This window comes from Myodes glareolus, chromosome 8 (genome assembly GCF_982192425.1).
Source record: "Myodes glareolus chromosome 8, mMyoGla1.1, whole genome shotgun sequence".
Taxonomy (NCBI): domain Eukaryota; kingdom Metazoa; phylum Chordata; class Mammalia; order Rodentia; family Cricetidae; genus Myodes; species Myodes glareolus.
This window is the reverse complement of record NC_142033.1, coordinates 91,414,399-91,486,145: the sequence shown is the minus strand read 5'-3', so window position 1 is coordinate 91,486,145 and position 71,747 is coordinate 91,414,399. Positions and strand designations below refer to the sequence as shown.

At 44.5% G+C, this 71,747-nt stretch overlaps 1 protein-coding gene and 1 long non-coding RNA gene across 3 annotated transcripts; one reads left to right on the top strand and one right to left on the bottom strand.

Moving 5' to 3' along the window:
* The first annotated feature begins 37,627 nt into the window (after window positions 1-37,627).
* Window positions 37,628-39,607, top strand: LOC125401212 (uncharacterized). Its single transcript, XR_007232262.3, has 2 exons — window positions 37,628-38,157; window positions 38,883-39,607. It is a non-coding gene; the product is annotated as an uncharacterized LOC125401212 (long non-coding RNA).
* An 8,743-nt stretch (window positions 39,608-48,350) lies between these two features.
* Window positions 48,351-55,911, bottom strand: Tmem17 (transmembrane protein 17). Of its 2 annotated transcripts, XM_087909213.1 has the most exons (5): window positions 55,487-55,911; window positions 54,538-54,678; window positions 50,573-50,676; window positions 50,328-50,441; window positions 48,351-49,485 (listed from the first exon to the last, which is right to left on the bottom strand). In XM_087909213.1, the coding sequence occupies exons 2-5, from the start codon at window positions 54,590-54,592 to the stop codon at window positions 49,204-49,206; spliced, it is 555 nt and encodes a 184-aa protein (XP_087765339.1). In that variant the 5' UTR covers window positions 54,593-54,678; window positions 55,487-55,911; the 3' UTR covers window positions 48,351-49,203. The 2 variants fall into 2 exon arrangements, with proteins under 2 accessions (XP_087765339.1, XP_048291489.3); XM_048435532.3 differs by lacking the exon at window positions 54,538-54,678.
* Between the last annotated feature and the right edge of the window lie 15,836 nt (window positions 55,912-71,747).

Below are 71,747 nucleotides of genomic sequence, written 5' to 3'. Positions count from 1 at the left end.
ACCACAGGTCCCTGAAGTGGTGACAGGCAGTGGGCAGGGGATCCCGAGAGCAGCCAGTCCCAGGCAGGGATGATGCAGTTCCCCGAGTGGCTACAGCAGGCCACAAGTCCCAGGCAGGGAGCCGCGTGGTGGGTAAGAGACCTTGATGGGGCAGCCAGTCCCATGAGGAGAGACAGACAGATGGGCACACCATGAAACCGTGCCACAGTTCTCTGAAGTCATCTGGTCCAGGGCAGGGAGCCATGTGGCGGGTGAGAGACAGAGACATGGATAGGCACACCATGCAGAGTGAGATTGGATATTTATTTAGTGGGTTATGAAAGGGAAGGGAAGGGGAGAAGGGGGAAGAGCAGAGAGAGACAGACAGAGAGAGAGAGACAGAGAGACAGAGAGGGGTAAGGGGAGAAGCTGCCTCTTCGAGATAGACTGAAAAAGAAGAACTCAGGCTGAAAGCTGAAAATCAGCTTGCCTCGATGAATGGGGGTGGTGTGGGTATGGCTTGTCCCTTAAAGGGACAGAGCAGACCATTATAGATGGGGGCTGGGTGGGTGCCTCACGGACGGGATTGGGAAGTTTGACACATCCATAGGGCAGTTCGGTGACCTGGGGTGGCCATGCTGCAGACAGAGGGGGCTTGTTGGAGAGGGGTAGCCTACACTAGTGGCTTTGGGAGGAGCCACCAGTCAGGCTTCAAGACTCAGAAAGATGGAGTGCAGCTCTGCACTGTGAAACTGAAGGAAAGAACAGAAAATCCTGATTTTTCCTATTAAAGTAGTTAACACTTCCAAAATAGCCTGGTTTTCCTAGCGTAATTCCTTCCTTTAATAATAAAGTTATACGTATAGGGATATTTAAATGGGACCTATATCTGTCAAGTACAGCTCTCTGCTTCTAAAATGCCCGTAGCCACAGTGTCCAATGTCCATATCCTTGCAACCGCTCTCCCAAGTCTCAACCCGCCCGATCTTCAGCCCATACTGTAGCGGCTCCCCTAGCCTTTCTCCAGGTGGAGGGGGGGAGATACAGGGACAGACGGAGACAGATGGGGTTGGGGGTGGGGACAGATGGACACACGCAATACCACGACACGGACAGACAGGAAGGACTTGGTGGGATTCCTGCCTAAGACAGCAGCAGGCTACAGCTGAAATAAACCGTTAGCAGTAAATCAGGAACTTGATAGTGCAGTAGCAGGCGGTGAGGCCCCTGTCCTTGCCTCTAGAAAACTCAGCGGTTCTGGCAACCCAGACTGAGGGCAGATTTCACTGCTCTGGGGCTGACAGAGTGATGGACTTGCTCAGCTTTAGGACTGCAAGTCCCACATCTCAGGGATACTCTCTCACACCTACAGGTTAACGAGGAAGCCTTGACCATTCAGCGGGGCTGGGGGCTGGGCGGGGAGTGGAGGGAGCTCTGGGTGGGAATATCTTCCTTTCTCTTCTCTTTCTTGGCCCTCACTTGCCACCCAGCAGGGCTTTGTAACATTCGAATACCTACTATGAAACAATGAGAATGAACCGAAGAGCAGCGAGGTAACTATGTATCCTCTCTCCACCTCGCTGCTTTTCATAGCCATTTGGAAGTTTTAAAAACTGATCAAGCACCTTTGTGCCACCTGTGGTAATGAGGTCTGACTGACTTTCCACGAGTGTTTTTTCTGTGCACCAGATGGAAAGCCAATCCCTAGGGGTGAGGAAGTCACAGGGAAGCAGTGAGAAGGGGTATGAGAAGGGGGGAGTCCTGAGGGAGTTCCCCAGTGGTTGCTGCTGGTAGCCACACTAGGGCTGCTCACAGGCGATTGGCAGGGGCAGAAACCCACAGGCCCTAAACTGATCCTTTTGAGGAGCAGGTTTCTGTCCGAAGGGTCTCCTCAGCCTGCCTTCAAGGGGCAGCAAGGCAAGGGGAGGGACAGCCAAGGGCAGCGATCCAATACAGAGGGCCTAACGACCACAGGAGTCCCCTGTCTGCCCATTTCCAGCCTCTGGGCCTGGCTTCAACAGTGTTTGGTCCTGTTTCTAGACTGCCGCTCCCCTAGGTTTCCCAATTGTCACCTCGTAAGAGAAATTAACAGTTTTGCCAGGCCCCGTATAAACAGGAAGGCAAGCTGTTAACGGGAGCCTCCTGCCCTGCTGCCAAGCCCAAGCCCCGTTTCCTCCCCTCCCCAGCCTGTCAATTGTGAGAAGGAGAAAAGCAAGAGCTGTGAGAGATGCTTTCTCTGGGCGCTGACTGGGCTCCCTTGCAGTCACTTGAATGCAAGTGTGTGTGTGTGTGTGTGTGTGTGTGTGTGTGTGTGTGTAGCAGGGGTGCCGACAGCTGGGTCTGCAGCTGGCTGGCTTCGTCTATTTTTTTTTGGTTGGGGGACTGGCTTCTTATTAAATCAGGAACAAAGCAATACTACAGTCGTGGCTGTGCACACCAATGCGGTCGAGCTGCAGAGGACAATTAATTGCCATGTTGTGGGATGCACGCCTGGGGTCAGGAAGGCAGTTGGAAAATGTAAGGATGCAGGGGAAATGTCAGACAAGTCGTGTGTGCTCATTAGAAGCCTGCTCCCTACAGGTTCCCAAGACCTCCATGGTGACAGAGGCCCGGTCACCTCCTGCAGGGTCAACAGCCATCCGGGCTGGGGTGGTCTGGCATGCTGATCAGCCACAGATGGGTCCGCACTACCGATAAGGCAGGGAGCCCCTCAGCTTTGGGGTAGCAGATACATCCATTCACTAGAAGCTATTGTGTAAAAAGTAAAAAATGCCCATTTTCTCAAAGGTTGCAATAGAAAAAGGGGCTGCCTCCCCAAAGACTAGCCGTGGCCTCTGTTTAGGCATCACACAAGTCAGAGACTGGTTTGTTGGTTTGTTTGTTTTCTTATTTTTGTTTTAGGTTCATTTATGTTATTTTACGTGTGTAAGTGTTTTGCTTACATGTATGAGGGTTTTGCATGCACTACATGGGAGTGTTGTGCCAGTGGAGGTCAGAGGACATTAGCACATGCCCTGGAACTGGAGTTAAAGATGGTTGTTGGGGTTGGAAACCAAAGCCAGGTCCTCTGCAAGAGCAACAAGTGTTCTTACCTACTGAGCTATCTCTCCAGCCCCACACTTTAAAAAAAAAGTATGTATATATGTAATGGAAAAACAAAAATGCTGCGGATCCCCGGCAGTAGCAGGCAGCAGAGATGCTGCAGGTCCCCGAGCGGTGGCTGGTCCAGGGCAGGGAGACACGCAGTGGTGGGCAAGAAACAGAGACATAGATAGGCACGCCATGCAGAATGAGGTTGGCTATTTATTCAGTGGATTATGGAGGGGGGAGGGAGAAGGGGAAAAGAGCAGAGGGAGGAGGGAGGGAAAAAGAGAGAGAAGGGAGAGACAGAAGGGGGAACTTCTCCACCCCTTCACTGACATTCATTACGGCTTGCATCCCCTGTTAAGCTCGTGCCTGGGACAGCTGGCCTGGCCAGCTCCTAGCACTCCCACACCTGGGGACCCGGGGCCCCCAGTTTTCTTTCTCTTATTTCATTCTTTTCTTCCTTCTCATCTTTCTCACGGACGGAATGGCTGATCCGGTTCGGCCTATAGCATCCCACACGTGGATTGGGGACACTCACCCACGTGTCCTGGGTGGTCAATTCATCTGCATCTCACCTAAACGGGGAGCCGTTCCTGCTGTAGGCTCGAGATGCCACGGTTTTTGCGGGTTTTTCACAGTCTTGACCTGGAAAAGCAAGTCGTTCCAGCCTAAATATGCCTTACTTAAAATCCTCCACACTTATCCGTCTTTAAATTGTCTGTTTGCACGGGTTTTCATGATTCACATTCTAAATAACAACCGCCCACGGCAGGCGGCCCCTGGCTTTTAAAATTCCTGCCGGCCATGACATGGTGCAGTTTTTTCGGTTCCAGCCTTTTGCTCCCCTCTGCGGCTTATGGTTCGGCATGGCGGCTCAGCAACAGGGCAGATCACGCCTTTAGGTCACTCTTCATTAAGCTTAAAATCCTTACAGCTCAAAAATTGTAAACCCCCCCCCCCCCCCCCCCCCCCCCGCAACATGTGGCCGCCACCATGTTCATTGGGGTCAGGTGACTTCATCGCTAGATTCACTGAGAGCCAGGTCACGTGACCAAGCTCTTCCATTCTTATGTATGTCCTGCCTTCCCCTCCCCCTCCTCGGTGTTCACTGAAATCCTCTCCTTAACTCTGATTACAGGTATTTTGTATAGTGACACCCTTCTGATAGGGCCCATCAGAAACATGCACTTTGCCTAATTCCTGTTCATTCTTTCTATATATAATAATTGTTCATTACATCTCATTTCAGACTACAAAATCATAGGTCTCATATTTTAAACTGGTATGTACTTTTAACTCTCTTATATTTAATATTAACCTGTTCTCTACCATTGTCAGTTCTGCCACTAATTTTAATGTTACAAACAGTTTTTTTCTTTCTTTCTGTCTTTTTACGATTGTGGACCTTACCTGCTAAGAGTCAGTACAGTCAAACTCAGACCCAACCTTCTAGACAGATTCTATACTGCAACTATACCTTATAAACAGCCTCAACTGCTCAGAGATCTGGGGAATGCGATATTTAAATATTTAATTACTAAATAACTTTTCATAACAAAAAGAGACAGGTTGGCTCCTAGCAGCACCCTGTTTCCTCCAAGAAGACAAAAGACAAATGGTCACAGAACAACGTCTATCTGCAGTACACTTCAACTGCCAAGCGTTGACCATTGGGCAAAAACTGCCTTTCACCTAAACTGAAGACCTCCAGACGTGGACAGAATCACTGGAATCGACAGCCTAGCTGCCTGGGTAAGGTAGGCTTGTCTTCCTACAGATTTCTTAGCCCACAGGGTCTTCTAAAGCCTGACAGGCTCTGCACAAAACAGCAAAGGTCAAATGCAACCTTCAGTGACCGTGGAGGACCCAAAAGAGTAGCTCTGGGTGCCAACCAAGTAAGTTCTCTGTCATTTTTTAATCAATCTCAAAGATCTCTGACAGTTTTATAGCTGAGAGATTTTGCCAGGTTGCCTCACCAAATAAAAATACTTTTCATTGTACAAAAATATGTCACAGTCATTATACAATGTATATGTCTAAAACTTCTATTTTTCTTATGAGTTCCAGGGAGCTGAATTAAAGAACCCACCGTAAACAGGTCAGATACATACCCCTCAATTTCCTGGTCCTAAAAATTTTTTTCTTAATTTAACTTTGTCCTCTGTTCTGCCAATACCCTAACCAGGTACAAGAAACAACAGACATTTCCATGCCACAGACACCTGTCGGGAGCAGAGACCAACTATGCCAGGATGTGACCAGCACCCAGCCTTCTCTTGGATCTCCCCCGCCCAAGACGACACCCACAAATCAGCCGGAAGCAGTCTTGAGAATTCGCCGCCCCAATTCCTTCAAACTGTAATGTCTAACCTTCTACTTTTTATTATAAAAAGGATCCGGGAATGTTATTCCTGTGGCTCTGGTCCCTTTAAGGGCTAACCATGCCCACTCCCAGCCACTTCTGATCTCCCTCGTCGCCATCTTAACTCTTTCTCTTCTGTCCCCTATCTCTTGGCGTGTGCACACGTGTCTCTGTCTCTATGTCTGTCTCCACGTCTCTCTGTCTCCCTCTTCTTTAAGTAATAAATATTCAGCTTCATGTTTAGCCTTACGTCTATTTATTATGTCCTGTACGCCTTTTATCCGCCAACTCCACCCGCCAGCTCTGCCACTCACCGCGTGGAACCTGCACCCATTCTGGCGGCAGCCTCTGCCTGGACTAGCCTGCCTCGGTCACCCACCAACATATTATCTCTTAAAGAACAATAGTTTCTACCTCAAACAAAAGTCTAAGGATCCAACTAAGTTCCTGCTCCCTTAAGGAGATAACAATGGATTCCATGCAGGGAGTGGTTTGCCTACAGAACATTTTGGTCTAGGGTTTGAGCATTATTTATCTTGTTCTAGCAACAAAATTTTTACCTAAGAATGTAGCCTGCAAATTTCAATTTGTGTGTTCATTCCCTTGTATCATGTTAATGCAGTTTTTTTTTTTAAATAAAATCTCACTCCTACCTTTTGGGGTAAGGGGTATTTTAAGCACCTGGAAATTAAGCGTGGGTAAATTTCAGTATTCACTAGAACTCCTTCCCGATAGTATCCTATGTTTCTGTTTTATTATTTTCACTCGTGTCTTCACCCACTTTACTATTTTTCTGATCCCCATGACCCTACCCTGGTAAGTGGTATTTTTGTTACCACTGGTCTCTGACAAGCTGGGCCACTATAATCTACATTGCTCTCAGCGACAGTGTTTTCTGTGCTCCTACTAGGATGGTCCATTAATCACTGCTTAAAGTGTTCAACTGCTTTCCTAATCCAAAACCTCAAAGTCCACATTCTGTCCACAGGCAGCATGGTCAGTCTACCACAGCAACACCTCACTCCTGGTACTAACGGGCAGCTTGGTCAGCCTGTCACAGCAACACCCCACTCCTGATACCAACAGGATCCAAACAAGGGAACTGAGTAAGTGTAAGAGAACAGTTGATACATCTTTATAAATGTTAAAAACTGGAATTCCTCCAGATGCTGAAACTATTTGCTGTGTTTTCTGTAAAAATGGAGGGCCTTTGAGGAGCCTTTAGATTTTAAACGAAAATGTTTCTTTGCCCATCATAGGTCCTCCTTGGAAGGTGTAACTCAGGTAAAGAACTGTCTGTCTGAAAGTGTGGTGATTACTTATTGTGATGGTTGTTCTGTCTCTTTAAGAGACAAGCTATACCCACTCCCTACCACATCTGCTGAGGCAGGCTGATCTTCAGCTTCCAGCCTGAGCTTACTCTTTTTCCCATCTTCCTCTCAGAAAGGCAGCTTCGCTTCTGCCCCTCTCCCCACTTCTCTGCTTCCCCCTTCTCTGTCTCTTTCTCCTCTTCTCTCTCTCTCTCTCTCTCTCTCTCTCTCTCTCTCTCTCTCTCTCGTAAGACTTTAAGACAATTCTGAAGCTATTTCTGACAATTCCAAACCCTCTCAGCCTCTGTGCCTTAGTGTTTCCCCTCCTCCCCTGGGAACCAAAGACCTAACAGCTACACATGCACGTACTCAGTTCCTGAACAATTACCCATATATGTATGTTTTGACTCAGTCCCCTGGGAAACGAGGTCAAAATGACCTCTTACCTCATCTGATCTGACAATAGTTCTCCAGTCAATTATTGGTATTAGCCCTTTTTAAATAAGCCAATCATAATGGTCAAGGAACAACCCCTCTTGTTTCTATGGGGCCTTCTCCTTTAAAAGTAGACTGTACCAGCTAGTTGGGGTCTCTCGGCTTCCCGAATGCTGAGGGACCCTGTCATGACAGAATTAATAAAATCCTCATGCTTTTGCATTGGCTGTGGTATATGAGGTGGTCTCTGGGGGCGACTCCTTCTCGGTTTGGACACTAGAGTCTCTCTCTCTCTCTCTCTCTCTCTCTCTCTCTCTCTCTCTCTCTCTTTCTCTGCCTCCTTCTCCCTTCCCCCTCCATAACCCCCTGAATAAATATTCAACCTCACTCTGCATGTTGTGTCTATCCATGTCTCTGTCTCCTGCCCGCCCTCCATGTGCCTCCCTGCCTGGGACCAGCCACGGCTTGGAGACGGGCAGCTGTCTCTGCCTGGGACTGGCTGCTCCCAGGGCCTGCTGTCTGCCACCACATGGCCTGTGACCACCATTCGGGACCTACAGCATTTCTGCGGCCTACTGCCGCTGGGGATCTTGCAGCATTTTTTTAAAAATCATAAAACTCAGGCATTTCTAGTGAGTAGGAGCAAGGTGCAGGGCAAGAGCAGGAAGTCAACACAAATTCTTTAATGGAGCCGTTTCTGAGCAATTGGTGCTTCAGTCCACCCAGGACCTTTTGAAAAGTTAAAAAAAAAAAAATCTCTGGATCGTCCTGATAAGCAGCCAGATCATCCTGATAAGCAGCCAGATGAGGCACTCAGCCATCAGCTTCCATCTTTCATTGCTTGAGGGCTGTATTACAGGTATTAGCTCTCCCTGCAGGTCAGAATTGTTCACACAGAGTCTTGAGTGGGTACCCATTTCTAAAATGCCCTTGTAGAAATAATAGTGAACACCAGACATGTCCTGATTGTTTGGTCAAAAGTGAGACTCCAGCCCTCTAACACCCCTATATTCAAAGAGTCTGGAATGTAATAGTAAGTTGGAAGTGTCACCCCAGCCCCTGACCTGGGAATTGCCCTGGTCCGGACTCCAATTCCCGACCTGCTAAGTGCTTGGACTCCAACTCCCAGCCTGCCAAGCGCTGAACCCTCCAGGGAGAGTCAGGACCATTCCCACAGGGTATTTAGGCTCAGGCTGGAAAAAGAAATACGTGGTCTCTCTGGGGTTTGCATGGGTTCCTCTCCGGGCCACTCTGTTTTGGTCCACCCGAGAGGGCTGCATTATTAAACGTGGGCATTTTAATTTGGCCTAATCTGGTCTAATTGGAGTTATTTGTGTTGGTAGAGCGGCTTTTCTTAAGATTAAACCAAACACTGATTTTGAGGCAAGAGTCTGTTGAGGTAAGGAGTCTACTTCATTCATGGTCTCTTACCTCGAGGGACCTCCTGATGATAGCCACCCCACATGCCCACTGCAGCTCATGTGAAGGGAGCATCTACAGCCCCACCAAACCCCTTCTTTCAATCCTCCCTTGTCTCACTGCGTAGGTCCAGTAGTCCCACCAAGCCCCCATTAAACCTCTCTTCCTGGGAAGACGTCTACTTACACTTACAAGACAAAAATGTGATTAAACTATTGACATGGTTGTTGCCTGGGCTCGAGATAAACGGCTCTAGTGGTAGCGTTTCAGGTGATCAGATTCCAAGAGGAGAGATGGGTAGTCAGATCTAGGAGGGGCTCAGAAAGTGATGAGCCCCTACCCCGAGGAACACTTCGATGGAGCCCTAACTAGATTTATGTTTTCTCCTAAATCCATCCCAGGTCACGTGGCAGGATGCGAACTCTTTCTTTCTTAGGCAGTGGTGCCTGTTATTTCCCTTCCTCTGGAGAGAGCAGCATGTACTGCTTCCTGGCTTCCTGTAGAGAAGGGGCAGGAAGAAGGAAATCCAGAGAACATGACTCTGGCAGCTGCCACTGGGGTCCCAGCCAAGACCCTCAGAGCACATGGCACATCCTGTGCATCGGTGGTAAGGTGCCTGATTGAAGCACTTGCACACTCCTCCTTGGCACAAGCGTCTTGTTTGCCTCTTGCACTGTCCTGGGCAAGGGTGAGCCAGTGCTAGGTCAATAGCAAGAGAGGTTGGACTCATGTGTTTCCTGTGCCTCCGGCAGGGAAGACAGAAATGGTTTGGGCTGTTTTTGGGATTGTTTTCATTGTCTTATTGTTATTATTATTTTTAACTTTTTTTGAGTTTGTTCTTTGGCAATTTCATACACCTCTAACGTACGTTCTGACTATTATAACCCTCCCATCCTGCGTTCTTTATTAAGGTTGCTGTGTCAGCTCTGGTTTTATCCTGCTTTGTACTTAGTGTGAAACAGTTTCCAAAAGGACATTTTGTTCTAAAGGAAGCCCACATTCTGTGGGGGAATTTAGAAACAACGGAATTCTGTTTCATCAGTTTGGGATTAAAGAGAAAAAGAACCATTCAAAGCCCCCCCCCCCCCGTGTGTGTGTGTGTGTGTGTGTGTGTGTGTGTGAGAGAGAGAGAGAGAGAGGGGGGGGGAGGGAAAGAGGGGGGAGAGAGAGAGAGAGAGAGAGAGAGAGAGAGAGAGAGAGAGAACTAGATTTGACCTTCCACAGTCCTATTTCACAGTTGCAGGCCTGGCTGGGAACCTCTGTGAAGCTGATAAATTTGTATCTAGTGCCTCGGGGAAGGCAGTTGGAAAGGCAGATAAAAGAGGAGAAGGTCACTTGTAAGCACCCGAGGACAGACAGAAACCAGTGTCTGTTTCCATTGTTCCTGCTGATGGTGTCAGTGTCCTGCAGGAGCAGCTAATTCCCTATGCCATGGAACTAAACGTCTATGGGGATGCTGGAGAGGCTGAGGGGGAGTCAGGAAAGGTGGAACTGTTGAGGGTTTCACCGTTGCCCTTCTCCCCAAACGACGAGCCCTCAGATGAGCGACAACAGAACGGCTTCTGGTCCACATCCGTCTTCCAGAGCACACACAAGAGTCCCCTTGGACAGAGTCAAACTAGAAGACACAAGAAATGAACCGCTGGGAAATTTAGTTGAGCATAGCTAAATTGAGATTTTTAAAATGCCACCTGCCCTAACCAAAATTATTGGCAAGCTATGAGATACTGTGATTTGAGCAGTGTACTAGAGGTGTTGGTAAATTATTTATCCTATAATAGTCCTCATTTTACGTGTGAGGGGAACCAAACAGAGCCACTGCAGTGAGCATGCTGGGGTAGGGGAGTTGTGGGGAAGCATGTGGCTCAGCGCCCTCTTCCTATGGGGAATACAGCCTGTACAGTGTGTGTTATCCAGCCTACCATTAGTCAAAGTGGCAGATACCCAGCACATTGTCTTAGGTAGGGTGAGGAGATGCCATGACCTTGAGACTCTTGTCAGGAAAACACTTAGTTGGGGTGGCTCGCCTATAGTTTCAGAGGTTCAGTCCATTGTCATCATGGTGGGAGCATGGCGTGACAGCAATGGGAGCAAACAGGCAGATATGGTGCTGGCTTCATCTTGATCAGAAGGCAACAGGAGGTGGACTCAGACACTGAGTGGTACCCTGAGCAGAGGAGAGCTAAAAGCCCACTCCTACAGTGACACACATCTTCCAACAGGGCCATAACTACGCCAGCAAAGCCATACCTCCTAATAGTGCCCCTCCCTATGAGCTTATGGGGCCTATTACATTCAAACTACCACAATGGCCAACCAGGACACACACCATCTTCTCAGTCACAATGACTGGTTCATAAATAGGCCACCATGTCACTCAGAAATGGGATCATCCAGAAACTTCTCAAACTTTGTTATTAGAGAAGCTGTGACCTTTGTCTCCTGGGAGTTGTGAAACTTTGCGACTTCTGGTCCTTTTCCTTAAAATTAATTAATTAATTTTTTACATACCAATCCCAGTTTCCCCTCCCTCCTCTCTTCCCACTTCCCCTGTTCCCCCACCTCATCTGCTCCTCAAGAGGGTAAGGCCTCCCCTGGGAAGTCAACTAAATCTGTCCCATTACTTCACTGAGGCAGCACCAGTCCCCACCTCCCCACCCCCCACTCCATTCCACCCCATGCCTAGGCTGAGCAAGGTATCTCTCCATAGAGAATGGGCTCCACAGAGTCAGTTCATGCATTAGAGTTGGGTCCTGGCCCCACTGTCACGGACCCCACAAACTGCCCAAACCACACCACTGTCACCTGCATTCATGGGCCTAGTTCAGTCCTATGCAGGTTCCCCGTTTGTCAGTCCAGAGTCAGTGATATACTATCTGATTGGATCAGCTGATTCTGTGGGTTTCACCACCACAGTCTTGACCTCTTTGTTCATATTTTTGTTCCTCTCTCACTTTGTACTCTGGAAGTTCGGCCTAGTAGTGTGGATCTCTGCATCTGTTTCTGGAAGAGGGTTCTAGCTTCTCTGGGTTGTGAACTGTAGGCTGGTTTTCCTTTGCTTTATGTCTGGTTTTCACTTATGAGTGAGTACATACTACATTTGTCTTTCTGGGTCTGGGTTACCTTACTCAGGATAATTTTTCTAGTTCCATTCATTTGCCTGCAAATTTAAATATGTCATTGTGTTTCACCATTGAGTAGTACTCCATTGTGTAAATATACCACTTTTTGCTTATCCATTCTTCAGTTGAGGGGCATCTAGGTTCCTTCTAGGTTCTGACTATTGCAAATAATGTTGAGAAAATGTCCTTGTGATGTGAGTGTGTCCCCTTTGCATATATGCCCAAAACTGGTACTGCTGGGTCTTGAGGTAGATTGATTCCTAATTTTCTGAGAAATTGCCATACTGATTTCCACAGCAGCTGCATAAGTTTGCACTCCCATCAGCAATAGAGGAGTGTTCCCCTTACTCCACATCCTCTCTAATATAGGCTGTCTTTGGTGTTTTTGATCTTAGCCATTCTGATTGGTGTAAAATGGTATCTCAGAGTTGTTTTGATTTGCATTTGCATTTGCATTTCTCTGATGACTAAGAATGTTGAACATATCCGTAAGTGTCTTTCGGATATTTGAGATTTTTCTGTTGAGAATTCTCTGCGTGGATTTGTACCCCATTTTTAAATTGGATTATTTGGTAATTGGTGTTCAGTTTCTTGAGTTCTTTATATATTTTTGAGATCAGTCCTCTGTCAGATGTAGGGTTGGTTGATTCCCATTCTGTAGGCAATCATTTTGTCTTGTTGACCATGATGTTTGCTTTACAGAAGCTTCTCAGTTACAGGAAGCTCCATTTACTAATTGTTGCTCTCAGTGTCTGTGCTTCTGGTGTTATATTTAAGAAGTGGTCTTTTGTGCCAATGTATTTAAGGGTACTTCCCTTTCTCTTCTATTAAGTTCAGTGTGGATGGATTTGTGTCAAGGACTTTGATCCATTTGGACTTGAGTTTTGTGCATGGCAATAGATATGAATTTATTTGCATTCTTCTATATGCTAACATCCATTTATACCAGCACCATTTGTTGAAGATGCTTCCTTTTTTCTATTTTATACTTTTAGCTTCTTTGTCAAAAATCAGGTGTTCATAGGTGTATGGATCAATATCAGCGTCTTTGATTCGATTCCATTGGACCACCTGTCTGTTTTAATGCCAATGCCAAGCTGTTTTCATTACTGTAGCTCTAAAATAGGGCTTGAAGTCATGGATGGTGATGCCTCCTGATGTTCCTTTATTGTACAGGGTTGTTTTGGCTATCCTGGTTTTTTTTGGTCCTCTGTATAAAATTTAGTATGGTTCTTTTGAGGTCTGTAGAGAATTGTGCTGGGATTTTGATGGATATTGCATGAGTAAGTAGATTGCATTTTTGTAAGATTGCCATTTTTCCTATGTTAATCCTATCTATCCATGAGCATGGGAGATCTTTTCATTTTCTAATAGCTTCTTCAATTTTGTTCTTTAATTTAAATTTCTTGTCATACAATTCTTTAGACTTATCCCAAGATATTTTATATTGTTTGTGGCCATTGTGAAGGGTGATGCTTCTCTGATTTCTTTATCAGTCCATTTATCATCTGTATATAAGAGGGTTACTGATTTTTTTGAGTTAATTCTGTATCCTGCCATATTACTGAAAGTGTTTATCAGCTGTAGGAGTTCCCTGGTAGAGGTTTTATGATCACTAATGTATATTATCATATTACTAGGAAAAAAACAAAAGTTTAACTTCTTCCCTTTTAATTTGTATCCCCTTGGTCTCCTTTTGTTGTCTTATTGCTCTATCTAGAACTTTGAGTACTATACTGAATAGATATGGAGAGAGTAGACAGCCTTATCTTGTTCATAGTTTTGGTGGAATCACTTTGGGATTCTCTCCATTTAGTTTGATGTTGGCTATTGGCTTGCTGTGTATTACCTTTATTATGCTTAGAATGTTCCTTGTATCCATGATCTCTAAAGGGGTATTGGGTTTTGTCAAAGGCTTTTTCAGTATTTAATGAGATGATCATGTGTTTTTCTTTCTTTAAGTTTGTTTATAAAGTAGATTATGTTGGCGGATTTTCATATGTTGAATTATTCCTGCATCTCTGGGATAAAGCCTACTTGATCATAGTGGATGATGTTTCTGATGTGTTCTTGAATACAATTTGAGTATGGTAAAATACAAAATAATAGAAATGGGTTAATTTGAGATGTAAGAGCTAGCTTGGGCTACACTAGAGTCATTGGCCAAGCAGTTTTGCAATTAATATAGTTTCTGTGTGATTATTTTGGGTCTGGGGAGCCAGGGAATGGATGAGCAGCCTCTGACTACAGTTTTCTTTGTTTCTATTTTATTGATTTCAGCCTCAGTTTATTTTTGTTCGCTGTCTACTTCTTCTAGGTGAGTTTGCTTTGTTTTGTTCTAGAGCTTTCAGGTGTTCTGTTATTCCCTAGTGTGGGATTTTCCCAGCTTCTTTATGTAGGCATTTAATGCTATGAACTTCCTTCTTAGCAGAGCTTTCATTGTGTCCTATAAGTTTGGCTATGTTGTGTGGTCACAACAAACAAACTTAAATAGACCCAAAAACAATTGCAATAACCCCATGTATCTTATCAGATCACTGTGGCTTAAAGTTAGAACTCAACAGCAACACTAATTTCAGAAAGCCCACAACCATATGAAAATTGAACAACACTCAACTTAATCACCACTGGGTCAAGGAAGAAATTTTAAAAAAAAAGAAATTAAAGACTTCCTAGAATTCAATGAAAATGAAAGACTTCTGGCTTCTGGTCTTCATCTTGCCCCATAGAGCAGACTTATTCTGAAAGGCAGAGAGAATGTGATATTTTGAGTCTCTGGATTCATCCTCAGCTGAAGTGTGGTAACCACCCAGGTTGTGTGAACCTATAAACTTTGTTTGCTTAAGTGAGTTTGGGTTGGTATTTTTTTTAGTTGCCACCAAAAGAAATTAATAAACAAGTTGGTGATGAAAGAGTGTGTTTTGAGAACCTAGAACGTAGGTTCCTTATACATGGAAAGCAGGACCCCTTGATTTTTTAAATATATTAATCAATTTTCAATTTCTTTAAGAAAATTTTGCTTGCAATCCAGTGAATTATGCCTAATAAAAGATCAAATGACTTGCCTAAGAGGTTTAACTTATAGGAGGAAGTACTAGATCTGAAATCCAGGCCTTTCTGGTTCCAAAGTGCAGGTCTTTGGCAAATTCTCTTCAGCCATGCTGATTAAGTTTGGGCATCTCTGTAGCTTCTTGCTGAAGAGTATATGGGGTACCTGAAGGAAAGTCTGAAGGGAGGAGCCTTTATAATTTCCTTTGGAAACACAAGAGTGTATGGGGGGAGGCAGACATAAGGACTGAGTCTGAAGCTGTACTTAGAATCACAGAAGCAGACATTTCCATTCAACAAAATCAACAAAAGCCTCTGGAGTTCATGTGGCAATTCTCGTTTGAGTCTTTTATTTGTGTGATTTACATAAAGATCTTGAACAGATCAAAACAAATTGATAATTAGAGCCATGTTTGTCTAGTTAATCCTCTACTACTGAATCCAGATACCAAGTTGCTATACTGTGGAGCTATGAATGAGAATCCTCCCCCTAGGCTCATATGTTTGAATGCTTGGTTCCCAATTAGTGGAATTATTTGGGAAGGATTAGGAGGTATAGGCTTGTTGGAAGTGATGTGTCATTGAAGGCAGGCTTGAGGTTTCCAAAGATTTGTGTGATTCCCAGTTCTCTCTCTCTCTCTCTCTCTCTCTCTCTCTCTCTCTCTCTCTCTCTCTCTGCCTCATGGTTATGGATCAAGATGTGTTGTAAAAGGAGTGGCGGGCTCCCGGTTAGCTTTACCCAAAATAATTACACGGAAACTGTATTCATTTAAACACTGCCTAGCCCATTAGTTCTAGCCTCTTATTGGATAACTCTCATATCTTGATTAACCCATTTTTAATAATCTATGTAACACCACGAGACTGTGGCTTACCGGCAAGATTCTAACCTACTTTCATCTTGGGCTGGAGAATCAGGGTGTTTCCCTGACTCTGCTTCTTTCTTCCAGCATTCTGTTCGGTCTACTCCGCCTATCTAAACTGCTGTCCTATCAAAAGGCCAAGGCAGTTTCTTTATTTGACCAATGACAGTAACACATAGACAGAAAACCCTCCTACACCAAAGATGTAAACTCTCTGCTATTCTTTTGCTCTACCATCAGTGTTCTAACCCTTTGAAATCATAAGCCAAACTAAATGTGTTGTTTCATCAGTTACATTGGTCTTGATATTTTCTCACTTCAATAAAAAATAACTCAGACAGAAATTGGAGCCAGGAGAGAGGTATCACTGTGACAGACTTGACCATGTGGGTACTTGTTGAAATGAAGATTCTAGGTCTTTGGACTAAGAAAAAAGTTGACTGCTGTAAGTAGGGTTTAATTTTCCATCCGAGCAGGAACTTGGAAGACAGTAGTGCTGAAAGCACTTATGGATCATGGAGATCCAACAGCTCAAGAGGTTTTAGAGGGGAACAATATTAGCAAGTGGGCAAGAGGGCTTTTTTGTGATATTTTGGCAAAGAATGTGGCTGTTTTCTGCCCTTGTCCTAAGGACATGGCTGAGGCTGACTTGGAAAGTAATGGACTAATTTCTAAAGCAGAAAAGACTGCTAGACAGCCTAATATTGACTCTGTAGTGTGTTCATTAGTAGTCACTCTTACATAGGTCTATAATGAAAAAGCAAATATGGAAAAAAATACAAAATGTATAATTTGAAAAGAAAAATGGCACCAGGTACTTAAATGTTGGTGTGGATGATTGTGTTGAAAGAGAAAAAGAGATCAAGGAAAGGACTCCCAAATGGAATAAAGGGAGTAGTGCCCTCAGGTAAAGATCCCACCCACCTAAGCTTCTCACTTACTGAAAGGAAAGGCCCGAGGACAACAAAGAAAGCTCCTGCTAACAGCTCCACCCTAAGTGGTTGGTTGAATTTGGCAGGGTTGCATATGTGGCTATGACTTTAGAGCCATGAAGTCTACAGAGTAAAGGATTTGTGGAATCTTCCTCCATGGTTAAGGAGAACCACTGAGCCAGACTTGTGTCAGGGAGTACCTGCAGGAAGGCCCTGAGAGGCCACTGTGTGAAGCTCTGAAAGTGAAGCCTTGGTTGTGTTGGAGACTCCCAGATGTTGGAGATTCAAGAGCCAAGGATATCTGCATACAGGGAGATGAACCAGTCCAAGAGAGAGAAGTATGGTGTACGCAGCAACCCTTTGACCTCATGCATGGTGCTACACAGGCTTTGTCCTGCTGGGTTTGGTTCAGTATTTCCTCACTGTTCCCCCGTCTCCCCCATTTGGAGTGGTAATGTATATTCTGTGTTATTGTATGTTAGAAGTTTATAATTTGGGGTGAGGTTCAATACAAGGTTTCTCTGCATAGTCCTGGATGTCCTGGAAGTCACTCTGTAGACTAGGTTGGCCTCAAACTCATAGACCTCTGCCCACCTGGATGTTGGGATTGAAGACATGTACTACCACACCTGGCAAAAATATGCAATTTGTTTTTTGATTTTACAGGTGTTTACAATGAGTATATTGTCTTGGGTCTCAGAAGGATTTTGGATTTTTAAAGTGTGTTGAAATTGTGAAAGATTATGAGGACTTTTAAAGTTGGACTAAATGCACTTTACATTACCATATGGTCATAACTCTATGCAGGCCAGGGAGTGGAGTGTGGTATTTTGAATGAAAATGAATGAATGAAAAGCCCCCACAGGTTTATGTGTTGAAATGCTTGGTCCCCAGTTTGTGAAAATGTTTGGTGAGATTTGGGAGGTGTGATTTTGTTGGAGGAAGTGTGTCATGGAGGGAGGACTTTGAGATTTCCAAAGAATCCTGATTCCAGTTTCCCTCTCTATCTTGTGGACGTGGATCAAGATGTGAGCTCTCAGCCATTCCTTCACCACCATGTTGGACTCTAACCCTCTGGAAGTGTAAACACCATTATACACCTTCTTTTATGATCTTCCTGGCAGCTCAGAAAGTTGTGTCTCCATCCAAGGCCAGAGCTAAAACTCCAGTCCCAGTTTTCTGACTAAAAATCACGTAATAGAACAGACTTAAAAGAAGTAAAGAACAAAATCTATAAATTTATGTAAATCTATTAAAGATCCATGTTTTACCAGGAACTCTCTTTCTCTTTCTTAATTTGTGTGTGATGAACTCACATTTGTGAGGGGTGGAGCATACTCACCTGTGTGAACCTGAGTGGGGGGTAAGGCCTGTGTACTCTCTACCTCAGTTTTTAAATTACACCATTTGTTTGTTTATTATCTATCTGTCTGTCTATCTATCTATCTATCTATCTATCTATCTATCTATCTATCTATTTATCTTTCTATCGAGAGTGTGTGTTGGGCACCTGTATGGAAGTCAGAGGATAACCTTTGGTTCTTGTGGTGGTTTGAATGATAATGGCTTCCATAGGTTCATATATTTGAAGGCTTGGTCACCAGGGAGTGGCTTTGTTTGAGAGGGGGACCCTGCGGGTGCCAAGTCAGGGAAATTAGGAGGAAACCTCAGTTCAGATTGACATTGTCCACCCGAATCAAATTTTGGGGGAAGGTTTTCAGGTAACAGTCATTCTGATCCCAGGTGCACAATAAAGCTTACGGTGTGATTATACAGAAACTCTTGCAAAGTCCATGTGGCCACAAGGCTGGGCTCTACAGCTAAAAGGCCTAGAATCGAGTGTGGCTGGGATAGTGCAGAGGTCAGTAGGCCATAAAGACACGTGCCATCTCCCCTAAGGATGGGCTCTGTTAACTGGGAGATAAAGGTCTAGGGAGGGAGAGCCTGAAATAAACCTTTTGGGAATTTGGATGAGGTCCATCTCTATAGCAAAAGGTAGGTGAGGTCTGCCTCCACAGATAGCGAAAAGGTCACCAGATCTTTAACGATATCCACTCTCAGCCTTTGGGGTGGAAAACAGGTACTTCCTCCTTTGAGGAGAGGCCCCCAAATGTTTAACATTCATGGATTCCTAGTGCTCCCCGGGAGCAAGGACCTTTGTGCACCCAGCATGACAAGAGTAGGGGTTGTGGCCTTGTTGGAGGAGGTGTCACTCCCTGGAGATGAACCAGAATCTCTCTCTTGGTCAGAGATGAGGATGTAGAACTCTCAGCTACTTCCTTCACCAGCTCCAGGTCTGCCTGCATGCTGCCATGCTCCCTGCCATGATGATAATGGACTAAACCTCCAAAACTGTTAGCCAGCCCCAATGAAATGCTATCTTTTATAAAAATTGCCATGGTCCTGGTGTCTCTTCACAGCAATAAAACACTAAGACTGTCTTCCTCCCACCTGGAAATTGAACTCAGGGAGTGTGATGGGTATTCTTGGTGATCAACTTGATGACACCTGGAATTAACTAAAAAAACCAAGCAGCTGAGCACACCTGTAAGGGACTCTTAGTTAATTGGATCATTTGGGATGGAAGACCCACCTGAAATCCGGCAGCTGACGTAAATAACACAGAAGAAAGAAGCTTTGGCTTTTTCCTGCCTGCCCTCACTCTCTCTGATCAGTTTGTCTGCTGCTGAGGCATCCCTTCACCGGCATTAGAGCCAGCTTCTTTGGGATCCTGACATATACTGAAGACCACCTGAGACACCCAGCCTCATAGACTGAGCAGCTACTGGATTCTTGGAGTTTTCCTTGGAAGGCAGTCATTGTTGGATTATCTGGACCACAGTCTGTAAACCACACTAATAAATCAAATATAAATATATATGTATATGTTTACATACATATAAACATAATTTTTAAGTTATGTATCTTTGTGTGGGTGTGTGCACAAGAGTACAGGTATCTGAAGAGACCAGAAGGGGCATCAGATTCTGTGGACCTGGAGCTACAAGAAGCTGTGGGTAACCTGATGTGGGCACTGGGAACTGAACGCCGGTCCTCTCAAAGGGCAGTACGTATAAAGACAAGTTAACCTTTGTTCTCTTTGTGTCCACTAGACCACTTACCTTACAGAACTTCCCAGCGTCTGCTTAACATCTTTGTTATTTTTTCATGTCTCTGACTCTGTGCACACCAGTCCTGAAATCCTCTGTTGACGTCTGTCTGTCGCATTGTTTGGATCAGTATGACTTTAAAAGGATGGCCATAACACAGAGTCAGCTGGTAGAGAGTTACATCAGAAGCCTCAGGCTAACAGAAGAAAGGAGAAAGGGCAGATGTCATGGTTTGCCTTGCTGAGCCATAATTTCTGTTACCACAGAGACTGCCTAATGCTGCTCACATGGGACACTGATGATGGGGACTTCATGATTTTCTACCTTCTTCCCCTCCAAAACTGCTTCACAGAGCTTTCAGCTTTGGGGGCATTACCTTATTTCGCTGTCTGGTCAAATCAAATCACATCAGATTCTGTGGTTCTCAGGCAGAGCTTCAACAAGGAGCCTTAAGAAGAAGTGGCTGGAAGCGTCTTATGACTTATTTGTCACCGCAGCCCCAGTCCCCTTATAGTTTTCCTTGGCCTGTGCTTTATGTAACAGGGAAAAGTGCTTCAGGGTGTCTACATCTTCCCAGATACCCCGCCTGGGTGGACAGTGCTTCCCAGGAAACCGGGTTGATTGAATAAAAATCTCAGTACCAGGTGTGGGAAAATTCCCTAAAAGTTATTGGCCAGGGAGTCCCCAGAAGCCCCTCAACAACACAGGCTATTGCTCTTGCCCTTGGATGCCCACCTGAAGGAGCTGGTAAGGCCCTTGTTGCTGAAGGCAGAGTACAGCTTGGCACAGGTCATAGAGAGATCATGGGCCTGACCTGAAAATGCCCTTCCTGCTGGCTAGCTCCCGCTGGAAGGTGCTGCAGGTTTCTGGGCGGGGTGGGGGTGGGGTGGGGATAAAGGGCATCCATGGAACTCTATAGCCTTTCTGAACACTGATCTGCCAGGCAAGATGCGCCCACTGGTGCAATAGTAGCATGGAAGCTATGGAGTAACTAACCTCTTTTGGACTGAACACGAGCCCTGGTCTACAGGAGAAGACTCAGTGCGGTACTGTAAACCTGGTCAAAAGCCCATGGCACTGAGAGGCACTGGGGGAACCTATTATTTCTGGCCTTTCTAAACAAACGAACAAGTTGTCACCTGCCTTCTAAATTTACACACACACACACACACACACACACACACACACACTTAGTGCTGCCCTCAACCTTGACCAGAGAAGCTCCTCTCGGTATTGGCTAGCAGTTAATGCAGAGACTCATAACTGGCCAAAGTGCAGAGAATAAGTGTTTGTTGGGTGCTCGTCCCTAAACAGGACATCTGCATCAATGCCCTGCCATGAGTCTCAGAGAACGTTGCAGAAGAGGGCGAAAATACTGTCAGAGCTGGAGGGTGGGAAAGTGCTGTGGGATGCTGTCTTCTCAACTGTCAACTCAACTACGTTTGGATGGACGACAACCCGGAAATGGAGGGCACACCCGTGAGGGACTTTTGCTTAATTTCAAGGAGGTAGATTGATTTCTAATCTGGATCTTTGAGATAGGAAGACATGTGCCTTTAATCTGGGCCATGCCTTCTTCTGGAAAGCCTCGAGGAGGACGTGGAAGTAGGAAGCTTGTGACCTTGGCCTGTTGCTCTTACCTTGCTAACAAGGCCTGTCTTTCACTGGCGGCAGAGCCTACTTCCTCAAGGTTCCAGCATCTACTGAAGACCTGTGGACTGAGCAACCACTGGATTCTTGGGCTTTCCATTCATAGCCAACTATTGCTGGATCAGTTGGACCACAGCCTGTAAGTCATTCATTCCAACAAATCCATATATATATACACACACACACATACATACATACATATATACATACATACACATATATATTTATTCTATAGATTCTTTTACTCTAGAGAACCCTAATACATGGCATGATATGATCATTGTATTCAATAACTAACTGTAGCTATGATTATCTACATAAGACCAAGTCAACACTATCAGTCAAAATCTTTTTGTTTTTGTTGTTGTATTGTTTTATTTCTTTGGGACAGGGTTTCTCTATGTAGCTAGGGCAGTCCTCACTCTGTAGATCAGGTTGGCCTCAAACTCAGAGATCTGATTCTCAAGTACTGGGATTAAAGCCGTGTGCCGCCACCACCCTCCCAGATCAGTCAATCAATCTAAGAGGTCACATTAATTGGACTCAGTGGATTATTGACCCCAAAAGGAGAGAACACGAAGTAGAGTGGAGAATGTGTTGGGAGTTCCTGGGAGGAATGAAAGGAGGTAGTTAGGGTACATATGGTACATATGACAGATATATTGTTTGCAAGCATAAAATTGTCAAAGAATAAATAGAAGACACTTTATTTAAGAAAAAAGATACTTGTTCCAGGAACCAAGAAGTGGTATGTATTTAGCCTGATTAACCCAGGGTATTTTAACAGGTGTGTGTGTGTGTGTGTGTGTGTGTGTGTGTGTGCGCACGCGCATGTGCTTATATGTGCATGTGCTTGTGTGTGCATGTATGTGTGTACGTGTGAGTGCATGTATGTATGTGTACATGTGTGTGAGTACATGCATGTATGTGTGTGCATGTGTGTGAATGCATTGTGTATGTGTGAGTGTATGTGCATGTCCTTGTGTGTGCATGTGTGTGCGAATGTGTATATGCATGTGAGTGCATGTGTGTGTACATGTGTGTATGTGTGTGAGTGCATTATGTATGTGTGAGTGCATGTGTGTGTTTGTGTGTGAGTGCATGTATGTGTGTTGTGCTTGCGTTTCTGTGCATTTGTGTGTGTACGTGTGTGAGAGTGCATGTGTGTGTACATGTGTAAGAGTGCATGTTTGCGTGCATGTGTGTGTGTATATACATGTGTGAGAGTGCATGTGGAGGCTAGAGGACAAACTTGGCAGTCATCCTCAAGTGCCAAAGTGCCACCCACTTAGTCTTCTGAGAAAGGGTCTTCCGTCGGCCTGGGAGTGTGTCCCCAGGGTCTACCTGTCTCTACCCCCAGTGTTGAGATTATAAGGTGTGCCAATTAAGCTTGGGCCCACAGAGCTCCTGTCACATGCTTGTAAGGCAAGCACTGAACAGCCGAGTCATACTCCCTGTCTTCTTTGGAACCGTTTTAATGTTTAAAATAGACTGTAAAGAGTTGCTGAAAACAGCAACAAAGGAGGGCTGCCTGCATCCGCCCTACTTCCGCCCTGCCAGTGGATGGTCCTCTGAAGTAGCCCCACTAAGCCCAGCCCCCACCCTCAGGTCCAGTGCCGCTGTGCCATCCCGAATAGATTTCCGTGGAATTAACCCACCAAGTTAATGTTTACTCTTCCACATTGCACGCTTTTCTTCCTACTTCTGTGTTTGGTGGCCAAACCCATTGCCTCCCCAAAGTCACTCCCAGACAATTACATAGCCGGGTCTCCTGCATTGTGTCCTTGTTAGTTAAAACCTGCCAATTTGCCAAAGAAATTGTTCTTAGGTGTGTTCTAGGGTGTGGGTCTGTGCGGCACACCTGTGGAAGCTGAGTCGCTTAGCAGTGATCCTGCAGGCCTGACTGGGGCACTCCAGAGATCAGGCTGTTGGCAGTGGAGGGGAGCTGGGACATGGAAGCATAGTCAAATATCAGTTAGTTTGGGTACAGCTTTGGAAATCCCTCAAGCTTTTCATTGGGTCAAGACTGAAGCAAAATGATAATGCGGAGCCTAGGAAGACAATGTCAAGATCTGGCCTTTCCCCTCCGATGAGATGTGTGAAGTAGAAATGATCTTCCGGCAGGAACAGAGGAAAACAGAAGCTCTCCAGTTCCTCTCTGCTGTTGGTGAATTTGGAACCCCGAAGCCTGAGACAGGCCTGAGACTTTCCCTGGTTAGGACGACATAGCCCTCTTGGCTAGCTGCAACCCTCCTTACCAGCAGAATGAGCCTGAAGGCAAGCTAGACGACATCGAGAAGATAGAGGTCACCCAAAGAGACAAAGTTGGTGCTGCTTGAGTGGAGCAGACAGGGAGGATGCAAGGGACCCTCATCTTGCTGGTGGTGGGGTTTTATAGCTACGAGCCTCTCACTATTTTCAACGCTGAGTCCAGCCTGGGATTTTAGAAGCAGCTCTGCTTGGAGCTGTGTACTCTGGTGAGCTGGCTGTTGTTGGGCTATTGTTTTCTTATCAGCTAGGGAGACGCTCACTGTACGCACACAGCACGGTTCACTGTACACACATATCATGGTTCACTGTACACACACAGCGGGTTCACTACACACACATCACGGTTCACTGTACACACACAGCACGATTCACTGTACACATAAAACAACATGGTTCACTGTACACACACATCATGGTTCACTGTACACACATATCACAGTTCACTGTACACACACAGCATGGTTCACTGTACACACACAGCACGGTTCGCTGTACACACGCAGCACGGTTTGCTGTACACATGCAGCACGGTTTGCTGTACACACACAGCATGGTTCGCTGTACACACACAGCATGGTTCACTGAACACACACAACATGGTTCACTGTACACACACAGCACGGTTCGCTGTACACACGCAGCACGGCTCACTGTACACACACAGCACGGTTCGCTGTACACACACATCACGGTTCGCTGTACACACACATCATGGTTCACTGTACACACACAGTACGGTTCACTGTACACACACATCACAGTTCACTGTACACATACATCATGGTTCACTCCTGATAAGCTCAGCCACTGTAGTAATTATTTTAGTTCCCAGTAGTCATTAGTAGGTTATGTGGCCATTATTCTTGTTTCCAGTAGTTCTGGAGATCAATGATTCCAAATGTCTAGGGTGAAAATCACTTTGGTGGGTGCCACCTTCCCTGCTGGTGCTCCAAGGGAGAACTTGCTTTCTTGTCGGCTTAAATTCTAAAGGTGCCACATTCCTTCGCGTAATGACATCTTCCAGCTTCAAAGCCAGCTGAGTTCTCACATCACTCCACATTGTCACCCATTCTCCTGTCTCCCTCATTTAGGGCCCCTGTGATCACCCAAAGGATCCAAGATATTCTTTCCATCTTCAAACCAGCCACCTTCTGCCTGACTTGACATGCTCACAGGGTTTGGGAAATTGTTGTTTGGGTCACTATGATTAAATCCCCACACTTCTCAAAGTCCTTTGTAGACTCCTCTGACCCTAAAAAGGTCTGCGAGGTAGGTTAGGAAGAACAAGGCTTTAATGGAGGAGGAGGCTGGGGTAAGAGTCAAAATATAAGAAAATGATCAACCTGAGCTACTTTGAAATAGACGGTAGAGCACAGATGAGATGCAGGCCACGGTGTTCAGTTCAGTTCATCTGTCTGGACGACAGATGGAAGGAGGGTGCCAGGCCTCTGGTTTGTAGTCACAGAAACTTGACCTAGCCATATCTGTCCTTTCTGGGCTTTCTCACAAATTTTGAAAGTGGCCAAGCTGACAGTCTTATCACAAATAGCCGCAGTAGTAGGGTGCAACCCAAGTGCAGAACTATTTGTGTTATTAAAATTAGTGTCACAGAGAAAGGCCGAGTGGGACATCAAACCCCTGGTACTGCCTTCAACTATGCTGAATTTTCCATGAAGGAGAAGCAGATTATTTATGGCAAAGATCAACATATTTTAAAGACAGGGACAGGTTTTGGGGGGCGATGTGTCTCAAAACCCATAATTGTGGAATATTAGTTTAAGATGTGTTCCATTTGTTTACGTTGTAGAACATTGGTTTAATGATGCAAAGCTATGCTGCATTCTTTTCTGTTGCGTTTGTTTAACTCTGTGAAGCTGTGTTACTTTGCCTGATTAAAACGCCTGATTGGTCTAATAAAGAGCTGAATGACCAATAGCTAGGCAGAAGAGAGAGATAGGCAGGGCTGGAATGCAGAGAGAGTATATAGGAGGAAAACTTTAGGCTGAGAAAAAAGAGGGAGGAGCAAGAAAAGGAGAAGGAGGAGGGGAGGGCGCAGAGGCCACCCAGCAATACAGCCAGCCAAGGAATAAGAAGGAAAGAAAGATATATAGAATAAAGAAGGATCAGAAGCCCAGAGGCAAGAGGTAGATGATGAGATGGGATAATAATTCGCTGGCTTTCTGAGACTTGGCAGGGTTTGGAGTGCTGGGGGGTGGGGCGCGAGTCGGAGTTCCATTCAAACATTCCAGAGTCTTTGGATTTACGGGCATTCATGTCCGGCTACTTCCTGCGGGCATGGGATGAAGCAGGGATGGGGAGTTGGGACGTCAGTTGGCGAGTTGGTGGTCTCACGGTCAGTGGGATGTATGGGTGGAGAAGCCTTCAATTAGATGCCATCCTGGAGACCTCAGGCAAATGTTCCTTGAGGGAGCTGAGAAAGCAAGTTACTAGGAGAAAAAACAATATTGTTATCATCGGCCCTATGAACAGGGCTAGCCACGGGAAGCGTGATGACTGCCAGAAAGAATGAGCAAGACACGAGAGAGAGCAGATACGCCCTTCATAGGGACATCTCGGAGAACCAGAGGGTGCCGGGTCCCAGCTTCTAGACAGACCATTCATCCTGGATAGGAGCCTGCTTGAGGTTGGAGAGATGGTACCAGGAGACTTGAAGTTGGCAGCACAAATTCCCCCCCACACCCCACTTTCCTACCCCCGTTCCCAGGTATCCTGGAGAAGCTCAGCCTTCAGGAAAGCAACTAAAATAAATACACTCGGGGCAGGCTTCTCGGGATGAGTGATGGCTCCGGTTCTTCCTGTTCCAGCCCCTGAGTCCCGCTGCTGCCTCAAACGATCCAAACGACAAGGGAGGAATGTTTGTGCTGGAGAGCCCCACGCTGTTTCCAGCGAATTTTCCACTTGTATAATTTTGCGTTTGGCCCTGAGTGGAGCGGAAGGTGGAGTGTTCTCTACTGAAACCATAAAACTCTCTTTCCTGGCACGTGAGTGCGCTGATCCGCTCTTGATACTGCTTGTGTTACTGACTACGGTTGGGCTCGCTGTGAGCTGTGCTTTCGTCTTTGGCGAGGAAACGTGTGGACTTCTGGTTGCTCGGCTTTCACGGGTGGAATGAGCATGGGGGCGGCCGCGAGAGAGGTGTTATGCCTTTGTTGTGTCTTTTCTTCACTTTTCAATCCATATGTTGATTTGGGCTTATTTGTGAAAAGGCTTATTCCAGCTCATGCAGTAGCGGCAGGATCTGTTTTATAACCCAGAGGGCTGTTTTTATAGCCTCTCAGACAGAAGTTTCAAAATAAGTCTGACACACCTTTGGGGATACTGAATTCTGTGTGATAAGAAGTCAAACAGTAACACCTTAAGTGTATTTATGTGTTAGCCTCATACATTAAAATCAAAAGTGAGAAGAAAACAAGTCATAACTTGCATTAAGATGTTCTTAAGGGATGGTGAGATGGTGCAGTGGGTAAGTGTGTTTGCTAGCACCCTTGAAAAAGCCTGGCATGGTCACAGGAGCCGTCACGGTCACAGGAGCCGTCACCCAAGCACTGTGCAGTATAGAGACAGGACAACCAGTTAAGCTTGCTGTCTCTAACTTAGCTCCAGGGTGAGTGAGGGATCTTGTCTCAAGGACTGAGGCAGGCAAGGTAGCTGACATCCTTCTCTGGCCTGGCTGAATGCAAACATGTGCATATACACTATACTCAAGGATTCATGTGTTTGTGTGTGTGTGTGCATGTGCACGTGTGTGCACATGCACACACACATATACCCACAGCCATGCATACATGCTACTAAATTCGCCTGTACATTTGAGCTCCATGGTTTTCTCGTCCATGACATGCTGAATCAGTGTTTCTTCTTGTTTCTGCAGGACTAAAGATTTCAGAAAATATTTGTCTGGTGTTTTGCAAAGCCTCATCATAGACACTGGTGAGGACCTGCAGCTTCCCATCTACGCTTTATGATGTAGAAACACCGAGTCACAACTTCACAGAGCTGCAAAGGACTGGAGAGGCTGGGAGTGTGTGCTAACAACACTCTCATCCGCAAAATTCCAATCCAGTCCTTTTCTGAAGAAACAGCGCAGCCCTGGGCCCAGAGCCAGCAATGATGGTGCGGTCTTCAGAGCTACTTTCTTTCCACCCTGCTGGCCTGGTCCTGTGCCTCCTCTCTCACTTCTCAGCTCGTACTTCATCAGTTTGCGTCTGTGGGTTTCTGCTGTATAAAAAACAGTCTTCAGTTTTATCCTAAGAGACAGGAGCAGGTATGCATGCCAACTTGCTGTAAAAGCCCAGCTGCTTCCCGGTTCTATCAGAGGTCTCATGCTCTGGGCCTCTGGGCTGTTTGGAATAGGAAAGAGTTTGGTCCAGGGAGGTCCAGAGTCTTCCACCCAGCCCCTTTCATTTGTTCTGCATTCCAAGGTTTGACTGTAAGTCTCATGAGTGCACAATGGCATCTTCCTCATCCTAGACTCTCCAGCGCCTGCCAGGGCATAGGACCTCAGTTAGTCTGTAGAACAGAACTGTAGGCAAACCACGGTCTCAGCTGAAATCCCAGTTCAAGTGAGAACCATGGGCTTTGTTAGATTTCCCTCATACTCTGTTGTCTCATTTGCAGGGCAGGAAAAGGCACTGTAATTACAGTAATAACACAACTCAAACACAACTCAACCATAGCCATGTGTTGTACAATGGCATTTCAGCCAGTGACAGACACAGATACAAAGAGATCTGAGCTGCTACTGGGAGCCTGAGAGGGTGGGGCTCTGGGTTCTCGTCCTCAGAGCACTGAGCAAAGACACCATCCTGTGGAAGCAGATGGGTCATTAGAGACAGTGTGCTTAGAAGGGGGCGGAAACAGACTAGAGCAGGGCAAAGGGTGGTCACACAGCTCAGAGTGGAGGTTTTCATGTCACACAGTGGGGGCTTTGGGGGTCATTGGCAGAACTCGACCTTTCTGTGCAGGCTCTGTCACATAGAATGCTACACATAACTTCCTTCATTGTGTGTCTGATAAGCATTTAAAAGTATACTCAGGGGCTGGAGAGATGGCTCAGTGGTTAAGAGCCATGCCTGCTCTTCCAAAGGTCCTGAATTCAATTCCCAGCAACCACATGGTGGCTCACAACCATCTGTAATGAGATCTGGTGCCCTCTTCTGGCCTGCAGGCATACATTCAGACAGAATACTGTATACATAATAAATAAAATCTTGAAAAAAATTTTAAAAAAGTATACTCAGGGTGTCTGTTTCAGTATTTAAAAATTTGTATTGTGTTTGTGTGTGTGTGAGCGAGAGAGAGTGTGTGTGTGAGCGAGTGTGTGTGTGTGTATGTGAGTGGAGTGTGTGTGTGCATATCTGTGTGGGTGTGCATGTGTATGTGTGTGTGCACGTTTCTAGGTCAGAAGGCAATCTTCATGGCTGATTCTCACCTTCCACCTTGTTGTGGCAGGGACTCTTTGTTTCTGTCACTTTGCAGTGTACTCCAGACTAGTGGTCCTGTGAGTTCCTGGCTATCTCTACCTCCCGCTTCACTACAGGAGTGCTGACATTATATGTGTGTGCCTGCATATATTGCTTCTAGTGATTTCTGGGGAAGGAGTTCAGGTCGTCAATCTTCTACCCTCTCCGGCCTGTTTAGTATTATACTTGGTTTTTTTTTTGACCAGGTTTCTCTGTGTAACAGCAGCTCTGGCTGTCCTGGAACTCCTTTGTAGACGAGGCTGACCTTGAACTCACTGAGATCCACCTGCCTCTGCCTCCCGAGTGCTGGGATTAAAAGCCACCACCGCCTGGCTGTCTTTTTTGTTGTTGTTGTTGTTATTGTTTGTTTGTTTGATTTAAGACTTATTTTTATTTTATGTATGTTTTGCCTGCATGTATGTAGTGCCTGAAAAGGTCAGAAGAATGTTAGATCCCCTAGAACTGCAGTTGAAGACAGTTGTGTGTTGCTACACGGGTGCTGGGAACTGAACCCTTGTCCTCTACAAGAGCAACAGGGGCTTTTAACTGCTGACCGCCTGTCTGCCCCCGTGCTCAGTACTGTAAAGGGCCATATGTCACCTTTGGGCAATTTGGAGTATTTTGCCTTGAAATTTGTGACTGGTTATAATTATCCTTGTCAAGAATTTTCCAGCCTTCTTCTCTTCTTTGCCAGCTTTTTTTCCCCAGACATTTTGGGCTCTATCCTGGGTCTCTGGGGTATCCTGCTCTGGGTCCTGGCCCTCAGTGGTGCGTTCCCTTTCATAGTATGGATCTCAAGCTGGTCCAGTCATTGGTTGGTCATTCCCACAATTTCTGCACCACCTTTACCCAGCACATCTTTTTCTTCTTTCTTCCTTCCTTCCTTCCTTCCTTCCTTCCTTCCTTCCTTCCTTCCTTCCTTTTGCTTATTTTTTGGTTTTTCAAGACAACATTTCTCTGTAGCTTTAGAACCTGTCTTGGAACTCATGCTATAGACCAGGCTAGTCTCGAACTCGCAGAGATCTGCTTGCCTCTGCTCCTGAGTGCTGGAATTAAAGGTATGTGCTACTGCTGCTCAATTTACCACAGCACATCTTGTGGGCAGACAAACTGTAGGTCAAAGGTTTTGTGGTCCCAATCCCTCCACCGGAAGTCTTGCCCAGTTGCCGGAGATGGCTGGTTCAGGCTCCTAGTCTCCCATCGCTAGGAGTCTTGCTAGCGTCACATAGATTGCTGCGAGTTTCCATTGCACTAGACTTTTTGTTTGTTTTTTAATGCTCGTCTTTTGCTCATCCAGAAGGTTTTATCCAAGGCCCTTTGGACCTCTCTCTTCACCTGCTCTCCCACCTCAGGCCATACATTGGTATTGCCTAGTATGCTCTAGCAGTCTTGGTTTGGATGTGTGTAGTCTATGACACTCGCATGCTGGCAAAATAGCGTCTCTCTGCGCATATTCTTACAGCAACCTGGAACAGTGAAATAAGGCAGCAATAAGGGTATTTGGCGTTGCAACCAGGAAAGGAGTCTAGTAGCAGGAAGTGGAGTCCGAAGCAAGAGAGCAAGCGTAGCTACCGGCTACCCGCTGCTTTTAAAAGCAAAAGAGGCCACGCCCAATGGGCTGGTATCTTAAAGGCTATTGGCTGAAGGAGTGGAAGGAGCTCCTGTAGCACGTTTGCAAGCACCTTCCTTGGCAAAGCGCAGTCCTTTGAATTAGAGGTGGAGAGAGCAGCATGGGGAGAAAGGGTCTGGGGGAAAACTCAGCATGGTCCAGCTGAGCAAGGGAGCATGGTGGCATTGGAGGGCTGATAACAGCAAGATGGTGTCAGGTCGGCAAAGAGGCCTTGGACACCGGCTGGGGGGCTCTGCTATTACCAAAGAGGAAGCAGCCTTGACAGACTTCCAGGGGAGCCTTCTCAGGGCGAGCTTAGGCTCCAGAGCACCCATGCTGATGGTGTGTCATGCTGAGAGGACACATTTACAGCAACAAGGAAGAGTACAGCGAGACACTACACTTGGATATCTGACACAGTACCCGGCTATCTGATGCTTACAGTCTGTTAATACATGCTTGTCATCTCCCAAAACCACCCACAGGATTTCCGGGGTGGGATAACAGAATTGTATAATAATGAACTATTTGAAAAGCATGTGTGTGGATAAAAGAAGAACACATATGCTTGCATGTACATGCACTTGAGAGTCTGTGTGTGTGTGTTTGTGTGTGTGTATGTGTGTTGTGTGTATTGTTTGTATGTGGGGTGTGCATGTATTTCTCTCTGTGTGTGGTGTGTATAGTGTGCGTATATTGTGTGTGTCTCTGTGTGTGTGTATGTGAGTGTGTGTGTGTGGCGTGCATGTATTGAGGCCAGAGGTTAAAGCCCTGTCTTCTCTATCGCTCTCCACCTTGGTTTTAGAGGCAGGCTCTCCCCTTGATCTGGGGCTTACTGTTCCAACTAAGTTGGGGATCTCTATGTCTCTGCCCTGACTCACAGCCTAGTCTTACGTGGGGCCTGGGGATCTGAACCTGGGTCCTCACACTGGCACAGCAGACACTTGACTGAATCAGTTCCTCGGCCCACGTGATTCTTCTGAAATGCTATTATTTCATCTAGCAAATTAGCCCCCTTGCGACTTTTATTTTCAGGAGGTCAGCAACGCTGCCGAGTTCTGCTGAAACACAGACGGACCTGCTGTCCACTGCTTTTGTTCACACCATTGTAGTATGCTGTCTACATGACGGATCCATCTGGTGCCCGTCTTTTGACCTCATTTTAACCGTTCCTCCTCTACATAGCTTATATGGAACTTAGACAACATTCTCTTTGGTCACGTTCTGGCTTTATGTTTTCGAATGTCCACACTTTGCCAGCCTGTGCTGAAGACCGTCTGCCCCTGACAGGTTTTGCACTCATCTAATTACAACGCTATCATAAAACACCAGGCACGAGGTCTCTCCCGGTAATCCCAGCACTTGGGAGACAAAATAAGTTCAAGGCCAGCCTGGGCTACGCGGTAAGCCCGCGCCTACACAAAACATAGACAATGCTACGACACTCACATCACATTACATTGATTAATCTCTTCTGATAGTCTTGAGCTCGAAGAGCAAACGCTTGGAAAAGATGAAAGCTCCTTCACCTCCTTAGCGAGCACTGGCATGTGGGTGTGGCTATGTCGCACCACCTGCGGGAAGTTTGCCTTGCAGACAGCAGTTGCAGCACAGTGAAAATGGGGAGACTCTTCAGCTGCTCTGGGCCCTACCTTACTGTACGGTTCACAGTCTGCCCGAACTAGGATTCCACACCAATACCCAACCTTATCTCCAGAAGATTCAAAATCTATGCTCCAACGTTTATAAACCTTTTGGGAGCAACAACTTTAGAAAGCAGAAAACTGAATTCTGTTATTGTTTTGCTTTATGAGAAGGGGACTCCATCACCAGGTTGTCCAGGTAGCCTTGAACTCATGACCCTCCCTCCTGTAGTGTGGCAAGTTCGGTACAGGAAGCTCTTGTTCCTTTCAGAAAAACTGTTAAGGTTCTGAATATCCACCCGGTGACCATGTTGGTACTTTTAGGCACGGATAAATTAAGGATTTATGAAATAATGATCAAATGTGTACGTAACTTTGCCACTAAGCATTTGTCCTTTGAGGCTGCACTATTGAGCAGGGCATCTAATCTCTTTCAATTAGAATATAAATAGCTCAGGACCAGGAACTAAAAAAGATGAATCGATAACGCACTCAGCTATTAGCCAAATGCAGGGCTATTGCCGTTCTGAAAAATTAAAGACAAGGCCACTCTTGGCTGAGCGCTGCTTTTAGAGGCCTCCATTTCTACTGTCTCTGAGAGCTAGCCTAGGGGTCCACAGGGTGAGGAAGGACAGCTGAGCCACTTGGGACTGTGTGTGCCGCAGATCAGATCAGAATCCCTCTAGACAAGGGATTCAGCCGTGGGTGGAGCAGGCCCACGGCAAAGAACAGTTTCCGGTGTCCTTGGCTTTTCACAGACTGTGTGTACCGTGCCGTCCTCCGGTTTCCCATCCTTCTTCAAGGAGCTCTGTCTTTTCCTGGCTCTGGTTTAGAATGGTCACACATTGATGCCTAGTCTCATTTTCAGAAAAAGAGAAATCTGCGTGCCAAGATTTAAACTGTATGATTTAGCTTGTATTTAAACTCTAGGGCCCGAGTATTTAAAATGCTCGAAGTTGGGAGTAGGGGTATGCTTTGAAATAATTTTTACCATATCGAGCAACAATTTTGACTTTTATGACATAGCGTCTCCAAATAAGAGTTTTTTGGAGCTGGAATGAGGCTCTCCACTCTAACAGGTTGGGTGGACGTCTCAGACACTGTTGTACTTTTTCCTCAGTGTTCGCTGTGATGGAGGCCTACCGCTTTTGGTGAGTCTCACTAACGCGGGGGTTGGGGGGCAGCAAAGCGCTCCGTTGGCCTCTTTGTTTCCTCCTCCATGCCTATTCTACTATGCAAAAGCTTTATGTCAATTTACTTTTTGAGCCGTTTAAGACCAAACCAAATCATTCCTTCAGCACATTTTAAACAATCCCTTAAAGACCTCCTTTTCTTGGCTCTGTTTCCAATCTAGGCTTATCACAATAATATTTCATGCTCTGTGCTTCTGAAAAAATTCAATATTCAAGAACAAAGTAATCCAGAGCTCTGCTTCATTTCAGGCTTTTTATGGCCTAGGGCTATCCCAACTCAGTGACCCAGATTTCATTGTCACCTCTCACTGTTGCTATGTATGACCAGCTTACCTGATCCGATTCTCATCCCCTCCCAGTGTTCCCTTAATTCATTTTTTTTAAAAAATTCTTTGCATTTCTCTTTTCTCCAGCTTTTAGATTCCTTTTATTTCCTCCCAAGGAGACCCGGTATTCCTCAGCAACACAAAGATAAGCAGACAACTAAACTCCTTCAGTCTGTTGTCAAAAATGTTCATTTGCTCCTTTTTAAAGTTGTGGACAAATGATAGAAAGTGGACATTATAATTTGACAACAGTAATGGTTTATACCTAAGGCAGATACTATATTTTCTCTTATGTATAGATCTAGAGTTAACAATTTACATCGGAGAGAAACACTGCAATAGTCTGATCTAATAAAAACATATGTATTTGAGAGGGAGATGGAAACTGAGGGGGCCTATTCGGCAGGGAACGAGGACCAGTGGGGATGGCAGTGTAACCAAGGGGACAAGTATGAGCAAAGGTCAAAAATATACGTGTATGAAGGGGTCAAAATGAGACTCATTATGAGACAACTAAACAAATTGATTAAAAGAAGATATTTTAAAATGTACAAAATTTCGTATGAAATAATATTACTTTTGAGAATCTGCCTTATTAATTACAAAGAACCACCTAAGGAAAGTTAAAATCTGTGTAGATAAGATATCCGCTATAATGATACTTAAGCAAAAGAAAAAAGTAATATAAATGTCCAACAGTAGAAAAGAAATGCGATAAATTACAGTCCATTTACTTGCGCAATAATGTATAAACACTGAAGGTGATCTTTACCTGATTATTTAGCAATAAGGTTTCTACTTACATTTTCAAAAGAACAGGGAGCAAGATTGTAAGTGCTTCTGATTATGTATTTCTGACATATTAAATGATTTCTTTGTTTTTGAGACAGTGCCTCCCAGGCTGACTTAAAACTTTCTGTCCTGTTATATCTGTCTCCCGAATGCTGTGGTTACAGGTGTAACAACTTAGCTCACTTTGTTTCTTTGTTTGCATGCTTGAAACAGGGTTTCACTGTGTGATCCTGGCTGTCCTGAAACTTACTCTGTAGGCCAGGCTGTCCATGGACTCACAGAGATCAACCTGTCTCTGGTGCCACCACTGCCCAGAACTATGTATTTTGAGACAGGGTCTCACCCTGTAGCTCTGGCTAGCTGAAACTCACTGAGAACCATCTTCATCTGCCTCCTAAGTGCTGGGATTAAAGGTGTGCACCACGCTTTAAAAACCATATTGTTTTTGCAGGTGGGAAGGCTCTGCCCATATAGCTCAGGCTGTACTCAATGTCCTAGTGTGTAAGCCCTCTGAGCACTAGGATTACAGACACATGCCACCATGCCTGCTGTACAGCTACTAATATGCTTCCTTTTAATTGAATACATTTAAGTTGAATTTATTCTCTCTCTCTCTCTCTCTCTCTCTCTCTCTCTCTCTCTCTCTCTCTCTCTCTGAGTGTGTGTGTGTTTACACATGTATCAATTTTGCTTGTGTCAAAGTCAGAGGACATCTCGGAGAGGTTAGTTCTCTCCTTCCGCCATGGAGCTCCCGAGGATCAGAGTCTTCAGGATGTTCAGCTCTTATTATCATCTTTTATAACTGCATTCTAGTTTATATGTGTGTATTGGAGGACAGGATGTGGGTCCTAGGGTTCAAAGTCAGGTTATCAGCCTTGCTAGTGATTGCCTTTATCCACTGAGTCATCGCTCCTGCCCACAACGATGCTTTAAAATAGCATTTAAAAAAAAAATCTCAAGGAAACAAGACATTTGGCGATGTTTGCTATTTTTAGGGTGATAGATAAGTTTTCTTTATTCTCAAAATTGTGTGAGTCTATTGAAGTTCTTAAAACTTATAATCTTAACTGATTCAAATAAAGCATCATTTAAGGAGAAGTTGGAGACTCAGCTGTGCCCTTCCTAAATTACTTCATATTGAGTAAAAAAAAAAAAAAATTTTTTTTTTTTTTGGCTGCGCCTTGCCTTGAGAAACTCCATTTTCCTAGCATCTTTGAATCCATTGTGAGACTGGAGGCTGACTTTGCACCTGAGTGGACACATGAACGGAACCATGTGTCTGGCACCACCCATGTAGTACAGATTGGTAGTGGGAGTAGGAAGGGTGCTACTCTATAAAGATTTTTGGGATGAACTGAGGCCGGGGAAAACAGGGGTATTTACATCATATCAAGACAACTAGGCCTAAGAACTTATTGAACATACCAAACCAAGGGATGGGAATCGCCCCCTCACCTGGACCCTACACCGAGGTGAATGCCAAGCTCTACAGAGGCAATGGCCTCCTCCAAGCTGTCCTCTGACCGCCTGATGCCCGTGTCAGGATTTGATAGGCAGAGACCGTCCAAGGGCCTTCAACTCATTTCCTGCTGCTGCTGCTGTAGTTCAATCAACTGCTGTCCGCCTGTCCGTCGGGATCGGCCACACATCCGTCTTCCTGTTCCTTCATCTAGATCGAGCCCGACACCCTGCTTCTACAGCCGGACTCACACCTGCAGCTTTGCCCCCAAACCCACGACTCTCTGGCCTGATTTCCAGCTGCTGAGAGTTGTCCGGCTTCTGCCTCATAGTTCAGGTCATCATTTTACCCACGGGGACTCTCTTTACACTAATCAGCTTCTTGGGATTTCTTGAAATCTCTAAACCTCTGCTACGACTGCTTAACCCTTAAAGATGTTTAGTGACCGACAATATATATGTATATAGATATATTTACTCTGTGGCTTGCTATCAGAGAGTTTCTACTTAATCTAATTAAGATTGTAACGAAAGAAGCACTGTTTGCTTTGGTTCGCGTATGTAATGGTTTAGGTAAAACGGCGCTGATCCCCGAGGGCCAGCGGCGGGCTACGAGGAGGAGCCAGGTCCCATCACCCGAGGCCTCTGTGGGTCCCAGGCAGGTGAGAGACCTTGGCGGGTCGGCAGTGGGGCCTGGAGAGATGGCTCAGAGGTTTTGAACATGTACTGTGTACTGCTCTTTTAGGGGGGCAGGGTCTGATTCCTAGTATTCATGTAGTGGCTGCTGCATGCATGTGGGACACCTGTATACCAGGGGCCAAACACTCATAGAAAAGCTAAAGCTAACAAATAAATCTTAAAAAAATAAATTAAAGCTTTAGTCAGGGCAGGATGGTTGTGCATGGCTACATTCTCAGTCCTTGGAGGAAGTCGGAGAACTAGAGACCAGCCTAGGCTACGTATGAGTTCTAGGCCTGAGCTAGTGAGCCCCTGCTTCGAATCACTAGCGGTTGGTGGTGTTGTGGTTCACATCAGGAAGTTGCTTTATCCGAATGCAGGGTAGCATCTGCTAGCTCTACGTAGTCCTTAGCATCGCACACACGCACATATATGTGGCCATTTCTTCTGTTTCGACCAGTTCCACCAAACTCTGTCTAGAGGATTTTAGGACCAAAAGCAGGACTCACACACCTACTGAGGAGATTACTGGGCCTGCATGGTCTGGAACCACGAGTCTCGGCGGAGGGTGTCCAGGTTGAATGATTCCACAGAGCACGAGGTTGAGGTGGAACAGCTTCTTTATTGTTCTGCTGGGGCTAGCATGGCACCAAAAGAGGCGTGGGCTGCGAAGGGACTGTCACCTGACCCAAGGAGGGACTCTTACCTGACCCCAGTAGGGGTCAAGGACTGATCACATGCACTCCACCTTCACCTGACCCCAGTAGGGGTCAAGGAATGACCACGTGCGTCACTGTGCACTCAAACTTCCCTTCCCAACTCCAGGAGCAGAGGGAAGTTATTAGGCTTTCTTTGCAGATAAGCGCCTCAAATGGGGGCAGGGAAATGTAACTCGGGGCAGCAATTCCCACAGGAGATAACTACGGAAGCAGAGCGAGGACATTTAGTCAGTGCAACCGCATTAGGAAGAGGAAGAGATAGCGGGTCCAGCTCATCTTTGAAGTACTGGAACGAGTTTTGGGTTTAAGTAGAAGGCAAGAGGAACGCACAGCACAATTAAGCAGTCCTGGTCAGAGTGTGGCCCTTCCCATCAGGGTCTCAGCCCCAGACCTGCACAGTGGTCCATAAATTGTGTTTGTTGTTGTTATTGTTTCTTTTGAGATGGGGTATCTCTCACTGTGTAGCTCTGGAACCTAGCTTTTGAACTCACAGAGAACTGCGTGCCTCTGCCTCCTACGTAGGATTAAAGGTGCGTGCTGCTGTGTCTGGTAGGTTCATAAATGTTCATCTACTAACCTGTCACCCTCAGGGGAGCCAGTTCGCTTGCTACAAGCTGATTCCTTCTGCTCCAGAGGGACGCCTCACGTCGTGGATAATTGTCCTTATGGTGAGAGAGGGACGTCCATCCTGGGAGGTTTGGCTTTTGGACTCCAAGGTGACTCCACGAAGATTTACCCGTGTCTTTGTGTGGCCTCAGTTTAGGAGCCAGTGCTTTTTAGCCAAAGCATTTTCTAAAATCGTCCTGTGTGCTTGAACATTCCCCAGCTTTGAGAGAGTTGGGTGTTGGCCGATTGACTTTGTCGGTTTTCTAATTCGGTGTGGTGGGGCGTGGAGAGCATGTGTGTTGTGCATGGTGAGGCATGGAGAGCGTGTGTGCCATGTTGTGCATGGTGGGGCATGGAGAGTGTATGTGCTATGTTGTGTGATGGGGTATGGAGAGAATGTGTGCCATGCTGTGCGTGGTGAGGCATGGAGAGCGTGTGTGCTGTGCTGTGCATGGTGGGCCATGGAGAGCATGTGTGCCATGCTGTGCATGGTGGGGTGTGGAGAGCATGTGTGCCATGCTGTGTGTGGTGGGGCGTGGAGAGCCTGTGTGCCATGCTGTGCGTGGTGGGGCGTGGAGAGCCTGTGTGCCATGCTGTTCATGGTGGGGCGTGGAGGGCATGTGTGCTATGCTGTGTGATGGGGCGTGGAGAGCATGTGTGCTGTGTATGATGGGGCATGAAGACCGTGTGTGCCATGGAGTGCCTCCATTCATTTTATTGTTGGTTTTGAGACAGGGTTTCACAGGTTGTTCAGGTCAGCCTTAATCTCCTTATTCTCTGTATTCAGCCTCCATGTGCTGAGACTACAAGTGTGCGCCTCCAGGACCACGCCATCATGCCGGTGTGCCACCATACTGGCGGGACTCCATCCGAACTCTGACAAGGTTCCCCTCTGCCTCTGAAGACCCATGAACAACGTGCTGTGGTTTGGTTTTGGCGCTCTTTATTCCTGGGATGAAATCTGTCCCAGCTGGGCTGTCGACAGACAAGCTGCTAAATTCTGTCAGGAAATTATAAAACACGGCTGGTAAGAACGTTGAACGAAAAAGCAGCTTCAGGACGATAAGCGCTTCTGTGGAAATGGCTGTGAATGCTTCGCGGAAGGATCCGAGAGCTGGTAAGCGCTTCTGTGGAAATGACTGTGAACGCTTCGCGGAAGGATCCGAGAGCTGGTAAGCGCTTCTGTGGAAATGGCTGTGAACGCTTCGCGGAAGGATCCGAGAGCTGGGGCCGATAAAAGACTTGGAGTAACCGGGGCTAAAACCCTGAAAGAAGTTTAGCAATTGGCAAGCAGTCTAATCATTTTCCTTTCACGGGGCATTTTCGGATAATTATTACAATTGACAGCATGATGTCAGGATCATCAACCTGCCTTAACTTTCTTTTCAGATGACAATTTTTGTCTCACTTTAAAGGATGGAACAATCTGTCCATAATCATTGTTGTCCTTAGATACGAACTCCCGTTTAATTTTGTCTTTTATAAATAAATGAAAATGTCTTCTAAATGCAACAGGATATACTGTTTTATAGATGTTCCCTAGGCGGGCAGTGCCCAGTGCCTGCCAACTGTCACTGAGGCACTGTTCAGGGGTCCGGTGTCTGGGCATGTCTGATTAGCTTGGTGTAAGATGAAAATTATGTTATAATTAAGACCTTGGGAACACAAGCCCGGGAAAGGTCAGGGTCACGAACAACTCTAGTTTTGGAGAACAGCAGCTTGGTAAAGTATTTTCTTAAGTTTTACATTTTAGCAAGCTTGAACACTTGAGGAACATGAATGCTCATGATATAAAGGAGCCCACAACACTTAGTGTTCCAGCTGTACAGAAGTCCTTTATGTATTAATTCAGCTGCTTCTTTTGAAACAAAACAGAATCTTTGGCTTGGTAGGATGTTTGGTCTACAGCATTAGTTTAAAAAAAAAAAAAGAAAAGAAAAGAAAATCCGGGGACAATATTAGTGACCAGGTCCATACAGACCAGGCTGGCCTCAAACTCATAGAGATAAACCCGCCTGCCTCTGCCTCCCACCTGCTAGGATTCACCATGCCCAGCCTTGCCACTTTAAACCCAGAGAACTAAGTTCCATTTTTGCACCAGGTCATTCACTCTGGCATAGATTTACATTTGACACACTGTTTGACAGAATATTTTTAGACAAAAGAATAAAATATCTCCTTTATTCATAATTTTCCATGTTAAACTAGCTCAAAATTTTTGTTGTGGTTGTAGCTCTGGCTAGCCTGGAACTTGCTGTGTAGAGTAGGCTGACTTCAAACACAGAGAACTGGGACCCGAGTTTGGGCCCCAGAATCCACACAGAAAGCCAGGTGTGGTATTGAGAGCCCAGAGCCCTAGCCTTGAGGTGTGGTGGGGACAGCTGGACTCCTGAGCCCACTGACCAGCCAGGGGGGACAAATGGGAGAGCTGCAGGTGGAGGGAGGGGGCCCATCTCCAAATGCAGCGGTGGAGAGCGACCAAGGGAAGATGTCTGATGTTGTCCTCAGGTCTCATCATGCTTGAGCATGTGCCCCCTCCCATACATACAGCAAAACAAACAAACAAAATAAAACACATATATGATAAAGAAAAGGAAAGGGAAGCCCCTGAGAGGAAATAAAGAAGAGAAAGGTCAGAGGGCCTAAAAACTTCAAGTCCAAAAATGTCCCCCGAATGTTCACATTTGTATAGGTTTCAAATTAAACATGTCAAAAATATCAGTTTTGCCACAAAATGTTCTAGAAAGTGTAAAAATGAAGCTATTCAGTTATTTTCAGAAGTTCTATGAGCAGGCTTTGTTGGGCCCTGTGGTCTTAACCTCATGTGGCTGGAGAATTGTCTCGGCTGAAAGTAGAGTCAAAGCTAGAGAAATGTTTAGGGGTTAGATCTCTTCTTAGAGGGTCTCCAGAGGGACGGATAACTCCTCTTCTGTCTTAGGAGCCCCACTCTGAGGATATGGGGTAGCTCAGGGTGTTGGGTGAATAATCCTCATGTGGACCTCTTGGATGGGCTATTGGAGTTTCCAGATCAGGAGCAGAGTATAATCTTCTTATGTGGTATCTCAGGTGACTTCTGAATGTCCTGGGGTCAGCCATCCACGACACCTCCGTTAAGACCCTAGTCTAGTTACCTTGAGTCACCCAGGGAAGACTGGTGGGAGCTTTTCCTCCTTCATCAGGGTCCACCTCATGCAGCTGAATCTATGTCTGGAATGGAAGCTATAGCTCTCAGGTTTTCCTGCCTCTTTTAGTCAACCATCACAGACAGACTAGTAGACCAATACACAAAATGACACATCAAACCATTATGTTGATCCAGAAGGGCACACTTAGATACATCATAAGCCTATGAAAGACTAGTAATAATGCTTAGGTACATCGAGCTCATACAGATAGTTTTCCTATGCTTGCACAAATTGCAGCAGACGTCTCCTAGACACCCTTCCCTGTAGGATACCTTATATCCTAGCTACCCAGACAAAATTAAAGAATTTGAGCCTTCTTGTTGTGCCAGACTTTTTCTTTTAGACTTCCAAACAGCTTTGAAAATCAAGATACAGAAACTTATTAGTTCTGAATGCTTGGCCTAGTGTAGTTCTTTTCTGGCTAGCTCTTATAACTTAACCTGTTTCTCTTCACCTGTGTTTTGCCAAGGGACTTTTTTTCCCTTTCTTACTTTTGTACATCTTACTTTTGCTGCTTCTCATGCCCACCGGCTGGCATCTGCCTGGCTTCTGACCCCAGGTGTCTCCCTTGATTGCTCCACCTCCTCTTCTCATTCCTTCCTTTCTTCTTTTTTGAGTCTAGATTTCTCCTCCTATTTATTCTCCTTGCCTGCTACTCCCATCTATCCTTCTCTGCCTAGTTATTGGTCATTCATCTCCTTATTAGACCAATGAGATGTCTTGGACAGGCAAGGTTAAAGAGGGGAAAGAAATGCATCACATCTTTTCATAATTAAGCAAATGCAGCATAAACAAAAGTAATACACCTTTATACAGTTAAAACAATATTCTGCAGCATAAACAAATGTAACACATCTTTACATAGTTAAAATAATATTCTACAATATTTCACCCTAAGGAGGAATTTTAATTTTAAAATAGCAAGACTATATACACTAAGAACAGTTATCAAGTAAGGATTACATTTACAATATCTTGTCTTTTTCCTTTTGGCAAATTTGGAGAAATCACTTTATTTTATTTGATGAGTACAAAGCTCTGTACCTAATTTACCTTCTATCATAACTAAGGAAAACTATTAACTATAACTATCTCGTCTTCAAGTCCATCAAAGATCCCAGAAGGATATAACATTACCCTCAGGTAATGCAGGAACAGGAAATGCGTGGAAGCTACTTCCAGATCTATATAAATGACAGGCATCTGGCTGCCTAGACAGTCATCCAAAGTTCTTCTGCAATGTTGGGGCGTCCAATGTTTAGCCTTCAGGCCTAGGATATCAGGCAGACTCTTCTATGAAGCAGAAAGTTTGATGGATTGTCTCACCTAGTCTTGGCAAAGTTCAGCAGTTGCTTTTCTATGTGTCCTGTAAAATGTCTGACAGGCTTTTCTGTGCAGCAGAAATTTTGAAGGATTGTCCTACCTTGTTTTGGAAAAGTTTGACAATCTTTTTCCTTTGGGACCTGCTTGTTCAGTTTGAATAGCTTACTGTCAGCAGTCAAGGCAAGAAGGGTTTCTTTGCCCAGTAACTAACCTTGACACAATGAAAGCTAACTTCGTATGGAGTTTCTTTGATGCCCATTATCCTTTCTGATGCAGATTGGTGCTGCCAGGAGCAGACATGTCTCACTGTTGTGAAAAGCCTCAGGTTATTAAACATCTTAAATGCCATATTCTGTAGGTCTCTGAAGTGTTTGAAGATCATTTATCTATCTAAAATATAACCTTGAAAACATACCTAACACGTCTACAAGTTTGATTATTATAACTACTCACATGCATTTAATTGTACACTGCAGTTTTAAATGAGCCACATAAGCACAATTCCTTAAACAAGAGTAGAAACACACAATACAGTACAACAAAGTTAACTTATTTGTATAAATATACCAAAGCACATACCAATGTAAGACATTTGAAGTTAATAGTTGTCTTTTTATCCTATATTCCTATATCCACACTAAATAATGAAAAATATCCGTAATCCACCCAATGACCAAAAACCACCTACCCCTCCTCTTGGGAATGTGGGCATTGTGTTCTACAGACTGCTTCTTGTTGTCTGAGAATAAAGGCATCTTTAGGGAACCTGAGAAAATTGAGATAATGGTCAAGTCCTGGAAAAAACTAGCCATAGCTTTTGTTGTCCAGACTGTGCAATGGGAAAGTGTAAGACCTACCTGTAGTCCTGGATAGAATAGTCTGTGAGGGGGGCTGGGTCATCTCTGCCAGCAGCCATGAAGATGTCCTGGATGCAGAACTCTGAGGAAACAGCAACAGAGGTACTCTGAGAGGCTGAATCACCTAAACCACCTGTTCTCATTGGTGTCTGGTCCCCTTGCTCAAAAACATACAAACTCTCAAAGGTAACATACGTGTTTGCACTAATACAAGTATGGACTGTGTGTTGCACACAAGCCAGCCAAAGATAACTTTTTGTTTCATGTTTGAGCAGGTAATATACCATCACCTGTCTTACAGTTTTTCTAGGTTTATTTTTTTATGTCTGTGTCCAGGATTTTCAGGGGATCTTCTCTCATCAAAACTGATCTCTATTAACCTTGAAGGAATCCACCGTTTTTCATTTCCTGTGGAAACAAAAGCACAACCTCTTCCCCGATGCAATACATTTTTAAACTTCCATTTTGAAGTTAGGTCATCCCTAAATCTAAGCTGGTTTAACTTAGCAGTTCCTGTTACAATCTCACACCTCCCAGCAGCTGTCTTTTGCTTTCAGCATCCAAAAAATTCAAAGACAACACAACACCATACAGGATCCAGACTTCCTGTGCATTTTCATATTTGTGTGGTTTATTCCTTTTTTTTATAGTACTTTACTTTTCTTTAAAGACTTTATTATTATTAAACTATTTTTTCTATGACTGTTTATACCCATTTTCTTTTCTTTCTTAAGCCTAGGAACATTTTAACCACACTGAACCCTGTTTAGAGGTTCTTTTTTTCCATCCGAGCCTGCTTTACTGCAAATCTCTATTTTTTTTTTTTTTTTTGTCTGCCTGAGCAAAAAACTGCTAAGCTACCACTGGGTCTTCCTCTGTGACTTTGGTGGCTGGCTCCACCCCCTTCTCAGGTCTGTGATAGCCAAGCCCTAAGCTCTTATGCCAGGTCCAGAGGTGCCTTTAACCAGGAATCACATTCAACCCTTTTCCTCTGGAATGCCAGTGCTGCACGGTGGCAGGCATTTTTACTTAGTTTTTTATTTCTACTTAGCATGAAAAAGGCTGTCTAAGTGCTCTTCTGTATGGCAGAGTTTCTTAAAGGAGCTGTATCTTCTCTCTCTCCTTTCAGTTTCCTCAGCCCTACATAGGAATATGGGCCCCACAATGGGCACCAAAATTTACCAGGCTTTTTCTTTTGGGCTACCAACAAGCTCCTGAATCATGACCCAGAGACTTATTATTGGTTTTGAATGCTCAGCCTAGCTTAGGTATGTTTCTAGATAGCTCTTTTAAGTTAAATTAACTTGTTTCTCTTTTTTCACCTTTTGCCTGGGGTCTTATTACCATTTTACTTCTGTATATCTTGCTTTCGCTGCTTCTCTATGTCTGCTGACTGGTGGTTGACTGACTTCTTGCCCTGAGTGTGTCCCTCATTCTCTCTTCTCCCTCTTGTTCTTCCTTCCTTTCAAGCCTTGATTTCTCTTCCTACTTATTCTCTCTGACTGCCAGCCCTGCCCATCCTTTCTCTGCCTAGCTACTGGTCATTCAACTCTTTATTAGATCAATCAGATGCTTTAGACAGGCAAGGTGAAAGAAATGCATCACATCTTTTCATAATTATACAAAAGCAGCATAAACACAAGTAACACCTTTACATAGTAAAACTTATATTCTGCAGCATAAACAAATGCAACATGTCTTTACATAGTTAAAATAGTATTCTGCTACACCTTGCCAACCAGCTCAGGTGAACCCAGATTTGCTCAAAAGAATACCAGAATACAAGACCTTTTTCTTGGAGAAATATTAGATGTCCAAATAAGATTTAATAAAATCCCTGCTTGGCTCAAAGGGAACACTAAGACAAGATCTGTCAGTGAAATAGCAATCAACTAAATGGCTCAAAAGACTCAAAAGGGCCCCAAAGATAAAGAACCTGGACATATTGTCAGACAAAGCTCAGAAATGTGGATTAGTTCAAAAAGGACCCAAGCAGCTCAAAATAGCCTCAATGCTGACAAGGAAAAGGCATGGCCCAAGGTAGCTGATTGGAGTGAACTCACCCAGGGCCAGATTCAAAGGGTTGAAGAGTCTTAACATTTCTGCCTCACCAAATAGTAGTGGGTCTTGGTCAAATGTAACATGAGTCTCTGGAGGCTTTGTGGGTCCATCCATCCCATCCTCCTCCTATGTGGGACCATCCATCCCATCCTCCTCCTATGTGGGACCATCCATCCCATCCTCTCCCCTATGTGGGACCATCCATCCTGTTCTCTCCCCTATGTGGGACCATCCATCCCATCCTCCCATTATGTGGGACCATCCACCCCATCCCCTCACCTATGTGGGACCAGCCGTCCTGTCCTTTCACTTATGTGGGACCATCTACTCCATCCTCCCTCCATGTGGGACCATCCCATCCCCCCACATTCTCCAACTTGCTACTAGCAGTTACTGCTCAAAGGCCTCTTCTCTCCTGGTTGGTTTGCTAAAGTTGGTATGAGAGTCCTTAGCACAAAAGCCTGGACTCCAGCGGTCCTAACAGGCCAGGCTCAGCTCCCTGTCCCCACATTCCAGTCAAAGACTGGACTCAGTGTGGCCACACTGGGAAGAAGAGATAAAGGGTCCATTGACTCTGCGTCCATCTTTAGGGCACTGACATGCACTAGATTTAAACAGAGGGCAAGAAGTATTGAATAACCAAGGACGCCCAGTCAAGGTCTCGTCCTGGCCATCACTGTCTCAGCTCCAGTCCTGCAAGGTGCTCCGTGAACTGTTGCTCTACTAACTGGTCATCCTCAGGGGACTTGCTGCAAGTCCTGTGCTTGGGAAGCAGCCCCAGCTGTGGGTAACTGCTCTTTTGGTGGGAGAGGTGAGTCTGTCCTGTGGAGTTCTGCTCTTTCTGGAATCCAAGGTGACTACAGGTTGAGGACAATGACATCTCTGGGTTGTTAGTATTGTGGCCCCCAAGTGAGAAGTCAGTATTCTTTAGGAAAAACACCTTCTAAATGCCTATTTCAATGACACTTCCTTGAAGTCATAAAACAATGTCATTATGAACCTTTTTCTTATCTACAATTTATTTATTTTTATTTGATGTGCATTGGTGCTTTGCCTGCCTGTATGTCTGTGTGAGGGTGTCAGATCCCCTGGAACTGGAGTTATCAGCAGGTATGAGCTGTCGTATGAATGCTGGGAATTGAACCCGGGTCCTCTGGAAGAGCAGCCAGTGCTCTTAACTGCTGAGTCATCTCTCCAGCCTATTACCGTATTTCTTAATGCTGCATGCTATCACCTCATTCTTTAAATGTGAAGTGTCATCTCATCTGCAGAGCCTTCCAGATCCGGTCCCTTGAGATACTGCTCCCCTGCCAACCGTGGTGCCTGCCCCACATCGTAAGACCCCTGCTTTGCTTGTTAGTCCTTCCTGGTACAGGCAAGGTGGGTGTGCAGCTCTTCTAATGTCACTGTTAATCCCTCCCTGCAGTGGGAAGCAGCGTGGATGCTTAATTAGGCTGATGAGGTTGCTAAGTGCTTGGACCAAAGTGGAGATGCACTGCAAGCCCAGGACTCAGCTGTGAGGTACTTGAGGGTTCAGTGCACCCCCTTATAAAGTTACACCTCTGACTTTGACTGTGGGTTCTTGTGCACATGTTTTACCTCCCAGGTCACACCCCTGCGGACTGAGAACCCATCTTGTTTATAAACGTTCATATTTGAGGAAGTGTGTCAGGCAAAATCAGGGCTGGCAAGTTTAGACATTTTTTTAAACGTAAGCAACGTAAGAATTAATAAAGAAAGTCAAGGAACTCCTATGAGCATGAATTGAAGTAACAGAAAAGTGGAGGCCAGCGTGGTGGTGCATACCTTTAATCCTAGATTTTAGGAGGCAGAGGTGGGTGGCTCTCTATGAGGCCAGCCTGGTCTACATAGGGAGTTCCAGCCAAGGCAAAAAAAAAAAAAAAAAAAAAAAAAAGGAAAAGAACAGTTTTTTAATGTAGTGCATACAACCATTCCCTTAATAAAATATATTATTTATGGAGGTATATTTCTTTATAAGAAAGATGAAAGTCTGAGAAAAAAAAACACTCTGTCCCTTAAGATAATCCAAATAAACACTTAAGAATAACGTGTGGATATCCCTACCCAGGAAACTATTTTTAACCCAACTTCCTTAAATAGATTTCCTTTACTAACAAGGGAACATGCTCATGGCATGATCATGGATGCAGTCCATTTGGCTCGCCTACCTCGATCTTAGCTCCCACTGTGTAAAATCTGGGAGCCACTGCTTTCAAACCAGGTTTCAGGTATGAGCCTAATAGCTTTGTAGTAGCTCCTTAGAGAACGCGGACGACCACAAAGCCAACGTGCCCACCCTGCTGCTGTATACCAGGCTCTCTCAAGCTACAGCTCCAACTAAAACACACCCATGGGCTCAGCTGGGGAGAGCGCTGGCTACTTTTTGAGAGAACCCAGCTTTGTTCACAGCACCTGCATGGTAGCTCAGACCTTTTATAACTCTAGTACCAGGGGATCCGATACCATTTTCTGGTCTCCATGGGTACCAGGCATGCACATGGTACACATACACACATGCATGCAGGCAAAACATACCCATACACTATCACACACACACACACACACACACACACACACACACACACACACAGAGCCAGGTGGTGGTGCTGCACACCTTTAATCCCAGCACTTGGGAGCCAGAGGCAGGTAGAACTTTGAGTTTGAGGCCAGCCTGGTCTATAGAGTGAGTTCCAGAACAATCAGGACTACACAGAGAAACCTGTCTTGGAAAAAATCCAATTAACGCAAAGAGTTTAAAAAAACTCTTCACCAATTTCATAGTTCAAAAGAACTGCACAAGATAAAGTATATATTGCTGATATTTTAATGTAAATAGCTTATGATTTATTGTAAAAACAGTTATGTGCCTCTATCACAAATACTGAGCATGGTTTTGTGACAAAATATTCCTTAAATACCATAATATGCCTGCCTCCCTCACCTCAGGACAGTAACCAAGAAGAGAACTGGAACCCAGCACAGGCCAATCTGTCCCCGTTAAACATGCCCTCTATGGCTGAGCGTGCTGACGAGCAAGCGTCCCCACATGCTCCCGGAAACCCAGGACGGCCAATCAGACAACTGAAAGTTTAAAGGAGGTGTTACACATTTCTTTTGTTGTTAAACTTTTTTCTTCATACCATATATTTTGCATGTTTTTTTCCCCTCATTCCTAACTCCTCTCCAGCTTCCTACCCCTAACAATAGGACAGAAAAAATGTCAAAACAAAGCAAAATGAAACAAACGGTCCACAGAAATACTGCTGAGTTTGGTGTTGTCCAACTATCCCTGGGTGTGGGGCACACCCTGAGTGTATTGACACACCCAGCGAGATTCCACTGGCCAAAACTGAATTTTTTCCTGAAATTCCACACATTTCTAGTTACAGATTATAGCTAGGAACATTACAGAAATGTGGCAGATTACAACTACCAACAGACTTATAAATAAACACCTGGAAAGTCAACATCAGAAACAAGAAATGCAGTGTCCGCTGGACAGCCTGTCAGCTTTCATGGACCATAGTGTGTCTTAGCATTGTCTCCATGGGACTTCATGCAACCCAGAAGCCCTGCGCCCTTTCTCAGGCCTGATCTCAGGTGTTCTGTCACTCCCTCTGTCCTCTTGGGTCATCTTGCAGATGCTCGCTCTTCAGTGGGATCAGAGCTCTTCCGTCAAAGGTTGCCTTCTCCTCGGCATGGCCGCACTGTTTGCAGACAGCCGGTCAAAGTCCTGGAGGTGGAAGCGGGCTGCTAGCTGATTGACCATTTTCTTCAGGGTCAGAAATGCTGAGATGACTTGGAAAGTAAGGAAGATAGTGAAGATGATGTGTATGGCCTTTTCCAAGGGCAGATTCCTTAGACCCTCATTAAGGAGCAAGAAAAGGATTAAAGGCAGCTGCAGTAGGAGGCTCAAGAGCCAAAAGCCAGCCAACTCGGGAACCTGCAGAGATACACATCAAGAGTTGTAAGATCAGTAAATACAGTTTTGTTGGACACACAGGCAGGTCCTCAGCACTACAAAGAGCCTACAGGATGGGCTCCATGAGTAATTCAGAAGCGTGTCATAGCCCTTGTCCTTAGAGAACTATCTAGACGAGAAAGCCAATTTAATGGGAAACGAAGTGCAGCATTGAAAGGCACAGAGTAACCACTGCAGAGATCAAGGGCTAGGAAAGGAGACTTCAGGAGTGTGCACAGGGGAGCATCCCACCCACGAAGCTCCAGCATGACTAGGAATCAACCCATCAGTCAAATGGCAGAAAAAACAATAAGATATGTTGGGCGAGGCCTATTATGAAGGGTTGAGCAAACCACAAAATTATTTACAGCCTTTAGAAACTTAGGCAGGGTGGTGATTCAGAGAACATGGGCCTGGCAGTGGACATGGATTTATAACTTTTCTAAAGGTTCCAAACAGACATTTAATTGACCATTTTTACTACATGATATCCAGAATGTACTTTGATCATATCCCCCTTTACCCCCTTGTGTCTCTCCCCTCCTGCTGACTCCCCTTCTCCACTAGTGACGGAATATTTTCAAGACTGAGAGAAGTGAGAACATTAGCAATCGTTAGAAGTCTACTGTGCTTAGAGACTTCGTAGGGGTCACTGCACTTCATCTCAGTGACCTCGTCACCAGAGCTCAAAAGATTGAGCAGTGATGGACATCTTCCAGCTGGAGCTGGTCCTTAGCTCCAGGCCGGCGCCACCTCCACCCCGGCCATCGCTTTAGTAGCCTGAAACTGTCTTTAGCACAGCCCTGGAGGAGGGGAGAGCTCACCTTCTCCTGCAGGTTCCCCATGCAGCCCAGGTACAGCCGGATAGCTTCCATCAAGGTCACGAGGACGATGACAGTGATCACAATGAACTTGTAGTAGTCAGGCAAGACTGAATACTAAAAAGAAACGGCAGGACATGCTCGCAAAGTCTTTCGTCAAGTAACATGCATGGGGGAGAAGAGGGCTTGAGAACCTTCGCCGGGGACCTGAGGAGCCAGGGCCGAGCTGCGGGGAGAGGAGGGCTCACCTTCATGTGAAGCATCACAATGCAGCTCACCCACCACAGTGGGAAAAAGTAAGAGTTGAAATACAGAGACATCTGCAACGGCAGGCTGGAGACCATCTCATTGTCTGTGCCAGAGGTAGAAAAGGAACAAATGGTAAATCCTGTCAGATGCCCTAAAAGCCTCATATTCCTGAGCATTAATATCAGTTCAATAAAACTCCACACTCCAGGCCTATTTATAATCACTAGCAGTATATGTGTCTGCATGCCTTTTTCTTCAGACATTAGTTGCTTGGGGGTGTGTTTCATGTCCTTCAAGTGTTTGCCTCTACAGTCTGCTGGCAGTTTGCAGACCAGGGCTGTGGATTAAATATGACCTACCAAGCTGGATGTGGTGGCATTGGACTTTAATCACAACACCTGGGAGGCAGAATCACTGTGAGTTTGAGGCCAGCCTGGGTTACACAGTAAGAAGGGGAGAAGGAAGAGCAAGGGACTTCCAGCTGGTATGTCAGTGTATTCTTGTCACCCTAACTCTCAGAGACAGGGAAACAGCAAGTTTCAGGCCAGCCAGAACATAATAACTGACCTGTTTCTGAAAAGAAATAAAATCCAAAGAAGCAATGCAAATATGAAATTCTATCACCTCCTTTATACAGTCTCTATAAAGAGCTATAAAATGAATGAATAAAAATGGATCTCTTACAGGTTAGTTCTTATATAATAATTAATCTCGAATTATAAAAACCTCCCCCTTTTGGCAAATCCTAATTCTGTACATGCCTTAATGCTAATCTGGTGCCATTTCCCTGACAAATCTTTCCTTGATTACATTCCCACAGTCTAGCAGAATCCTTCCCCTCTAGGTATTTATCACTCTGAACTGTGTATGAGGGCTGGAGAGATGGTTCAGTGGTCAAGAGCACTTGCTGCTCTTGCAGAAGACTGGGTTCAGCTCCCAGCATCCACAGGGGCTCACAACCATCTGTAACTCCAGTTCCAAGAGATATGCCGCCCTCTTCTGGCCTGTATGGGCACTGCATGCATGTAGTACACATACCTTCAGGGACACATTCATACCCACAAAGTAAAACATAAAGAAGTGTGGGCAAAGAATCATATTCTCATCTAAGGTGTATGTGCTACACTGAAGAAACCATGGGCTTTAGAAGCTGTGGTGGTTAAAATGAAATTGGCCTCCATAGGCCCATAGGGGTGGCACTCTTAGGAGGCATGGCCTTGTTGGAGGAAGTGTCACTGGGGGTGGACTTTGTGGTTCCAAATGCTCAAGCCAGGCCCAGTGTCTCTCTCTTCCTGCTTCCTGCAGAACCATCAGCTACCTCTCCAGCACCATGTCTGCCTGTGTGTCGACATGCTTTCTGACATGACAATAATGGACCAAACCTCGAACTGAGCCCCAACTACATGTTTTCCTTGTAAGAGTTGCTGTGGTCCTGTTGTCTCTTCATAGCAATGGAAACCCTACCTAAGACAGAAGCCAAGACAATCATGAGCCAGAGATGGGATGCATTATCCCATCTTTCTGAGAACCCACTCAGTCACCACTCAAAGGCTGCTTGTGAGGTTATTTCACTCTCACTAGTGTGCCTGTCACACTCAATGGGCGCTCAACAAGTAGGACCATCTCCTTTTCTTATCTGTCTACACACAGTCTCAGTGTAAGCACAGATTGAAATGCCCTATTCAGAATCTTGCTTTATACACTGTGAATACCAAGCATACACGAGCAGAAAGACCAAATCTTCAAACGCTGTCATACATAAAAAGTCATTTGTGACACACAAGTTCCATTTATCAATCTGATTACCCAAAACCTTTTGCTTTTGTATAAGGAAAAAGGCCCCTCAACAAGATTTTGATTTTAAAAACTGAGCCCTAAAAAAAAATACATTATAAATTTAACTACATTCTTATTTTAAATAGGTTTTTTAAAGTAAGAATTTAGAAAGCTACTAACATAAACTACTCTGTAACATTTTTCTTTTTATCTGCATAATTCTTAAAATTGAAATCTAGTGCTTTTGAGACAAGCATGGCCTCTAGAAGCAAAAGTTTCTGTAGCAGACTTTCTTGGATCGCTAGCCCCCAAATTATGGCACAGAAACTTATTATTAGTTATCAATGCTCTGCCTGAGTTTAGGCTTGTCCCACTAGCTCTTGTAATTTATTTTAACCTGTTTCTCGTCATCTTTGTTTTGCCTTAGGTTTTTTTTTTTTTAACCTTTCTTTCATCCTACTTTCTGTATGCTTCCTCTGTGTCTGCCTGGCTGGTGGTTGCCTGGCTGGCCCCTGGTGTCTCCCCTTTTTCTCCCTTTCTCTCCTCCTTCTCTCTTGAGCCCAGAATCCTCCTATTTATTCTTTCTGCCACCAGCCCCACCTATCCTTTACTGCCTAACTATTGGCCATTCAGCTTTTTATTAGCCCAATGAGGTGCCATAAGCAGGCAAGGTAAAACAAATGCAGCAATCTTTACATAGTTAAACAGAAGCAGCACAAACAAATGCAACACAGCTGTACATAGACAGTCTACGCCACATATGTTTAAAACATAAACATGCTCTTTATGTTTTAAGAGCATGCCTGATTATTGTGGTCTGCTTTTACTTTCCTTAATTTCTTAAATTTTCCCTAATATGGGAACAAATTTTTAAATGCTCTTAATTCTGAGGACTGTGGAGGTGAGGTGATGTGGAGGTGAGGTGATGTTGAGGTGATGATGTGGAGGTGAGGTGGTGTGGAGGTGATGATGTGGAGGTGAGGTGATGTGGAGGTGAGGTGGTGTGGAGGTGATGATGTGGAGGTGAGGTGGTGTGGAGGTGAGGTGGTGTGGAGGTGAGGTGGTGTGGAGGTGAGGTGGTGTGGAGGTGAGGTGGTGTGGAGGTGATGATGTGGAGGTGAGGTGGTGTGGAGGTGATGATGTGGAGGTGAGGTGGTGTGGAGGTGATGATGTGGAGGTGAGGTGGTGTGGAGGTGATGATGTGGAGGTGAGGTGGTGTGGAGGTGATGATGTGGAGGTGAGGTGGTGTGGAGGTGATGATGTGGAGGTGAGGTGGTGTGGAGGTGATGATGTGGAGGTGAGGTGGTGTGGAGGTGATGATGTGGAGGTGAGGTGGTGTGGAGGTGATGATGTGGAGGTGAGGTGGTGTGGAGGTGATGATGTGGAGGTGAGGTGGTGTGGAGGTGATGATGTGGAGGTGAGATGATGTGGAGGTGATGATGTGGAGGTGAGGTGGTGTGGAGGTGAGGTGGTGTGAAGGTGATGATGTGGAGGTGAGGTGGTGTGAAGGTGATGATGTGGAGGTGAGGTGGTGTGGAGGTGATGATGAGGAGGTGAGGTGATGTGGAGGTGATGATGTGGAGGTGAGGTGGTGTGGAGGTGAGGTGAAGGTGAGGTGTTGTGATAAAAATTTCTTGTAGTCTGTGTAACTCATTAAGAAGACAGGAAAATAAGGATACATTGGTTAAGCTGACAATTTCAGAACCTTTAGAGCAGAAACTAGTCAAAACTTTGTCTCAAAAAATCCAAAAAAAACGAAAGAAAGAAAAGAAAAGAAAAGGAAAAAGAAAAGAAAAAGTTTGCAGAGATGGATGCAGGAGAGTTTCACGTTCAAAACCAGTCTGGACTACACAGCAAGTTTCTGGACTGCCCAGGAACTTCTGATTGCAGTGTAACAAAATAAATATCGCTGTTGCTTGTTTGAAAGGCTATCGGGATCAGCTTGGGTAGAGTGACGGCTTAGCAAGCCAGGGTATTTATTTTACTTTATTATTATTATTTTTTGTAGTGTCAGGTTCACACTTCAACACATCAAGCTTATGCAATTCAAAAAAATCAGGCCAAAATATAAATGAGGTGCAAGACATGAATTCATTAAATTTTACAAAAGTTCAAGTTGAGTTCTGTTATGAGACAAAATTAAAACATTATGTAATTGACAGGGAAATTTTACTGACCAATTAATTACCTGTCTTGGCTTTTCTCACGTTTGGGTGGTTGGGAAAAATTATTCTGTGACCCATGAAAACCACAGGAATCTCCAGCGTCAGTGGCTTTAGGTAGTTGTACTGGCATCCCTACAGTTTCTGCTGTCTAGGGACCTACAGACCTACAGAACAAATACCATGCCATCATTTTCAGTAACCGCCCTCGGACCCGGGACCTTCACTTTAAGATTGCACTGCACAGTTAAGGTTCACTCTTAGAATCAGAAACATGAAAATCTATTTTTTCAGGTTTTTCTCGACATAGCCTAAACTAGGCAAATGACCAAGGTGACAAAATGCACCGATGGGAAGTGGCTTTGCTTTCCGATGTCCCCCTTTTTACAAAAATTGTCAAAACCAGGTAGGAGAAGGGATTTCTACTTCCTTGAGTTCCTTCGTGAAAACCATATATGCTGTCGTTAGGATTTAGGAGGCTGAGACTGGAGTCAACTCGGCGATATTTCGTTATTACAACGAGGGGGAGGGAAGGAACGCACAGGGGAAGGCCATGTTCGTTTGGCAGCTTCCAGAAGAGCGGATGGCGGTTTTAAAAGGCCCATTCGGTGGAAACAACCCCTTCCTGCCTTTCCTCTGCCCGCTGGAGCTGGAAGGCTGGCCCGGGAGGTCAGGGCCCAGCAAAGCTTCCGTGCGGGGTGGGAGCGGGAGCGGGAGCGGGAGGGTGTGGCTGCTCCCCCTCGCCCTGGCCTGGAAGGCTCTGCATCCCAATCCTCCGGGAGACAGGGCTTCCCCATGCAGCAGCAGCCGCCGCAGCCGAGGCTCGCGGGCACCCGGGTCGGTCGCAGGGCCGCGGGCTCGCGCACAGGGACCGCGCCACGGCCGAAGCCGGAGCCGCCATCTTTCACCCGGGCACGGCCCGTGCGGCCGCCCGTGAACCGCACCCCCGCGTGGTCCTGCGCCCTCGCCACTCACCCGCGGCCTCGCTGGACTCTGGCCCGGTGCGGCTGGAGTCGCCGAACACCGTGAGGCTGAAGTTGCCCAGGCGCTGACGTACGGGATCCGGCAGCTCCATGCCGGGTCTGCCCGGCCTAGCCGCTCACGCGCCCGCTAATCCGCCGACGCGCGGCGTGTGCGGTTCCCCGGGCAACCGGGCTGTGCCGGAGCTGGGGACTTGGTGCCTGGACTGCCCTGCGCGGCCCACTGTCTTCCAGAGGCTTCGCTTTGGAGAGGCGAGCAGAGGCAGCTGGGCCTGCAGTGGGGCTGGAGAGGACGGGCTCCTTAGCGCTGCTTTTTCAGCCGGGCCGTCTTAAATGAACACAAGTACTAAGCCATTCGGGCCTGGGTTGAACCTCACACTTTGTAAATTGGCGCGCCATTCCTAGAGGGAAATAAAGATGAGCACAGATCTTAAAGAATGCCCTTGACCCAGTAGATTTTTTTCTCTGGGTATAAAAAAATCAGCGGTAAGGAAAAGGTAGACCAAGTGTGCCTGCTTCCGAAGGGAAGAGAATAAATAACTCAGAATACTGAGAGCAGTTGTTTCTGAATCGTGGGTTATTTTAAAACTTAAAAAACAAGCAAGCAAGTAAACAAACAAATAAAAACGCAGCCGTTTCCTGCTTTTTCTTACAATAAATCATTTCAGCACTCAGGAGGATCTCAAGTTTCAGGTCAGCCTGGGCTACATTGCAAAATCTCAAAAACCAAACCAAAGCAAACCATTAAGTGTAATAGACATATAGAGAAAAGCCCAGTCCAGATGTATTAGGACCCAGGTCAGTCAACCTTATTAGCACCCACGGGATCTAGCCTTTCTCCATTGCTTACAGTGGCTAAAGAAGCACTTGGCCTGTTTAATAGTTTATAGTAGACCAATTGCACCGACAAAGTTTAAAAAGAAATCTGACTCTTTGCCACTACATTTTTATGAATTTTTTCCCCGTTTATTATCACACCAACAAGCTTGTCATATCAGCAAGCTGCAGATAAGCACCCGTGCTTTTTGTAGTTAGGAGCAGGTACGGCTGGTACCATTCTTGGATATGATTGGTGAAGATGTCTGTTGGTGAACATCCTCACATGTTTATGCTGAGTGTGCACGGGGGAGTGAAGATTGAGTCAAACCGTATGTCAGATCAGTTTTATTAGGTCTGCCAACACTTTTCCGAATGGTCTAACCTCCTGCTGTATATGAGCATCCCCGCCCCTCCGTGTGCCTTACCAACGCTTAGATTCTGTTCTTTCCTCTCAATCTTTCTGGTAAAGTGCGGTGGGACTGGAGATGTCTTAGCAGTTACCAGCACTTGTTGCTCTTGCAGAGGACCCAGGTTTTGATGAACCACACCCTCATGGTGGTTCTCAATCACCTGTTAAGTCAAAGTTACATTTTAGTTTTAATTATTATGCCTTAGAGATCCACGAAACAGAAACACTGGGGGCTATTTTTCATTTTTCACAAGTTTGACCCATCTGCACCAGAGGTGCTTGATCACACATCCACCAGAGGTTGATGGGCAGGAAATGCTGTCAGGATGTATGCTTGCTCCTGACTGGATCTAGACTGGGTGTATGTCAGGATGTATGCTTGCCTCTGATTGGACATGGTGGGAAATACTTAAACCACTGAAAACTGTGACTGGAGACATTTTCTGGAAATCCAGATATGGACCAGGCTGGAACCCATCAACCTGACCAGTATTTAATTAAAGCTTGTTTCAAATTTGTCTTTAAACTGTAGTAGTGTCTTATTCTCGATCGTGGGATGAAAAGTGCCTCTTTTGGGGCACCAAGAACACATGTGGTATTCTTGCTAAACATATAGAAAATAGACAAACCCAATTCTAATTCTAAAAATTAAAAGTATGGCAAGCAGTATAATTTTGTACAATTGTCATCATAAAACATGGTTCTCATTCCAAAGGGAGTGCAAAGGAATTTATTCTGAGCTAAATATGAGTGCCCATAGCCTGGGGACATGGATTCAGGTTGTCTTAATGTCCATCATCCAAGTCGCAATATGAATTTATATTATCAGAGAATGCAAGACAGCCACAAATCAATGATCTCCCAAATACATTAGTGGGGACATCAGGTAGTCAGGTCACAGCAAAACAGGGACATCTCTGCCATAGGTTTCATGCTGTATGAAGACATATTTAGCTTGGTGCAAGCCTACAATCTGCTAAACTAACAGATTCTAAAGATTTGACTTGGTAGTTAAAAGAATGTTAGATAATGCACAGATGTGAGCAGTAAGCAGACATCAAGAGGGCTAAGGACAGCCCAAGATAATTTTGGCTTTTGATCTGCGACATTCTAACTATCAATCATAGAAGTTCCAATCTATCAGTCTGCAGAAACTTTCACAAAGTTCTGGCTTTCCCAGGAGCTTCAGCCTGCACAATCAAAAGGGAAATTCACATAAAGATGGCCCAGGGAAAGAAATGGAAGGAAATGGTTGTAGTTAGGTTTTAAAAGTAGTTCAAGAATGTTTATCTTTATCAGGACACTCAGCCCAGTGAAACACACAGAGGCCAGGTAGACACAAAGCTACAGTTTCTCTGGTCAAAGTCCACAGATAAATTCTTGCCAGGGATGACTGGGAGAAGCCCGCTAAATTTTGCCTCAGTTCAAGAAGGAGCTCAGGTCCCAGAATTTTCAAAAATGGCTTCCAGGACCTCCCCAAGCCTGCTCGTCTCTGTGTTTGACAAAATCTCCTGTCTGCTTTGGTCATAGCACTGGAACATCTGTCCTATAATTGTGTGTTTGTGTGTCTGTCTTTCTTACCTACTTTGAAGTCTTTCATCTTACTGAATGAAGAAAAGGAAGTAAAGGCCTGATCACGTTTTCCACATTTTTCCATCCCTAATTCAAAGTCTTTTTTGCCAGCTTGTGTGTAAAGTTCATTCTGTAGAATCAGTAATCTATGAGTTAAAACTAGGTGAAGTCTAACAATCAAAAACAAACATGAACCAAGAACCACTTTTTATCTAAATTAACCAAGATTCTTATAGAGGGGGCAATAAAACTGCTGTCTGCTTTTATGCCAGTACCAGGCTGTTTTCAATACTGTAGCTCTGTAGTAGAGTTTGAAGTCAGGGATTGTGATGCCTCCAGAAGTTCTTTTGCTGTACAGGATTGTTTGGCTATCCTGGGTTTTTGTTCTTCCGTATGAAGTTAAGTACCATTCTTTCGAGGTCTGTGAAGAATTTTGATGGGATTTTGATGGGCATTGCATTGAATCTATAGATTGCTTTTGGTAAGATTGCCATTGTTACTATGTTAATTCTGCCTTCTCAAGAGCATGGGAGATCTTTCCACTTTTCTGGTGTCTTTTTCAATTTCGTTCATCAAAGATTTAAAGTTCATTTGTTTGGCTATTGTTACTCAAAGATATTTTATGTTATTTGTGGCTATTGTGAAGGGTGATGTTTCTCTGATTTCTTTCTCAGCCCATTTATCACCTGTGTAAAGGAGGGCTACTGATTTTTTTAGTTAATCTTGTATCCTGCTATGTTACTGAAGGTGTTTATGAGTTGTAGAAGTTCCTTGTTAGAATTTTACAAAGAAGCAAAAAAATGTAAAATGGAAAAAAGAAAGCATATTCAACAAATGGTACTGGAATAACTGGATATCAACATGTAGAAGAATGAAAATAGATCCATATCTATCACCATGCTCAAAACTCAAATCCAAAAATATCAACACAAAACCAACCATATTGAACCTCATAGAAGAGAAAGCGGGAAGTACACTTGAACGCACTGGCACAAAAGATCACTTCCTAAATATGACCCCAGCAGCACAGACACTGAGAGAAACAATAAATGGGACCTCCTGAAACTGAGAAGCTTCTGTAAAGCAAACGTTCATGGTTAACAAGACAAAATGGCAGCCTACAGAATGGCAAAAGATCTTCACTAACCCCACATTGGAAAGAGGGCTGATCTTTAAAATATACAAAGAACTCAAGAAATTGGTCATCAAAAGAACAAATAATCCAGTAAAAAAAAAATGGGGTACAGGCCTACATAGAGAACTCTCAACAGATGAACCTACAATTGCTGAAAGACACTTAAGGAAATGTTCAACATCCTTATTCATCAGAGAAATGCAAATCAAAACAACTCTGAGATTCCATCTTACACCTGTAAGAATGGCCAAGATCAAAAACACTGATAATAATTTATGCTGGAGAGGTTATGGGGTAAAAGGAACACTCCTGCATTACTGGAAACTTGTACAGCCCCTTTGGATATCAGTATGACGATTTCTCAGAAAATTAGGAAACAACCTACCTGAAGACCTAGCAACACCACTTTTGGGTATATATTCAAAGAATGCTCAATCATACCTCCAAGGACATGTGCTCAGTTATGATCATAGCTCCATTACTTGTCATAACCAGAACCTGGAAACAACCTAAATGCCCCTTGACCGGAAAATGGATAAGGAAAATGTGGTACATTTACACAATGGAGTACTACACAGCAGGAAAAAAGAATGACATCTTGAAATTTGCAGGCAAATGGATAGATCTAGAAAAAAACCATATTGAGTGATGTAACCCAGACCAAGAAAGACAAATACCGTATGTACTCACTCATAAGTGGCTTTTAGACATAAAGCAAAGAAAAACCAGCCTACAATTCACAATCCCAGATAACCTAAGCAACAAAGAGGACCCTAAGAAAGACAAACATGGAACTAATCTACACGGTAAGTAGAAAAAGACAAGATCTCCTGAGTAAATTGGGAGTGTGGGGACCATGGGAGATGGCAGAAATGGAGGGGGAGAAATAAAGGGGAGTGAAGAAAAATATAAATAGCTCAATAAAAACAATAAAAAAAGAAATAGCCTTGAAAGTGTTTCGCCAGGAGGTGGTGGCACACACCTTTAATCCCAGCTCTCGGGAGGCAGAGACAGGAGGATCTCTGTGCATTCAAGGCACAGAGATCTATGGAACGAGTTCTAGGATAGGTTCCAAAGGTACAGAGAAAGTCTGTCTGAAAAAACAAAACAGTATTTCTACCTTGGGACTAGAGAGATAATGTGTGTGTGTGTGTGTGTGTGTGTGTGTGTGTGTGTGTGTGTGTGTGTGTGTATTCAATCACACAGTAAACCCTGATTTTGCATTTGCATTAGTTAAATAAAATTAACATTGGGTCAGAAGGCTGAATTAGCAACTAGTTGACAAAAAATAATCACAGAGCGTCGGAGGGCATCTGGAAGAGGCAGAGAGACACACTGGAAGTAGAAGGGAGAGATTTGAGATTTGGAGTGGTGCAGCTTTTGTTTGTTTGTTTGTTTGGCTGAATAGAAGGATGCTCTATTTAAGAAATGCCAGCAAGGAGAGAAAGTTAGCTAGTTGCCACCCAATGTCTCTGAGCTAGCAGGTTTTCACCCCAGCCTTTGAATCTTGAGTCTTATTTATAAATAGAATGATAGAGATTTAGTTAAAGCCACCTTCAGTGGCAGAGACAAAGCTGGTGCCCGCGGGAACAGATCCCACCACGCTGTGGACTAAATGCCCAGGCTGCTGCCAGAGAAGCAGGCCAGTAACTGCAGAGCCACAATTCCTGGCTGAAATAGCTCTGGTGGCACACCCACTGTGCCAAAGTTAAAACAAGATGATGCAGGAATGTTGCATGAGGGCCAGCTTGTTGGGGTTTCCGTCCCGCCCGGTACCCCAACAAGTCGGCAAGTTCCAAAGAAAATCACATGGAGTCTACATCAGGTTATAAACTGATTGGCCCATAGGGTCAGGCTTCTTGTTAACTCTTATAACTTATATTAACCCATTATTCTGATCTATGTTAGCCATAATGGCTCCATACCTTTTTGAGCTGGGCAGGTTACATGCTGTCTCTTCGGTGGTCTGTACAGGAGTGGCTGAGAGAGAGTTTCTGCTTCCAGAATACTCCCAGTCTCTTTGCTCCACCCCTACTTCCTGTCTGGCTTTCCCGCCTATACTGCCTGCCTGGCCAATCAGCGTTTTATTAAAATATGATTGACAGAATACAGATAATTCTCCCGCACCACAGGAATTAAGAGCCCTTGCTACTGTTCCAAAGGACCTGAAATTCAATTTCCAGCACACACACATGGCTGTTCACAACTGTCTAAGTCCAATCTGAAGGAATCTAATGGCCTCTTCTGGTACCTGAGACCACTGGGCATGGCTCATACACGATGCACAGACGTATATGCAGACAAAAGACCCATACACACAAAATAGATGATTTTTAAAAAGTGTCTCCATCTTTAATGAAATGATCAAAAAATTAAGGCTCTGCTAGCACAAAATAAGCACAGAAATAAAGTTTAATAGACTTATGTTATTTTCTATATTACTGACATGACTTTTGGAAAGAGGAAGGAATGAGGATTTCTAGAGCTCTACTACATCAGTGGGTTGAGCAGATAATGATACCCAGCATGGCCTGGCAGCCTGTTGTGGGAAAAATGCTCTGGAAGCCGAGAAGACAAGGTTCGAGTCCACTAAACTCTCAGAGTCACCCAACAGTGATGAACCTCAGACCTTATTTTACAAAGATGTGGGGATGATATCTTACTATCATGGTGGATACAAAGGTTGTTGACATGGAATATGTTGTATATGCGTGGTGGCTATTAGCTGCACCCCTGTTCATGAAAAAATGAGCACCTAATGCAGAGTCAGACAATACCAGTGTTTCCTTTTCTGAACCAAACCATACTATCTAGGCACCATGTCTATTGCTTTCCTGGTAAAGACCTAGAATGCAATTAACCACTAAGGCATTCCGTATATATTAACCAAATTTATGTCAAGTCTGAATGGTCTTTTAAAAAATATGTTTCTCTCTCACATTGCAAAAACAGATGTGAAATATTTTGTTCAGTTTATAATTATTTAATCATAACACTAGAGGAATAAATTAAAAGAATTATGGGTGTTTTTCCCTTCTATTTTTATTACTCAAATTTCTTAGGATGTACGTACATTTTATAGCCTAGAAAGACTACTAAACAATTGAGAGAAAGAAGCAAAGTTGAAGCAGGGAGTGGGATGTGAGGGGACAGCAGGATGGGCTGGGCTAGTCCTGCTCAGCTGATTTCACAAATGGTCCAAAGGGCTCAGAACCTTCAGAGTATTGTTTTGCTAGCTGATGCTCACAGTGTCTTATAGGTAGCCATACCTGTGCGTGCTGAGCAAACAAGAAGACTTTCCCTTCCAGGGAACCAAGAGATTTGTGAAACTTGGATTTCCCATAATGTAAGCCAACTGCTCACTTAAAATCCCAAAAGAAGTGTGAAGTCTATTCTTAAAACCATGGAGTGATTCGAGTAATGGAGTAATAAGATGGATAAAGTCTTTCAGAGGTCTGTAAAGTTAAACAGTTCTTTAAAAATTAATTTACTTATTATTATATGTTTATGGGTATTTTGTCCATACTTATATGTTTGTTCATCACATAAATACCCGTCTGGTGCTTTGAGAGGCCAGAAGAACCGCTGGGACTGGAGAAACAGCGGTTGTATGGCACCATGTAGGTGCTGGGAATTGAACCCGGGTCTTCTGGAAGAACAAGTAGTGCTCTTCGCCACTGAGCCATCTCTCCAGCCCCATTAAGTAGTTCTTATACCAATGTTGTTCAGAGAAATGCTTGCTTAATGCATTTCATTGAAGTTTAATTACATGTGTGGTTTACTTACTTATTTTCATAAAAATGTCAGTCTGATATAATAATTTGTTTCTCTTTTACAATAGATAGTGCTGCTTGATATTATTGTATGTGACACAAAACTGATTTTATGGGTGATTATTTAAATTACTCCTTGTCATAAGAAAGATGCGAGTTCTTGCTATTTGAATCTAATAAACAGTTGAGCAGTAATATCTTAGGTGATTATGTCACCTGAGTGACCATGTCATCCAGTGCTTTGCTTTAAAATAAACTGAAGACATTTCCAAGAATATAGATAAGTTTAAAAGGTGAATTATATGTAATGAGTCTTTCTCTGTCCTGCCAGCCAGCTCCCAAATAATGACATGGAGACTTCTTATTAATTATGAATGTGTGGCCTAAAGCTTAGGCTTATTCCTCACTAGCTCTTATAACTTAAATTAACCCATTTATATTAATTAACATTCTAGCACATGGCATTACCTCTTTTCTATGCACCTCCTGCTTCCTCTTCCTGTCTCCTGGTATCTGCCTTGAGTGCCTAGATTTCTCTTCCTACTTCCTCTCTCTGCCAGGAAGTCCTGCCTATACCTCTTGCCCTGCTATTGACCCTTGAACTTTTTATTACACCAGTCAAGGCAATGCACTTTCACACAGGGTACAAATATCCAACCACAATTACATGCTTGGGCAGAATAAATTCAGATGTGGTTCTATGTGAATATCCACATTAAAAATCTTGCTCTAAATTTCATGAAATCTAATCTTATAATCTTCCATTGTTAATGGATAAGCAAAGCTTTTTGAATTCCTCATACGATCTGTTCACAGAACTTTTCAAAGGTTTATAAAAAGAGTGCTCTATCTCTATGAATTACAGAGAAAGCAAGACCTCTTAAAGGAAATTTAGGCTATTTTGAGGGATATTTCAAGGCCTACTAATATTTTGCCTTTGAAGTCGTCACCATTAAGTATTTTTATTAGAAAAAATGCCTGTAAAATACTGTTTATATTTATTATTTGGTTCTGTGGCACTTCTTTGTGTCAGCCCACTTCACCATTGGTCTGCCGTGTCAAACGGCCGCTGTGGGGTGTGTCACACTGTGAGAGACGGGAAATATCAAGACAAGGGGAAAAGATCCGAAAAGCAAAACCCGTTTAAGAAAATCTCAGCTCTGACAAGTGAAACTGAGTCTGGGAGAAGCAAACAATCATTTTAGTGACGAACTCCCATCATTCATATTCATTGCTAGGGTATTCATAGCGATACCCTAGCTCTATTCCTTCTCCATTGCACTGTGTGGAATATGAATCATGTTCTCTTGCTGGGAGAAAATCCATCTTTGCTGCTACTGACTATAATAAAATATGACTTTCCCACTAAATATTGATATATTAATCCCTGCCCGCCCCCAGGCTTTTTTTTCATCGCTATTTGCTTTAACGTTTAAGTTTGCCTTCAGTTGCATACTTTGCAACGCTTAAACTTGTTCATTTTGATCATCAATCACACTCAGGTTGTAGGAGTAGAAATGTTGTCAGCAGGTAAGTTATATTTCTATGAGAGTTCTACACACATGTGGAGTTCAGGTAAGCGTGAATAACACAACTCTCTTGATTTTTAAGATGCTTGCTTTGCAAAGCAGAGATCGTTGCGATCCCCCTTCCCACTGCATTATATTTTCAGTTAGTACGGAATTGTCCTTGGTTTTCGACTCATGCTATAAAGATGAACAAAAGTCCCCGGTGTCTGGAGACCGTGTAATAGGGCATCAGCAGGGCTGCCCTTAGGCAAGGTCCAGATGGAGGTATGCATGCCACCCACAGTCCCTACATTCTACCTAGAAATGCCAATATGGATAAACAACCCCGCCACAGACATCGCCCCCATCCGCGCCCCCCATCGCCGTCCCCTGGGGTTTAAGTGTGAGAGAGAGGAAGATAGTCATTCTGGTACACACTCAAAAGGATATTCTACTCCCTCCCTCTGTTCAACCCTTTCTCACGCTAAGAAGGGAGGTAAGGGCACTTTCCCTCCTCGGAGTCTAGAGAGGGGCCACAAGAGACTTGCTCATAATGTCTAGGGACATTATGTTTCAGTGGGGGACTCTGACCTCCCAACACTCCCAGACCAACAGAGGGCTCAGCACTTCCAGGATGTTACAACTTGAACGGGAACTGTCCCCTGTGGGCTCATGTATTTGAACACGTGGTGCTCAGCTTGTGGGGTTGCTTTGGGGACCGTGGGAACTTCGGAACTGTGACCTGGCTAGCACAAGTGAGTTGCTGGGATTGGGCCCTAAAGGTCATATTTTCATGAAATTTTTTATTTAAAAAAAAAGATTTATTTTTATTTTATGCGGATGGGTGCTTTGCACACTGTTCCCCCAGAGGGCAGAGGAGGGTGCTGATCCCTGGAACTGGAGATGAGGGTGGTTGTGAACTACGACGTGGATGCTGGGACCCAACCCCAGGTCCATTGGTGGTGCAGCCTGTGCTCGTAGCTGCTGAGCCATCTCTCGGGTCTAGAGGGAGGCCACTGTGCTTGCGCTTTTCTGACCCGTCAAGATGTAAGAACCTAATGCCTCACGCCCTTGCTGCCACCGTCGTGCCCTGCCTGGTGTGACAAGACTGTCCCCCAGAAAGAGACTGTGGAGGAAGCAAGCCTTCCCCGCTTCAGTTGTTTCTGGAAAATACTGGGTCCCAGAGATGAGAAAATTACTCTACAGGGCAAGGAGGGGGGGTGACGGCGCATGCCCAGCTGTGGAGAAAGGCAAGGGGTGGGGGTGGGGGTGACAGCGCGCATGCCCAGCTGTGGAGCGAGACGAGGACCACACCGAGCCACTGGTGACGGCCAGAGGAAAAAGTAGCCTGAAATTCAGTTTGAAGCTTAAGTTGAAAATTAGCACAACCAGAATGAGATGATTTTAATAACTTGAAAAAATGGATTAACAATGAAATCAAGCAAAAATATGTTTAAAAGTGCCGACACCAGAAAGAAAATGAGTGTGACTACCCCAGCTAGTCTCTGTGTGCCATGATTTGAAGTATTGGTTGTTTCATATTTATATTCCAATAAACTGGCCCTCAAGGAAACAGCCACAACCGAGTTCTGATCTCTGGAGGGCAATGGAATGGTTCTGAAGAGTAAAGTCCGATATCAACCCAAGCAAGAATGGTTTTAATTGGTTAGCTAATTAGAGGTAGGTCCTCCTGTAGCCTGGCCTGGCCTAAAACAGGCTATGTAGCCGAGGATGACCTTGTGTTTCCGATCCTCTCGCTCCCTCCTCCTGAGTGCCGGGATTACAGGCATATGCCAGCATGCCCAGTTTTATGCGGCGCTGGGAATCAAACCCAGGACTTTCTGCGTGAAGGCAAGCCTTCTACCAACTGACCCACCCACATCCCAGCACAAGAATGGCTATATTTTTTATGAATGTTGTTTTGTTTGTTTTAATTGAACTGAAGTAGAACATTAGGACAAAAGAGTGTGCAAGTCCTAAGAACGGAACTCTGGATTTTACCGGAGTGAATCTCCTGCGCTGGTTTGAATGCCAAACTTCAGAGGCTCTCCTGTGTAAGCCCTCGATGCCCCTTTGGTGGGACAGGAGATAGCGTACCATGGTCTCTGCTTCTGTTCATGACTTCAGGTCCCTACTCTGAGTTCCTGCCTGGGCATCCTTCAGTGATAGATGGTAACCTGTAAGTAAAATAAATCCTTTCCTCTTCCAAATTGCGTTGGTCAGTGTCTATTACAGCAACAGAAGGAAACCAGACCAACACTTGCTTAAGCTCCCGCCCAGTGATTATCCCCTCTTATCCCCAGTCACTATTTTCTCGATTCCCGTACCTGCAGATAACTTTGCCTGCATTTATTCCTTTATAAAGGCCTTCATTACATATGTTTTGTGTTTCTTCTTTCAGCTCAGCATTCCCTTTATGGATCATGTTGTTTTATGTAACAGTAGCATATCATTTTCATTGTTGTTTTTATTACCACGGATGGTGGTGACAATACATTATTTATGTTATTTTCCCAGTCTGGGTCATCACAGAAGGTGCCGCTGGGGACTGGAGCGGCGGCGTGGAGCTTTAGAGCACTGACTTCTCTTCCAGAAGATCCAGGTGTGATTTCCAGCCTCCACACAGAGGCTCACAACCATCTATGACTCAAGTCCCAGGGGTTCTGAAGCCTTCTTCTGGCCTCCAGGTGTACGTGTGGTACTCATACATACATGCAGGCCAAATGCCCATGTTCATAAACAGAATCAAAGAGTGCTACTGAACTGGACAACTAATATTTCATTTCAGATTTCACATTTTTGTTAATGAGGGAGATTAGGTTGTATTAATCAGTGTTGCACCGACCTCATAGAAACTTTGGGCATGTTCTCCTTTTCTCTGTACTCTTGATAGCCTAGTGTAAAACTGGTAATTTTCCTGATAGAAAGAACTTTACAACATTTGCTATAGAATCCATCTGTGCCTGTGATTTTCTTTGTGGGCAAACTATTTTTGTTTGTGAATGTAGGGCAGTTCACATTTCTGTCCCCCTGCTCCCCCACTCTGGTACAGCTGTGTGTGTCCAGGGATCTGCCTGCTCTTGGCATGAGCTTGTTTGTGATTTCCCCTTGTTATCACATTTTTAATGGGAAAGGCTCTAAATTGGCTCTCTCCCTTTCTATCTTCATAGTAACCATTTGCTCGCTCTCTCTCCTCTCTCTCTCCAGTATCGACAGGAATGTGTTAATTGCATTAGCTCTTTTAAAGAACCAGGGTTTGGCTTTTTGCTGTTTTCTAATATCTGTTTTTTTCATGGATCTCTAACTGTTCTTTCTGCTCTATGTGAGTATAATTTCCTGTTTTCTTCCATTTGCTTATGACTTTTCAGATGTAGCATTGGCCTTTGGGGCTTTCCTTTTTAAATTTAAAATATTACTGTTGTGTGTGCATGCACATGTGTGTGCATGTGTGCACAAGCGAGTGTGCATGTGTGTTTGTTAATGTATGCTATAGTGCATGGACAACTTTTGGGAGACTGTTATCTCCTTCCACTGTGTGTAAGACCCCTGTTTTCAGGTTCAGCAAGTGCTTTTATTTCCTGAGTCATTGTGCTGGCCCATAACACTTTTTTTACATTAGTATTTACTCTTGTGTGTGTGTGTGTGTGTGTGTGTGTGTGTGTGTGTGTGTGTGCACGCTAAGGAGTCAATGCCTACTTGGTTTCTAGTTCAATTCCATTACAGGTGGAGAAAATGCCCTATTGTAGTCTGTCGCTTTGGTATTTCTTGAAACTTGCACAGATATGATCCATTCCTAATATATTCACATTTTCTTGAAAATACATATTTGCTTCAGTTGTTAGATGTAATTTCTATGTAAGTTAAATTCAGTCATATTTGTTAATTATGTTCTTCAATCTCTTGTGTTCTGACCCACGCACACACATGCACACACACTGTATTCTACATGTATACCTTGGTCACAGAGGTCTACCAAATCTTTCATTGTGATCATGAATAGGTCCATTTCTCCTGTCAATATTATTTGTGATATTCTTTTGGAATTAAGTTATTTGGAATTGCTGTCCCTTCCTAATCAATTGGCCCTTTATATCATGAAACATCTTGTTTCCTATCTTGGGCTGGAAGTCTGGCTTAGTAGCAGTGTTGGTCTGGCATTCTTGAGGCCCACATCACAGCAGAGCGAAGTCTCCATAGATTTGTGGTGCTGGAGATGCATAAGGACACCTCCTTTTAAAGTTTTTCCTTGTGTTTTGCATCTACTGACTTTTCCATCCTTTTGCTTCCAAGTCCTCTGTTTCTGTAAGCAGGTCAGTGTGCTTTCCAGTTACTTTGACAATTTAGTGCTTTCACACTTTTAATGATTACTTAATTATTTGATCATTTTATGACATCTTTCCTCCTTCTCCAGCTTTTCTGTCTCCCCCTTTCTTTATGATGTTTTTAATTATTTTTATATTACTTGTATTTATTGCCAAGGACACATTAGTTTGCTATTCTTTATAGTTTCTCTAGGGCTTAGATACAAACTAATATCATTCTGCCTCCATGGCAACGCAACAGCAGTTGGATGCGGTACTTGCCCTGTTCTTTCTTCTGTGTAAATGTATGTTTTGCCTCCACCCAGGGCTGAGACACTCTGACAAGTCATTATTGTTTTACTCTCCGCTTACACGGTCTCTGATTTTCACTCTTGGCGCTGCTCTCTGAGTCTTCTGGCATCCGAGCCTCCCTGAGACTCCGGTCCCCTTCATCGCAGAGCCGGTTTATTAGTTTATTATTTATCTCAGATTCTTTTGAAATGTACCATTTATTTATTGTCTGGAATGTCTTCGTTCAGTGTTCGTTCTTGAAGGATACTTCCCGGGGCATGAAATTCTAGGTTTATAGGCATTTGCTTCTCTTTATTTAAAGAAGATAGTCCACCGACTTGCTCACATAATCTCTGAAACAGCTGTGGTCCTTGTTTCTTTGAAGGTAGTGAACTGCTTGCTGACTATTTGGGAAGTTTTATTCTGTCTTTGGGCTTCAATGTTTGATTATGATGTCTTCAATGAGGCCTACTGTGTAGGCCAGAGGGCAACCCCAGGTGCTGCTTCCCAAAGACTTTTTTTTTTTTTTTTTTTGTGGCAACCTGTTACCTGAAACCCGATAAGTAGGCTAGGCTGGCTAGCCAGGGAGCTCCAGGGATCTGCCTGTCTCTGCAATGCTGGTATTACAAGGGGACCCCCCCCCACATACACACACATTTTTTTTTTTCAAATATGGATTCTGGGTATTGAACTTGCATTTCCATGCTTGCAAGGCAAGCACTGTACTGACTGAGCCATCTTCCCAGCCCTGGGTTTCTTTTTGTGAGTTTGTTTGTTTTTGTTTTTAATACAAATCTCTTGATCTACAATGTACATCTTGTGTTTTGATCTATTTTGGGCTTTTGGAAAAATCCCCACATTCAAAGGCGGCTGCTTCTTCCTCTACTTCATTTCTCTTGTTAGTTTTGGAACTCCTGTTTCTGTAAAATTAAACCTTTTGCTACATTAAATATATCTCTTAAACTTTAAAAATGTATTTTCTCTCATTTTTTCCTCTATTCTTGCTTTGGCAGAGCAGATGCTTAGACCGAATCCTGTCGCTCTCTCCTCCCCTTCTGCTTCATCAGCCACGCTGCTAACTGTACTCAGTGTTTCTTTCTAGGTAAAATCTCCTCGCCCGCAGCCCTCTGGTGAGGGAAGCAGCCCGGCTACTCCTCGTTCAGTGGAAGCCCACGTCTCTGTGACTTGGAGCAGGATAGTATCTGGGGACTGTCCAGCCAGTAACGAAGGAAAACGCACCAAACTTCAAAGCAGGAACCGAGTCAGCAATGGAAGAGGCAGAAATTTCGCTAAGTGTTTCTCCTCGATTCCTGGGAGCGGTTCAGTGTTGGGGCAAGGTGTGTGATCCTATGGAAAACCTGTTACTTGAGGTGGACAGAATGAGTCCTTCTTGTTTATAGTCAAAGTAGATGAACCCACCCAGAAGTGTGTATCTGGGCTTCGGTAACGTATTTCAGTAAATGATATAATTCTCCGGACGTGACTGGCAACTGTCTTTCGGTGTGATACAGCAAATCCGGGAATTAGGAGTGGAGCAAATGCTGATGCTCTAGGCGCACTAGTGACGGCTCTGTCCTGGGGAGGGACTCATTTCAAAAGTAAAGCTCTCCCTTTGGTCTTGTTCTGTTTAACACCTTTATCATAAGTTTTGTTGACATTTACATTTACTTATCAAATTCACACAGAGAAAAATTTATTGTTTAACTAGATCTTATAAGACGTTAAGTCCAGCAAGATAACATTTACAAAACAACTTGCTAGGAAAATAGCGTATAATTATTGTTAAATATTTAGAAATAATTACAAAATTGTTTTCTTTTTCACTGGTTTTGCAAAAATGTAATTATAATCACAAGCATTTTATAACATTAAATATTTTTTAAATTATCAAATATTATTTTACAATTTTGTTTTAATTGACATAATTTATTTAGGTACTCTATCAGGATCATACTACAGAAATATTTTCTAATTTGTTTTGCTTAGAGATCATAAATATTTTTCCAAATCAAACATTCTTTTCTCAATTGTTAGTGGATATTTTAATTTTTAATCTTTCAGTCTAATTGTATAGGCATAAATTAGAATCTTGTTTCATAATTTTCTGTAAATGCTGGTGAAGCTGGACATTTTTTCATATGTATATTAGATATTTGGTGTTTTTCTTTTAGAAAATTCTATGTTTATGTCTTTTGTTTTTCCAGGTAGGATGTTTATCTGAATGTTGCTTAAGAACTTTCATATATTAAACACCTCAGCCATTTTCTGAAATATGCTTTGCAAATATTTCTTCCAATTTTGAAATTTGCATTTTTATTGCAGAATTTATTGTTTTGATATATATCTATATTCTTTTGTAAAAACTGAACATTTTGTTTTGCCTTTTGTGTCATGCTTGATGATCACCTCCAATTATGTATCTATTTACTTATATCTTGTACCAGAGAG

Bases quoted from the DNA above. Each gene is read 5' to 3' on its own strand.
- Tmem17 (XM_048435532.3), bottom strand. From the start codon at position 55,586: ATGGAGCTGCCGGATCCCGTACGTCAGCGCCTGGGCAACTTCAGCCTC. The intron at 50,442-50,572 runs GTGAGCCCTCCT...GTTTCTTTTTAG, and splicing joins TTGTGATGCTTCACATGAAG to TATTCAGTCTTGCCTGACTA. The intron at 49,486-50,327 runs GTGAGCTCTCCC...GTATCTCTGCAG, and splicing joins TGGGGAACCTGCAGGAGAAG to GTTCCCGAGTTGGCTGGCTT.